The sequence below is a fragment of the Zea mays genome, chromosome 5 (assembly GCF_902167145.1).
Source record: "Zea mays cultivar B73 chromosome 5, Zm-B73-REFERENCE-NAM-5.0, whole genome shotgun sequence".
Lineage (NCBI taxonomy): Eukaryota > Viridiplantae > Streptophyta > Magnoliopsida > Poales > Poaceae > Zea > Zea mays.
Genome location: NC_050100.1, coordinates 140556755 through 140628843, shown reverse-complemented (window position 1 = coordinate 140628843; position 72089 = coordinate 140556755). Strand labels below are relative to the sequence as shown.

Below are 72089 nucleotides of genomic sequence, written 5' to 3'. Positions count from 1 at the left end.
CCTTCATCCCAAACCGCTTCAGCAGATCTTGCGTGTACTTCGTTTGAGAGATGAAGGTGCCGTCCTTGAGTTGCTTCACTTGGAACCCAAGGAAGTAGTTCAACTCGCCCATCATTGACATCTCGAATTTCTGCGTCATCACCCTGCTAAACTCTTCACAAGACTTTTTATTAGTAGAACCAAATATTATGTCATCGACATAAATTTGGCACACAAACAAATCACCATCACATGTCTTAGTGAAAAGAGTCGGATCGGCTTTCCCAACCTTGAAAGCATTAGTAATCAAGAAATCTCTAAGGCATTCATACCATGCTCTTGGGGCTTGCTTAAGTCCATAGAGCGCCTTAGAGAGCTTACACACGTGGTCGGGGTACCGTTCATCCTCGAAGCCAGGGGGTTGCTCCACGTACACCTCCTCCTTTATTGGCCCGTTGAGGAAAGCGCTCTTCACATCCATTTGGAACAACCTGAAAGAATGGTGAGCGGCATATGCTAGCAAGATACGAATTGATTCTAGCCTAGCCACAGGAGCAAAAGTCTCCTCAAAGTCCAAACCTACGACTTGGGCATAACCTTTTGCCACAAGTCGAGCTTTGTTTCTCGTCACCACCCCGTGCTCGTCCTGTTTGTTGCGAAATACCCACTTGGTTCCCACAACATTTTGCTTGGGACGAGGCACCAGCGTCCAAACTTCATTGCGCTTGAAGTTGTTAAGTTCCTCCTGCATGGCCAACACCCAATCCGGATCTAGCAAGGCCTCCTCTACCCTGAAAGGCTCAATAGAAGAGACAAAGGAGTAATGTTCACAAAAATTAACTAATCGAGACCGAGTAGTTACTCCCTTGCTAATGTCACCCAAAATTTGGTCGACGGGATGATCCCTTTGAATCATCGCTCGAACTTGGGTAGGAGGTGTCGGTTCCGCTTCTTCCTCCATAACATGATCATCTTGTGCTCCCCCTTGATCACATGCCTCCTGTTGATGAACCTGTTCATCGTCTTGAGTTGGGGGATGCACTGTTGTTGAGGAAGAAGGTTGATCTCGTTCAACTTGTTCCTGTGGCCGAACTTCTCCAATCGCCATGGTTCGTATAGCGGCCGTCGGAACATCTTCTTCATCTACATCATCACAATCAACAACTTGCTCTCTTGGAGAGCCATTAGTCTCATCAAATACAACGTCGCTAGAGACTTCAACCAAACCCGATGATTTGTTGAAGACTCTATACGCCTTTGTATTTGAGTCATAACCTAACAAAAACCCTTCTACAGCTTTGGGAGCAAACTTAGAATTTCTACCTTTCTTCACTAGAATGTAGCACTTGCTCCCAAATACACGAAAGTAAGATACATTGGGTTTGTTACCGGTTAGTAGCTCATACGACGTCTTCTTGAGGAGGCGATGAAGATAGACCCTGTTGATGGCGTGGCAAGCCGTGTTCACGGCTTCCGTCCAAAAGCACTCGGGGGTCTTGAACTCTCCTAGCATCGTCCTCGCCATATCGATGAGCGTCCTGTTCTTCCTCTCTACCACACCATTTTGCTGTGGTGTGTAGGGAGCGGAGAACTCATGCTTGATCCCTTCTTCTTCAAGGAATTCCTCCACTTGAAGATTCTTGAACTCGGACCCGTTGTCGCTCCTTATCTTCTTCACTTTGAGCTCAAACTCATTTTGAGCTCTCCTGAGGAAGCGCTTGAGGGTCCCTTGGGTTTCAGACTTATCCTGCAAAAAGAACACCCAAGTGAAGCGGGAAAAGTCATCAACAATAACCAGACCATACTTACTTCCTCCTATGCTCAGATAGGCGATGGGTCCGAAGAGATCCATATGCAACAGCTCCAGAGGTCTTGAAGTGGTCATCACATTCTTGCTGTGATGCGCTCCTCCCACCTGTTTACCTGCTTGACAAGCTGCACAAGGTCTATCTTTTTCGAATTGCACGTTAGTCAAACCTATCACGTGTTCTCCCTTTAGAAGCTTGTGAAGGTTCTTCATCCCCACATGTGCTAAGCGGCGATGCCACAGCCAGCCCATGCTAGTCTTAGCTATTAAGCATGCATCTAGACCAGCCTCTTCTTTTGCAAAATCAACTAAATAAAGTTTGCCGTCTAATACACCCTTAAAAGCTAGTGAACCATCACTTCTTCTAAAGACAGACACATCTACATTTGTAAATAGACAGTTGTACCCCATGTTGCATAATTGACTAACTGATAGCAAATTGTATCCCAAAGACTCAACTAAAAACACATTAGAAATTGAGTGCTCATTAGAAATTGCAATTTTACCTAACCCTTTTACCTTGCCTTGATTCCCATCACCGAATATAATTGAATCTTGGGAATCCTTATTCTTGACGTAGGAGGTGAACATCTTCTTCTCCCCCGTCATATGGTTTGTGCATCCGCTATCAATAATCCAGCTTGAACCCCCGGATGCATAAACCTGCAAGGCAAATTTAGGCTTGGGACTTAGGTACCCAACTCTTGTTGGGTCCTACAAGGTTAGTGCAAATATCCTTAGGGACCCAAATGCAAGTTTTGTCTCCCTTGCATTTTGCCCCTAACTTCCTAGCAACAATTTTCTTATCCTTTCTACAAATGGCAAAAGAAGCATTTAAAGCACAATAAATTGTAGAAGGTCCATTTACTACTTTCCTAGGAGCATTATGAACTACATTTCTCCTAGGCATTTGATGTATATTTTTCCTAGGCATATTTCTATTATGCACATAAGAAGAACTAGAAGCAACCATGACATGAGCATCAAAATCATCATAAGCATTATAACCCCTATAAGCACTTCTAGTTTGTCTTCTATCATGATACAAAAAAGCATGGTTCTTTTTAGTGCTACTAGCCATAGGAGCCTTCCCTTTCTCCTTGGCGAAGATAGGAGCCTTATGGCTTGTCAAGTTCTTGACTTCTCTTTTGAAGCCAAGCCCATCCTTAATTGAGGGGTGTCTACCAACCGTGTAGGCATCCCTAGCAAATTTTAGTTTATCAAAATTACTCTTGCTAGTCTTAAGTTGAGCATTAAGACTAGCTAATTCATCATTCAATTTTGAAATAGAAACTAAGTGTTCGCTACAAGCATTAATATCAATGTCCTTACACCTAGTGCAAATTTCAACATATTCAACACAAGAGTTGGATTTATTTGCTTCTACTAGTTTAGCATTTAAATCATCGTTTATGCTTTTTAAGTTAGAAATAGAATCATGGCATGTTGACACTTCACAAGCAAGCATTTCATTCCTCTTAATTTCTAATGCAAGGGATTTTTGAGCCTCTACAAACTTATCATGTTCTTCATACAACAAATCCTCTTGCTTTTCTAAAAGTATATTCTTTTCATTCAAGGCATCAATTAATTCATTAATTTTGTCTATCTTAGATCTATCTAAGCCCTTGAACAAACATGAATAATCTACTTCATCCTCATCACTAGATTCGTCCTCACTTGAAGAAGCATAGGTAGAGTTGCGAGTACATACCTTCTTCTCCCTTGCCATAAGGCATGTGTGACGCTCGTTGGGGAAGAGGGTTGATTTGTTGAAGGCGGTGGCGGCGAGTCCTTCATTGTCGGAGTCGGAAGAGGAGCAATCCGAGTCCCACTCCTTGCCTAGATGCGCCTCGCCCTTTGCCTTCTTGTAATGCTTCTTCTTTTCCCTCTTGTTTCCCTTTTCCTGGTCACTATCATTATCGGGGCAGTTAGCGATAAAATGACCAATCTTACCGCACTTGAAGCATGAGCGCTTCCCCTTCGTCTTGGTCTTGCTTGGCTGCCCCTTGTGACCCTTTAGCACCGTCTTGAAACGTTTTATGATGAGAGCCATCTCTTCATCATTAAGTCCGACCGCCTCAATTTGTGCCACCTTGCTAGGTAGCACCTCCTTGCTTCTTGTTGCTTTGAGAGCAAAAGGTTGTGGTTCGTTGATCGGTCCATTCAAGGCGTCGTCCACGTACCTTGCCTCCTTGATCATCATTCGCCCGCTGACGAATTTTCCTAAGACTTCTTCGGGCGACATTTTGGTGTACCTGGGATTCTCACGAATATTATTCACCAAATGAGGATCAAGAACGGTAAAGGACCTTAGCATTAGTCGGACGACATCGTGGTCCGTCCATCGCGTGCTTCCGTAGCTCCTTATTTTGTTGATAAGGGTCTTGAGCCGGTTGTATGTTTGAGTTGGCTCCTCGCCCCTTATCATCGCGAACCGTCCAAGCTCGCCCTCTACCAACTCCATTTTGGTGAGCAAGGTAGCGTCATTTCCCTCATGAGAGATCTTGAGGGTATCCCAGATTTGCTTGGCGTTATCCAAGCCACTCACTTTGTTATATTCATCCCTGCACAATGAAGCTAGAAGAACAGTAGTAGCTTGTGCATTCTTATGGATTTGCTCATTAATGAATATAGGACTATCCGAACTATTAAAGTGCATTCCACTATCTACAATCTCCCATATACTAGGATGGAGAGAGAATAGGTGACTACGCATTTTGTGGCTCCAAAATCCGTAGTCCTCCCCATCAAAGTGTGGGGGCTTGCCGAGTGGAATGGAAAGCAAATGTGAATTTGAACTTTGCGGAATACGAGAGTAGTCAAAGGAAAAGTTAGAATTAACCGGTTTCCTTTGCTCGTAGTCGTTGTGGTCGTCGTCCCTTTGGGAAGAAGAGGATTCGTCGCTGTCGTAGTAGACGATCTCCTTGATGCGCCTTGTCTTCTTCTTCTTCCCATCTTTACGTCTGTGGCCCGAGCCAGAGTCGTTGGATTTGTCATCTTTTGGCTCGTTGACGAAGGACTCCTTTTCCTTGTCGTTGATCACGATTCCCTTCCCCTTAGGATCCATCTCTTCGGGCGGTTAGTCCCTTTCTTGAAGAGAACGACTCCGATACCAATTGAGAGCACCTAGAGGGGGGGGGGGTGAATAGGTGATCCTGTAAAAGCTTAAACTTATAGCCACAAAACTTTGATTAAGCGTTAGCACAGTTTATGCCAAGTGGCTAGAGAGGAGTCAAAAACACAATAACCACAAGAATTCAATCACAGAGATGACACGGTGGTTATCCCGTGGTTCGGCCAAGTACAAAACTTGCCTACTCCACGTTGTGGCGTCCCAACGGACGAGAGTTGCACTCAACTCCTCTCAAGTGATCCAATGATCAACTTGAATACCACGGTGTTCTTGCTTTTCTTTTCTCAATCCCGTTTGCGAGGAATCTCCACAGCTTGGAGCCTCTCGCCCTTACAAAAGATGTTCACAGAGAATCACGGAGCAAGGGAGGGAATGAGCAACGCACACAAGACTTCAAAAGATCAGAGCAATACGCACACAAGCAGCAATAAGAGCTCGCAACACAACTCAAAGAGTACACAACTCCACAAGAGCTCTATATGCTATCACAATGAATCGAATGCGCTAGATCAATGTCTTGGTGCTTAGAAAGGTTGTAGGAATGCTTGGTATTCTCCTCCATGCGCCTAGGGGTCCCTTTTATAGCCCCAAGGCAGCTGGGAGCCGTTGAGAACAAATCTGGAAGGCCATCCTTGCCTTCTGTCGTCGGGCGCACCGGACAGTCCGGTGCACACCGGACACTGTCCGGTGCCCGATTCCTTTCCTTAACAGGTGCAGCCGACCGTTGCCGACCGTTGCAGATCTGGCGCACCGGACAGTCCGGTGCACACCGGACAGTCCGGTGCCTCCTTCCGACCGTTGGCCAGGCCACGTGTCCCGCGCAGATCGCGCGGCCGACCGTTGGCTCAGCCGACCGTTGGCTCACCGGACAGTCCGGTGCACACCGGACAGTCCGGTGAATTTTAGCCGTACGCCGTCAGCAAATTCCCGAGAGCGGCCTCTTCGGCCGAGGCAGCCTGGCGCACCGGACACTGTCCGGTGCACCACCGGACACTGTCCAGTGCACCACCGGACAGTCCGGTGCCCCAGACCGAACCAGCCTCTTGGCTATACACAGCCAAGTCTTCTCTTCTCTTCTTCTTTCTGTTTCTAACACTTAGACAAATATATTAGTACACAAAACCAATGTACTAAGGTTTAGAAACATACCTTTGCTCTAGATTTGCACTTTGTTCATCCATGGGTATTGATTCACATTTAAGCACTTGTGTTGATACTCAATCACCAAAATACTTAGAAATGGCCCAAGGGCACATTTCCCTTTCAGTATTTATGCAATTCCTTACACTGCGTAAAAATCTGGCATGTTGTTCACTGGTGGACGCATATCCGGTGGAGCGTAAAAACCTTAAGTTTTGAGCATAAAATCCCTCAATTATAAGCGTAAATACCGAGTCAATGAGAGATCGATAGCTTTAGTAGGTTGTTATTACGATCCTATTTTTATGACAGATTCGAAAAACATGGCAGCCGCATGCATGCAGTTTCTATTTTTATAGAGATCCAAAAATTATGGCAAAATCGTAAGAGTTTCCATTGCATGCGCGCAAATTACGAACAACATAAATTAAGAAATTGTCTTTCCAATGTGCATGCAGTAAACTGATATACGAACTCCGTGTTTAAGCATAAAATCGTACAGTTTTAGCGTAAATAGTACATGTGGTAGGCATAAAACACAATAATCGAAAAGAAACTGCGCCGGATCGGAGGATGTCACGCGTGATCATCGCTGCGCGCATCTCGCGCCTTCCGTGATGTCGCTCGCTCGAACATCAGCCTCATTCGTCGCCGTCGCTATTCGCACGCCGACGGGCGTCGCTTGCTCGCCGGCCTTGGAAGTGCCGCCTCCTCGGGGCTTCGGGGACGCCGCCGCTTGCCCGCACAAGGGCCCTGCTGCGGATCGAGGAACTTCCGCCACCGCGCGTCGAGGTAATGGAGTTGCGGCCACCGGCCTGGAAACCACCGCACAAGGGCGCTGCCGCCGCTCGCCCTCTCGATCGGGGCCGCCACCGCCGGCCTAGGAACCGTCGCCACCGCAGGTCGAGGTCGGGGAGCCACGGCCACCGCAGCCATTGGCCGGGGTCCACTGCCGCGCGCGTTATCGGGCAACCGCCGTCGCTAATGAATTGAGATGGGGCGTGAAAAACTGAACCTAGCACTCCGGGTCCTGTTTTATATACGTCCGGATGTGGTCCGGCTCGACCGGATTGCACTATCTGGCCTAGGCTTGCTTTAGTTATTGGAAGCCCAGTGCTACTAATATACAATATACAATATATATATATATATTTGCTACTGACCTTGCCCGAGGCTGAGGCCATGGCCCCGCTGGCCCTCTCTCTTTCCTCTGTACGTGGTGATTCAGAATGAGACGGTGCAGCAATCAGGCAGAATATGAATTTGAGATTGGTTCAGGTTTTGTTTTTTCATTAGGCCAGTCATTAGAGAAGATCGTCGATCCAAACGTTGGACCTAACCATTGATTGTCGTTGTACTCTGACTCAGCTCAAGGGACTCGTCTACCGAATTTTTTGTATTTTGACCATTTTTGGGAAAAAAATACACGTTTGAACCCTAAAAAATTTTAATTGCATTTTTGGACCCTTTGCTCGGCGCCATAGGCTATGGCGCCGAGGTAACACAGCTCGGCGCCATAGATTATGGCGCCGAGGTACGGCTGCGTTGGCACAAACCGGACGCCGTGGCGTTGACGTGGCACCGAGCTCGGCGCCACAGATCTTGGCGCCGAGCTCGGTTGTGTTATCTACTGTTTTGCTACAAAGAGATAGCATAAATCTATCTAGCTCAGTTGGTGGAGCACGTGGTTTTGAACCATGAGGTTGGGGGTTCAACCCCTCAACTCGCACAGATTTTTTTTATCTTTTAAATAACTCATTTTTTTTTCAAATAACTCATTAGGTATACTATTTGGAATGCAGGATTATTATATAAATCATACCGACACCATAAGAACGAAAATAATAAGACATGGCTGCACCCTGTTCAAACACAAAAAAATTCAAAAGGAGGTTGAATTAGCATAACCTGATATGGACTCGTCGTCTCGTCGACCGACTTTAAACTAAACGAACGGAACGTGCGTTAATTAATGGAGGTGACATCGATTCATGGAGATAACTGATAAGATACACCTCACTAAGTCACTAGACAAAGCCATACATGCATTTGGGCGGCACAATGAGCACTGTTGTCAGATCAAGCTACGGCTACAATGAGCACTGTTGGCTGTTGCAAGTGATCGAAGCGAGGGGCGCAAAGTTATCAAGTACACAAAGCGGCTGATTGGTTTCCTATGTGTGCTCGCCCAGCCACGAGCCTGATGGGTTATTACTTGTTGTGTAACTATAGATGCAGGTAAATAATTTTAAAATAATTTATTCTAGTGTTTCTCGTGTAGAGACAACCAAACAGATGCTCGATTTTTTTTTGTGTTTGAACAGGGTGCAGCCATGTCTTATTATTTTCGTTCTTATGGTGTCGGTATGATTTATATAATAATCCTGCATTCCAAATAGTATACCTAATGAGTTATTTGAAAAAAATGAGTTATTTAAAAGATAAAAAAAATCTATGCGAGTTGAGGGGTTGAACCCCCAACCTCATGGTTCAAAATCTCGTGCTCTACCAACTGAGCTAGATAGATTTATGCTATCTCTTTGTAGCAAAACAGTAGATAACACAACCGAGCTCGGCGCCAAGATCTGTGGCGCCGAGCTCGGTGCCACGTCAACGCCACGGCGTCCGGTTTGTGCCAACGCAGCCGTACCTCGGCGCCATAACCTATGGCGCCGAGCTGTGTTACCTCGGCGCCATAGCCTATGGCGCCGAGCAAAGGGTTCAAAAATGCAATTAAAATTTTTTAGGGTTCAAACGTGTATTTTTTTCCCAAAAATGGTCAAAATACAAAAAATTCGGACTCGTCTACAACTGATGGCAAGGCACAGCCTGAGAGCGGAGATTAAGATTAAGAAGTGGCTTCGAATTGATAATGTGGTGGTGAGATGAATACCAATGCACAAAGGGGCACATTATTTGACCATGAGGTGGCGTTCGAGAAATAAAAATTGACCATGAGGTGTGTTGCCAGGGCAAAGGCGCTGATTGCAGAGAGCTCGCTTGACCCAGTTATCTCGACAATCACACCGGCGGGTTTTGTATCTAATATGTGTGGACATAGTATAAAATTTACTCACGGATATACGAGGATTGGGTACCTATAAACATGGGGTTAGGGTATGAGTATCGAATTCTACATACCGACGGTATGAAAGCCCAATATTTATTTTTGATAATTAATAACTAGTGAACTAATCTTTTGCTAAGGGTGATTAAGCTAGGTTAGATCCACACCAAGATAGAGAGTAAGGCTTAGACAAAAGGGCGATCATTCAAATTAGAGCAAGCTTTCACTTCAAAAAAGAAGAAAGAGAAAAACAATCTAAGATGTGAAGGCAAAGGTATAAAATATGTTTTTTCTTTTACTTGTTAAGATGTAACCGAGTGTGCGGTAAAGTTTAGGACAAATATAAGTACTATTAAGAGGGGAAGTCCAAAGTTTAAATCAGTTATCTAAGTTCAAACCACCGTATATGAATTAGATCAAATTATTTGGTGAGATCACATAGAAGTCCTTCGAAAAATATTTGTGAAAATGCTAGCTCACTTGCAAACTTGTTAGAACATTTGTGAAGTTGGCACATTTGAAAACGTATGAGATTTGGAGTTGTTTGTGCCCTCTGCACATGCATCGGATTAGTCCGGTGTGGCCTGTATAGAATCATCCAAGCAACAGCACTATATGTTGGGTTGTTAATAGAGGCTAGGGGTAAGCCACAAGATTAGTCCTATGCTTAGCCCTAAGCACTATAGGATAAAGCGGACACACTGTTCCTGACACGAGATTTTCAAAGAGGACAATAGATAATTCATTGTTCGTCAGCTGAGTAATCTACTGGCAAAAAATCCTTTCTACATAGCTTATGGATCGCAATGTTCGCCGGAGTATGTGCTAGGGATGAATTTGACTATTAGGTGCTATCTCGTGAACCATCAGGTGGGGACTCACCATAGTGAAGATGTAGCTGTTGGCATGCAACTGAACCTCGGGGATATATCTTGTGTCATCACTTATCCTTGTTGGTTTGCTTCTTATACACTTGTTCATTACTTTGCAATTACTTGCTTGTGTGTAGTTGTTTTCCTTGAGATAGAGTAGCTCAGTTGTAGTAACTAGTTTTAGTTACTCTCTAGTGTATTTTTTGCTAGTGTAGCTTGTGTAGTGTGTGCTCTAGACTAGATACTAAGCTACTAGAATTTTGTAGCGGTTGCAATGGGTGAAATACAGGTAGTGTAAAGTAGTTGCTAATAGGGCTTTATTTTGTACTAATCAATCTTTGCTCTAGTGTTGTAAATTTGTAGAGAATTTTTTTATATTACTCAATGTGTATCAAAATAAATCGATTCTTATAATCCATGCAAGTCAAACTAACTTTGACTAACTTTATAAGAAAGAGTAACACTATATAAATATAAAATAAGTATGTTATAAAAATATATTCTATGACATATTTAATTATAATAATTTGATGGTATAACTTTTTGTGGGGTTTTCTATAAAGTCGATTAAAATTTTAAAAAATAACCTTAAATAACTCTAGAAATTTATTTATTTAGGAGCAAAGGGAGTAAGAAAAAGAATCTTATCCTTGAAAATTTATCTATGTTTATATATATATATACTCCTCTCGTCTCACAAAGAACGTTATTCTTATTTCTCGATAAGTTATATTCTTTTTAACTTTAATAAATGTATATATGTAATATTAGAATTTATGATGCATAATTAATTGTTGGGGACTTATTCTCAAATGCTATGAATTAAGAACAAGGCAACACAAAAGTTAACAGTTAAAGACCTTCGTCCTTCGAAGCATTGTTTCCCTTAGGATACAATGATCTTCGGACGAAGGTCATACCTTCATCATCTCCACATGAAATAACGGAATCGTAAACATATGAAACATGGAAAAGAAGATAAATAATCATACCAAATCATTGAATTATTTATATTCTCATTATGTAATTGAAAACAAACATTAAATGATGTTGAATTACATTTGTGCATTTGGCTTGACAGAAGGTAAAGATCCGAGAGTGACGTGCAAGTGATTACAAGTCAGCGTGAACAATACTGTATTACTATTCATCTATTTATAGGCACATGACGTAGCCTGAACAAAATTACATCCATAGCCTTAACATTTATTATTGACTAAGGGTAAACTATCGAGGACTAGACAACTTTTTCCTCTTTAGGCCGGTTTCATTTTCCACCGCTAAGCCGAAGCTTCTCAATCCGTAGCTTCGGAACTGATTCGACCTTCTCCCTGATCGCGTCCTTCATACCATGCGCATCTTCGTCTCAAGGCCGAAGATTCCTGTGACAGTATATTATACTTGAAAAGCATATTAGTCGTGTTTTTGAGGACCTTCGGAAGATGAAGGCCCCCAACAGTAGACCCTCGCAGTATTAATTTGTTCTTGTAACAACAAATTAAGACTGTGATAAGAACGAAGGCCTTAAACCAAAGGTCCGAAAAAACATCTTCCCTTCGCTAGAATAGCGAAAGTCAATGACAAATGGGGCCCGTCAAGTTGCAAAGCACTAGGCGTATAAATAGGAACCCACAACGACAGCATTTGATACGCTATTTCTGCTGCTTGCGCTATTCTCTCAAATTTTAATTCTCTTGTTGTCAACTCTTGTCTAATTTTCGAGCTTCGGCTTAAAGTCAAGTGTTTTGCTCCATGTCTGAGGAGAAGAAGATGGCTGAGGAGAAGAAGATGACTGAGGAAGAGAAGTTGTATGAAGAGAAGAAAGTTGCAGATCCTTTTATTGCTGGGTTTTACGAGTCCATGGCAAAGACGAACACAGAAAAAATTACAAAGGAAATACTGGCGGATCTGTTTAAAGACTCCGACGACAGTGATGATTATGATGCGGAAAGCGGAGACGAAGATTCTGAGGATCGGCCCTGGCGGCCAAGCCATACCATCTTCGGGAAGTCAATTATTAAGCAAAACCAAGTTGACGCCATGAGAGGAAGGTACTTTCGTGATATATCTATTGTGAGGATTGGAGGAGACAGCACCACTGCTATTCCTGAGGAAAATAAGGTTGTTGTTTACCGAAGCTTTATGAAGGCGGGCCTTCGGTTCCCATTGAGTAAATTTGTGGTTGAAGTATTGAAGATATTCTAGATCTTTCTTCATCAACTTACCCCCGAAGCTATAATAAGAATGGGTTTATTTGTTTGGGCTGTGAGAAGCCAGGGGTTGGCACCTAGCGTGAAGTGTTTCTGCAATATGCACGAACTGTTAAACGAGATGAAGGCCACCGACAAAGAGCAGTATCACAACAACTTCGGTTGTTATGGATTTGTTGCTCGATCTAATGCAAGCCATCCGATTCCTACATTCCGGAAAAGATGGCTAGGGGCCTGGATGGATGAGTGGTTTTATGTCAAAAACAATTTGATGGAAAGGGAGGATATTAAGGAAATTATCCAGCGCCCCATCTGGTCTCGCTTCGGCCTTCGAAGGCCGAAGGTGGCGATGGAACATAATGATGAAGCATGCCAGAAGGCTTTCAGCAATGTCTGTGCTTTCATTGGTACAAGGGATATAATTCAAGAGCACATAGCCTATAGAGTATGGCCACTTGTGAAAAGCTGGGATATGCCGAAGGATACTGCTGCCGGGTCAACCGATGGTGGGTTAATTCGATTGAAATATACCTTCAGATTCAGAGACCGATTTGACGAGCCAAATGATGATTGGCTAAAAAGCATTGAAGCTACTAGCGATGAGCTGCTTGGGGCATACAGCAAGGCCGAAGATGATGCTTTATCCTCAGCCTTCGGGGGTCGAGGCAAGAAAAGATTGAATAGAGTTTTTGATGCAATTGGCTTTATATACCCTGATTACTGCTACCCCTTGCGAAGGCAAGGGAAAAGAGAAAAAACTGTTACTTCGGCCACTACTACTGTGCCGAAGGGCAAGAAAATAAAGGTGCTGACCGACCAACCACGTTATATTGAAACGGCCATTTTGCCTGAACTTGGTGAAGGGACCTCCTCCACTGCCGAAGCAAAAACAAGTTGCTACCACTGAGGCCGAAGCCCAAAGACCGACTACATTGCCGAAGGTTCTCGTAACCGGGTCGGCCGAGGCCAAAGAAGGCATGGCCAAAGAACTAGAACTGGAAAAGACGGCATCGCTGCCAAAGATTCTGAGTCCACCGAAAGAGGCAGAATTTCCGAAGGTAACAAAGGCTCCTGCCACAACTCCCAAGAGGTCCTTCAGCTTATGCCATGATGTGATTGTTCCTGGCCGGAGAGAGGAGTACCAGGTTTGCGTGACATTCTTGACTGCCATGACGAAGTATTTTGCCATGATTACAATGTTGCCCCCATATGAAGATATGGTTGCTTTGTAGTTCATCAGAAACAATTTCGGGTCTGAATGCCCATCGTACATGGGAAGCTGGGGTGGCTTGTACGATGGGGGCCATGTTGTAGCGTGCAGTTCTGCCGACAGTGGAGAAGCATCATCAAAGCATCGTACCATTCGTCCTCGTCATAGGAATTGTCCTGACGAAGCTCTCTGCGTTGAGGTCTTCGGTCCTGGTCATCCTAGGTAAGATAACGCATTTCCTCAGCGGCCTCGTCGATCTTCTTTTGAAGATCAGCAAGATGAAGCATCTTCTCCTTCTTCCTTTGGACTTGGTGATGGATCGCTTCGAGGTCTCTGATTTCTTGGTCCAACTCCTCCTCCTAGGGGTTGGACTTGTAGCCTTTCTCTTTTGGCTTCTAGCTTCACGCAGTGTTTCTTGGTTGACGTCCAGTGGCTGCAATGCAGCCCCCAACGCTGAAGCTTTCTTCGGCGGCATGACGAAGGTCAAAGCTTGCCGAAGGTGGTCGAATGAGTTCACCGGAGGTGGGCGCCAATGTTAGGGACTTGTTCTCAAATGCTATGAATTAAGAACAAAGCAACACAAAAGTTAACAATTAAAGACCTTCGTCCTTCAAAGCATTGTTTCCCTTGGGATACAATGATCTTCAGACAAGGTCATGAAGGGCATACCTTCATCATCTCCACATGAAATAACGGAATCGTAAACATATGAAACATGGAAAAGAAGATAAATAATCATACCAAATCATTGAATTATTTATATTCTCATTATGTAATTGAAAACAAACATTAAATGATGTTGAATTACATTTGTACCTTTGGCTTGACAGAAGGTAAAGATCCGAGAGTGACGTGCAAGTGATTACAAGTCAGCGTGAATAGTACGGTGTTACTGTTCATCTATTTATAGGCATAGGACGCAGCCTAGACAAAATTACATCCATACCCTTGACATTTATTATTGACTAAGGGTAAACTATCGAGGACTAGACAACCTTTTCCTCTTTAGGTCGGTTTCATTTTCCACATCTAAGCCGAAGCTTCTTCATCCGTAGCTTCGGAACTGATTCGACCTTCTCCCTGATTGCGTCCTTCATACCGTGCGCATCTTCGTCTCAAGACCGAAGGTTCCTGTGACAGTATATTATACTTGAAAAGCATATTAGTCGTGTTTTTGAGGACCTTCGGAAGATGAAGGCCCCCAACATTAATATCATTAGATAAATTATTGAGTATATTTTTATACTAAACTATTTATAGATATAAATATTTTTAATATTTTTATAAATATGGTCAAACTTGAGAAACATTGGCTGACACGAATATGATGGTGACACTCTTAAGACTAAGATATTGTCGTCTCTAAGAGTATTAATAATACAACATGTTATTTTATATAGTAATTATATATTACTAATAATCTCTAATCCTATAAAACACCAGTTTCAATGATCGTCATGTGTCAAGATTTTTATACAAAATCCTGTGCATTTCTTCGAAATCAACCCGCATCATCATTTTTAGAGTCACACGCTAGATCTAGTTTTCTACCTCCCACGTCTCACCTAACAACTAGATAAAAATGGTCTTATCTCTTGCATGCGTAACCAAGCGCTCCTTCTCCTCCTCATTGTTGGCGTCGCAAATCAACCCATCTTTGTCCCCCTCATCTAGATTCTTCTGCACCGCTATAGAGACCTCGTGCATTACGTGTGAAGCGTGTAAATCTTTTTTTCTCCTCCACGTATTGCCTAACAACTAGATAAGATAAGTCATATATCTTACATGCGCAACCAACCATACAACAACTACGAGCGCTTCCTCCTCGTTGTTAGGGATGGATATCGAGCCAGCTCAGCTTGGCTCGTCTTGTTAAGGAATTGAGCCACAGAATCAGCTTGCCTCGGCTCGTTTACGGGATCAAACTAGCTCGTTTAGCTCGTGAGTCCAAAAAATAATATACACATATATACAACAATACAATCAATTACTAGTTAATTATAGATCAATTCAACACTAGAGAAGAGTAATAATACTCACAATTTCACATATCGCGTCAACTTAAAATCAAATTACACACAATTCATCACTTATTAGTTCATCCAACACAAGTGTAGACTTTATTTTGCTGACAATGGTTTCTCATGCGAGCTAACGAGCTTGCTCGAGCTAGCTCCTTAATAAACCAAGCTGAGATGCTAGCTTAACGCGACAAAATTGAAACGATTCGAGTCGAGCCGAGCGAGCTCACAAGACATGAGTATTTTGTCCATCCCTACTCGTTGTTGGCTTCATATATTAACCCGTCTCAGCCTCCCTCATCCAGATTCTTCTGCATCGTCATAAAGGACGGCGTGTGTCACGCACATGCGAAGGGTGTAAATATGTTTTTCTCCCCTCATGTGTCGCTTAACACCTAGATAAGTCTTATCTTTTGCATGTGCAACCAACCATGCACCACCATGAGTGCTTCCTCCTCCTCCTCGTTGTTGGCATTATATATTAACCCGTCTTTGCCTCCCTCATCCAGATTCTTCCGCACTCAACCTTCGTCCTCGAAGTGTCATCCCGAAGAGATAACACTTCAAGGACGAAGGCTTCTACCTTTTAACATTGTGTTGCCTTGTTTTTGATTCTATATAGCAATTGAAAATAAGTGACCAACACCCCTAAAATTAATTTATGGTGTTATTAACCAAAAATCATCCTTCACATGTCTCTTTTGCCGACTTCCCATCTCTTTCCTCATCTCCGTCTCTCTCATCTAGATTCTTCCGCACCGCCATAGAGGACATCGAGCAGGCCATCCTTTTAGCCTCCAACTCACGAACCACCGGTGTCGTGCCCCGGCCCACCCGTGGCACAACCTTTACTTTCCTTTGTTGGCAAGCGCCATGACTCTCCACCGTCATGCGTCTCTACAGGCAGCAAGGCAAGAACAACTGAGAGAGAGAGAGAGAGGATAAGGAGGGGCCGCCGTCGACGATGGGTGGCTCAATAGCTGACTCTCTATCGCCATGTACCTCTGTAGGCAGAAGGCAGTAGGGCAAGAACAACCGAGGAAGAGGAGACACCGTCGCCGACGATGTGTGACTGAATAACCAAGGGAGAGGAGCTCTAGATCCTGAGTCTAGTTTCATATTGATTGTTGGCCAATAATTTGTGAGATATCGAGGTCGGTGATAATATATGTATTTTTGTTCTCACATAATCGTTGTGCGCTAACATTTTATCGAATATTTATGTGTTGTTGCAACACATGTGTATTATATAGTATATAATCTACTTGTCTCTGGTAAAGTTTTTAAAATCAGATTGTTTTCTCTTTTTTATCCTCTCGGTCAGTCCGCACACTACTTAGGCTGGTTCTATAGCCCTAGTGGCCTATATCGCCCGCTACATCAGCTAACGACCATACTTTTGACAGCGCTATCGACTATCATCAGTCTTTATCTACCATAATGTTCAAGTGTTTAGCCTTTATCTTTAGTCTACAACCACCTCAACTTTTCTTTTATAGAGTCTTATTTAAACCGAAACATGATATTTTGCTTCAAAAAAATGTATGGAGCACATAATTAAATAAAAAATTCATAATTCAAATAAAGTACAGAAAATGCAAAAAACTTAGTTCATATGAAAAATAAAACTAGTCCTCGTCATCCTCATTTGCTTTATCATTTGGTTTTATATGTTTAATCAAAATTTTCACGACCAACCTATGGGCCCTCTTCGTGTCACCATCCATTGAAAGTACATTCATCCCTTTTGTGGGTTTTGGTGATTTGGATAACAACACATTTAAAAGTTTAACAAGTTTGCTAAGTGTTGAACAGGAAATTTAGTATGATGAACACACTTAAATAGTGTATAATGATTAGTGAACAAAGGTTAAACACAAGGTTAAATAACCAATGAGACAATGCAAATGGATATAATATGGTCTCTATATTGGTTTGAATATGTGGACAAGACCTGAGAAATCACTATGCATGAATACGATCAGAATAGAGGTTGAAGTGATTAAGAGGATTGGTCAAGCATAACTGAATAAGATATGAGGAATCGTGAATTGGCTTAACCATATTACTATTAGTCCATATATGCTTCTATGAGAATCAAACTAGAGCTTGATTGATCTTAGTGTTCATATCTAGATGACATTCAAGCAAGGTTCACAATATTGAAGAATGATTCTCTCAATGGATGCTCAATATGATGTGACTCAAGAATGGTTTGATAGGGTGAAGATAGCAAGGAAAGGGCTTCAAGGGACTAAGCGAAGATGAAGGCCAAATGACGGCTTATGGACCTTGGTACCATGTCTAAGGTGAAGAAGAGAGTACTTGCACTAAGTCGATGAACTAATTAGCTATGAAGAGTTATATTGTGTTGATGCATCAGTAAGGTGACTTGAAGCCATGAGATGAGCTCATATATGGTGAAATGGTTCAAGTCACATGCTCGATTTGTGTTTGCTTCAAAAGGTGAGACAAAGATGTTTGTGATCCTTATGAATCAACACCATGGAGAAATCACACATGAGACACCAATGACTCAAGGAGTTTACTTAATTATATTTTATTTAACTTGTTGATAGGAATTGTCATACTATCAAGGGGATCCAAAAAGAAGGTTGGTGTCTGTTGAGAACTTGTTCTCAAATGCTATGGGTTAAGAACAAGGCAACACAAAGTATTAAATGTTAAAGTCCTTCGTCCTTCGAAGCATTATTTCCTCTAGGATATAACGATCTTCGGACGAAGGTTACGAAGGACTTACCTTCGTAAGCATGATATATGAAAATAGAGAGGAAATCATACGAAGTATAGGAGACAACATGAACAATTGAATATGTCGTTATTATTGAATCATTTCTATTTTATTACTATGAAGAAATAGAAATGATATCATGTTGCAAGTGTACCTTCGGCTTGAGGGAAGGTAAAGAGTACAAGCGTGACGCAAAAGCAAAATGCTAAGTCGGCGTGAACAGTACTGGAGCACTGTTCATCTATTTATAGGCACGGGACGCAGCCCATGTAAAATTACACTCATGCCCTTTACATTTGCTAATAATTCTACAGTAATTCATCGGGGTCTAGATAGTCTTTTCCCCTTTAAGTCGGTTTCCTTTTCTGTTATCACGCCGAAGCTCCCTTGCGCACAGCTTCGGCTTCGTTCCATCCTTCGTATCCCTTGTGCTTCTTCACATTGTGATTTTGACTCAAGTCCGAAAGGTTCAAGTTTGAAGGTACCAGCTCATGTATTATACTCCAGAAACATTGTTAAATCGTGTTTTTGAGGACCTTCGGAAGCCGAAGGCCCCCAACAGTAGCCCCTCACAATATTAATTTGTTAGGATGATAAATTTAGATTGCGATATGGACGAAGGCCCTAAGCCGAAGGTCCGAAAAATATCTTCCCTTTGCTAGAATAGCAACAGTCAATGACAAGCGGGACCCTCCCACTTGCAACGCCCTAGGCGTATAAATATGAGCACAACGCGAGCTCACTTGGTACGCTCTTTGCCATCTGCTTTGCCTGCTCAAACAGCTCTTGCCTACAAACGCTTGCCTAGCTTTTTAGATTTTTAGCTTCGGCCTTAAGAGCACATTTTCAGCATTTTCGAAGGGATGTCTCAAGATAAGAAAGCTGTTGCTGAAATGAAACTAAGCCTTTCTGAGGAGAAGAATTTGGGCTTTCTTGAATCAATAGCGAAAACAAATACAGAGAAGATTACTAGAGAAATTTTAGAAGGCTTATCTGAAGATACCGGTGAAAGTGACAGTTATGATGTGGAAAGTGGCGGCGAAGACTCCGAAGATCGACCATGGCGACCAAGCCATACAGTTTTCGAAAAATCAAGTATTAAACAGAGTCATCTTGATAACATGAGAGGAAGATATTTTCGGGATATGTCTGTTGTGAGGGCAGATGATGGAGAGAGAGGACTGTGCCTACTCTCGAAGAGAATGAAGTTGTGATCTTCCGAAGCTTTTTTAAAGCTGGGCTTCGGTTCCCCTTAAACAGATTTGTGGTTGAAGTTCTGAAGATATATCAGGTCTACCTTCATCAACTTACTCCCGAAGCAATCATAAGAATGGGAATCTTCGTATGGGCCGTGAGGAGTCAGGGCTTGGAGCCAAATGCAAAAAGTTTCTGCAACATGCACGAGCTATTATATGAGACGAAACCCTGGGGCAAAGAGCAATATCATAACAATTTTGGCTGTTATAGCTTCGGTGCCCGCTCTGGGTCAAGTTGTCCCGTGCTGACATTTCAGAAGAGATGGCCCGGAGATTGGATGAAGGAATGGTTCTATGTAAAAAACGATTTGAAGGCACGAGAAGATAATAAAGATATTATCATGCGCCTTATCTGGCAGCGCTTCGGCCTCCGGAAACCGAAGGTGGATATTGACGAGGCAGCCGAAGAATGCCAGAGGGCCTTCGGCGTAGTTTGCTCTTTCATCGGGACAGGGGATTTAATCAGGGAGCACATAGCCTTCATAGTATGGCCACTTGTAGAAAAGTGGGAAATGCTAAAGGAGACTATCACCAAATCTGACAAAGGTGGGTTGATTAGGATGAAGTTCACCTTCAGGTACGAAGGTAAGTTTTTTGAGCCAGATGATGATTGGCTGAAATGTATTGAAGCTACAAGCGATGAACTGCTTGGGCCATACTCGAAGGCAGAAGATACTGCGTTATCTGCGGCCTTCGGAGGCCGGAAGAAGAAAAGGCTCAACCGAGTTTTTGATGCTATTGGGTTCATGTACCCTGACTACCGCTACCCGCTACGGGGGCGAAAAAGAAAAGATGCAACTTCCGGGAAAGATGATGCTTCAGCTGCTCCAAGCGAGCCTGCGCCGAAGAGGAAAAAGGTGAAGGTCCTTACTCACCGACCGCGGTTTATTGAACCGGCCATAGTGCCCGAGTTTTTCGGTGAGACCTCTTCGGCTACTGAAGCCAAAGAACCTACACCTGCACAGAAAACTGAAGAGCTGACTGCAACGCCGAAGGCTGAAAAAATTGAAGAGCCGAGAGCTGAAGGGACAAAAACATCAGAAATTTTAAGTCCTTCGGCAGAAGTTGAAGTGCCAAAAACCCAGAAAGATCCAGCAATGACCCCCAAAAGAAAAAGGATGGTTAATGTTCTGGATGTACTGGAGACAATAAAGTCTTCAAGCTCTACTCTGAGGAAAATTGCCAAAGCTCAAAAAGCACAAATTGAGACAACAGCCTCTGAAGCCGAAGCTACAAAGCACCAGGCTGAGATCGAAGCTGGGCCTTCAGAGCCCGCCAAGGAGAAATCCTTGGAAACCGGAGGAGAAATGACAAAGGAGGCTATAAAGCAAATTCTGCCTGAAAAACTCTCTCTTCAACTCCCGAAGCATCTTCCAGAGTACCTAATTATATTGTACGACATGCTTCGGGCAAAAGGCTATCTGAAGAGGAAAAACGAGAAGCTCATCATTATGCCCAGAAATTAAAATATCCAAAAGGGGCGTTGATATTCAACGGCAGCGGAGAAGAAGACTTCTTGTATTGTCTCCCAGACAGTAAGGAGATCTTTGTCTGCCGGGAGATGGCAAGAAGCTTCGGATTCCGGACGCTAGAAGACGGGCTCTCAGTGTTATCAAAAGATGAATTGGCCGACAGCTTAGCATACAACAGCTTAAAGGTGAGAGAATAAGATTTTTGTACTTAAAAACAAAATTTTTTTGTTTACTTATACTTAATACCACACTCCTTTTGCTGGGCCTTATTCTTAGCAACGCCCTCAGGGCGCAAAAAAGCGCTGAAGACGAGGGATGTACCATGGCCTTGAATAACCTTCGTTCCGAAGTAATTGAGCTAAGGAACGAAGGTCTTGAAAAAGACAAAATATTAAACTCATTGATAAACAAGATAAAAGAAGACGAAGCTACTTCAAAAGCCCAAGCCGAAGCCCAGAAATGCGAAATTGATGATCCTCAGAGACAGCTGGCAGAAGCAAAATTAAAATGTGCAATTGCCGAAGCTAACCGAGACGCCAGTGATTACTGGAAAAATCATTGGGAGAAAACAACTGCAGAACTTCGGTCTTCAAAAGAAAGATGTTATGAAAAATCCATAGAATGTGTGGGAAAAATTAAGACTAGTTTTACCAGCGTCGGCGCATATTCGAATGAAGACAACTTCGTACTGGGCGATCCCGAAGGTCCAATCGATTGGATCAACGGCGAAGCCGAAGCTTTTGAGGAAGTTTTAAGTGGTCGCGGAGATGTCTGTGCCTTCTCAGGTGCCAGGGGAATTGCAGCTATTTTGGAGAAGGCAGGATGCGAGCATGTGAAGATTCTGGCCCAAGCCGAAGCTGCGTTCTCTATTGAAGATATAAAAGACCCCTCAGCCGAGGCAAGCTCTGTTGGCGGAAAGTTTTTCACCGACATCTGGGAAAGTGGTGGCCGAGGGATGGCTCACAAAATTATAAAGAAAAGTGAAAAAGATACCCACGATGCTAGAGAAGCAGCAAAGGCAACTGAAAAAACTGCAGAACTTGAAAGGCGGATAGGTATTGTCTAATTGCTTTTGACTTTATGTTTTATTCTTGTGACTTCGAACTTATTCATGTTTTATATTGCAGCCAAATTATCTCCTCCCCCGGAGCCCTTCAAGTCACAAGCCGATCCTGAAGCAAAAAAGGAAGATGAAATTACTAAGATGGCCGAAGGTATTATGGACAAAGTTGTGACTCAACTACTAAACGAAGCTGCAGAAATAGTTTTAAAAGAAGAATAGCTATTGTTGTAAAAACATTCGGAATACTAATGTAATATTTGCTGAACAAAGTGTGTAATATTCTATAGTTTTGAAAGTAATATATATAAGTTGTATGTAATTTAGTTCTTTACGATGCATGAAACTTTACATACATATCGTTTTTGAGCCTTTGGCGAAAAAACACCTTTCCTTCTTTTCATGCTTCATGAAGAATATCCATATTCACGAAGATATTATGCTTCGTAAGCAATAGATCTTCTCTGATACTAAGGTTGACGAAACTGTACTTGTTCAAACTTTATTTTGTGCCTTGGCACAATTTCTTCGAAACAATTTCCGAGGATTGACATTGTATTCCCTTCTTGTGCCATTGATGCAATATGATGTATGATGTCATGTTATGAGAATGATGTGATGATGCTATGTTATGCAAAATGATATTTGTGCCGAAGATACACACACGTTCCCACAGTAGAACACAAACTCTTTGCCGCTTATTTTTCGGCTTCACCGCTTATTTTTCGGTGTATCAGCGTTGACTTTTCACTGTAAGCCTCCCTTAGGAGCTTCTTCGCCTTTTATTTCGGTGGTATCAGCGTTTATTTTTCACTGTAAACCTCCCTTAGGAGCTTCTTCGCCTTTTATTTCGGCGGTATCAGCGTTTATTTTTCGCTGTAAGCTCTGCATTCCCTTTGGAACGCCTTTTGAGAAGAAAACTTACGCTGCGTTCCCTTAGGAATGACTTTTGTTGTTCTGACAAAAATTTACACTGCGTTCCTTAAAACGACTTTTTGTAGCTTCGGAGATACTTTCTGTAACCATGAGCTCTTAAAAACGAGTTTTCATGCTTCAGCAATTTTTTGGATTCCGTATGTCTGTGTATAAGATATATTTTCACTATGACAAAAACGAAGCTGTTACAAGAAATTGAAAACGACAAGAAAACTTAGGCTTTCAATGATTGTTCCTTATTAAAAAGAAAAATGGTAACAAATGCAAGAACTATTTCAGCAGCAGGATATCTTCTAGTAGATGTGCTTCGACTCTGGTACAGTACTGTTGACTGTGCGAGCTTCGGACTCCTCTCTGAAGTCTCGTTGCTGATGAGTGTGCTGGCTCCCTTCTGGCTGCTGGCCTCGTTGTATTGGTGGTTGAGGTGGAAGTTGTTGCCAAGATGCCTGAGATTGGCTTGCCAAAGCAACAGAAGCTGCAGAATGGTTACCCACATACTCTGGAATGTACGGTGAGTGGGATGAAGCAGTATGCATAACTTGCTTCGGCTGGCTCTGTTGGGCTGCAGCTTCTGCTATCTCTTTCTATTTATGGATGGTGACATGGCACATCCTGGTAGTATGGCCCTTGTCCTCACCGCAGAATAGGCAATAACTTTTTCTGGGCTGATCCCCAAACCTTCCTCCGAAGCCCCTGGCGCCTCTGCCCCTTGGAGCTGGGGGCCGAGGATAGCTCTGCTGCTGCCCCGAAGCCTGGGAGGAATATTGTGGCCTCTGTTGCTGGCTTCCTCTGTCGTCATTCTGAGTGGAATGAATTGATCTGATGTGCCTAGGATGGACTCTTCCTCCGAAGCCCCTGGTCGTTTCGGAGAATCTGTAAGCTTCCTCCCTTCTCTGTCGAAAGTCATTATCAGCTCGGATGTATTCATCCATCTTCTGGAGCAATTTCTCTAGGGTCTGAGAAGGTTTCCTGACGAAGTATTGGGCTGTAGGTCCTGGCCGAAGCCCTTAATCATGGCCTCAATGACAATTTCGTTGGGCACCGTTGGCGCCTGTGCCCTTAGTCGTAAGAACCTTCGGACATACGCTTGAAGGTATTCTTCATGATCCTGGGTGCACTGGAACAAAGCTTGAGCAGTGACTGGCTTCGTTTGAAACCCTTGGAAACTGGTGATAAGCATGTCCTTCAGCTTTTGCCATGATGTGATTGTTCCTGGCCGAAGAGAGGAGTACCAGGTTTGTGCAATATTTTTGACTGCCATGACGAAGGATTTCGCCATGACTGCAGTATTGCCACCATATGAAGATATGGTTGCTTCGTAGCTCATCAGAAATTGCTTCGGATCTGAGTGTCCGTCATACATGGGGAGCTGAGGTGGTTTGTAAGACGGGGGCCAAGGTGTAGCCTGCAGTTCAGCTGACAGAGGAGAAGCATCGTCAAAGGCAAAATTTCCATGGTGGAAGTCCTCATACCAGTCATCCTCGTTGACGAAGCCCTCTTGGTGAAGCTCTCTGTGCTGGGGCCTTCGGTTTTGCTCATCCTGAGCAAGATGACGAACTTCTTCAGAGGCTTCGTCTATCTGCCTTTGCAGGTCAGCTAGCCGAGCCATCTTTTCCTTCTTCTGTTGCACTTGCTGATGAAGGATCTCCATATTCCTGATTTCTTGGTCCAAGTCATCCTCCTGAGGCGTTGGACTGGTGGCCTTCCTCTTCTGGCTTTGGGCCTCCCGAAGAGAAAGGGTTTCCTGGTTCGGGTCCAGCGGCTGCAGAGCAGCAGCCCCTGTTGATGAAGCTTTCTTTGGCGGCATGATGAAGGTCGATGCTTGCCGAAAGTGGTCGGAAAGGGTTCACCGGAGGTGGGCGCCAATGTTGAGGACTTGTTCTCAAATGCTATGGGTTAAGAACAAGGCAACACAAAAGTATTAAATGTTAAAGTCCTTTGTCCTTCGAAGCATTATTTCCTCTAGGATATAACGATCTTCGGACGAAGGTTACGAAGGACTTACCTTCGTAAGCATGATATATGAAAATAGAGAGGAAATCATACGAAGTATAGGAGACAACATGAACAATTGAATATGTTGTTATTATTGAATCATTTCTATTTTATTACTATGAAGAAATAGAAATGATATCATGTTGCAAGTGTACCTTCGGCTTGAGGGAAGGTAAAGAGTACAAGCGTGACGCAAAAGCAAAATGCCAAGTCAGCGTGAACAGTACTGGAGCACTGTTCATCTATTTATAGGCACGGGACGCAGCCCATGTAAAATTACACTCATGCCCTTTACATTTGCTAATAATTTTACAGTAATTCATCGGGGTCTAGATAGCCTTTTCCCCTTTAAGTCGGTTTCCTTTTCTGTTATCACGTCGAAGCTCCCTTGCGCACAACTTCGGCTTCGTTCCATCCTTCGTATCCCTTGTGCTTCTTCACACTGTCATTTTGACTCAAGTCCGAAAGGTTCAAGTTTGAAGGTACCTGCTCATGTATTATACTCCAGAAACATTGTTAAATCAAGTTTTTGAGGACCTTCGGAAGCCGAAGGCCCCCAACAGTGTCGGTACTAAAGCTCAAAATCCTTGATTCAAACTTCTATTTTACCTTTGTTAATCCTTAGGTGAAGTTTGTAGTTCAACCTTTTTGAGTTCAGCTTGGCCAAAATGCTCTCTAGAAAAAAGAGGTTCAACCGGGGTCTCAGGCAGGTTCAACCGAGGTAGACCAGTTGAGCTTCCTAGTTTGGCTCTGCTGAAAAGAGGTTCAACTGGGGTCTAAGACCAGTTCAACTGGGGTCTGTCTAGGTTGTCAGTCTGCTGCGTAGTCTATCTGTCAGTCCTTTCTGTTAGGTTCTCTGTGTGATAGAGGTTCAACTGGGGTCCAGGGCAGGTTCGAACGGGGTTTTACCCTGGACCTCTCTGGTCAAAACCGATTGAACCGGCCCTGAGGGAGGTTGAACCAGTGTTAGGGTCTGACTAGCTGTTCTGACCTCTATCTGCTAGTCTGACTAGTAGACTATAGGACAGTCGGTTGAACCGGCCCTAAGGGGCAGCTCAACCGCTTTTTGCACAGAAAGTCCCAAACGATTAGTTTTGGAGCCCCGCTTATATATACTCACTCCTACCTCTCTCCTCCACATAAGAGCACACCTTGAACTCCATTTCTAACCTGAGAAACACTCTCCACTCTCTCACACACATCTCTAGTGTCTCTCATTTCAAATCTTTGGAGATAAATCTTTGAGTTAGATTGAGATCTGTAGTTTTTGTGCTTCATCTCTAAATCCTTCTTGTTCTTCTTGATTCGAGCTTTGGTACTACATCGAGTTCTTTGTGAATTCATTACTCTTGGAGCTTCTAGCTCCTAGATGACTAGGTGTCGCTGGTGAGTCCAAATCTTGTGGAAGACCATAAGAAAGTTTATATTACTCGCTCGTGTGAGCAAAGATTAGTGTGGGAGCTTGACCTTTGTGGTCGGCGAATGGAGGATTAGGGTTGAAAGAGACATGGCTCTTTGTGGGCATGTGTCTCTTGTGTTCTTGCTCACTGTGTTTGTTTGTGTTCTTTGTTCTCTCAGCATTCCATGGAAGAATTGCTTTTATCTTTTTGGTGTGTGGATTTTGAGAAGTGCCCTTCTCAGATCTGCTACTGTGAACCCTGTGGATCATCTAGAACATCTCATTTCCCAAGTTAACTGGGTGATTTATGAGATCAATTGAGTTTTATATCTCATTCTTTAGTTGAACTCGTGTAGTGCGGTTGAACCGATTTTACCCAGTTCGTTTCTAGTTTTTGTTGGAAAACTTTTGCTTGCCTATTCACCCCCTCTAGGCAACTTTCATCCATGTTGGATGTGAAATGATCCATCAACTTAGTTAATTTTTTGTACTCCCACCATATTTGAATAGAAGTCATTTAGGACATGATTATGCATACCAAGGAGTGGTTAATTAGGGTGGCATTTGTCATGTTTGCCCATATTAAATAGCTTTGCGACTATATTATGGGCACAAAAACCATGTGTCTTGATTGGTTGTCATAAGTGGTTCAATGCACTATGGACAATAGGTCCCATGATTGACTCCCTCTCTGCTCAACATATGTATTTTTGTAGCACGCTGCACAGAAAACAAAGAGTTGGAGGGGGCAAAGCTGTCTAAATGAAGTACTAGCATCCAAAATGTCTTGCTTTGCCAATCTCTAGCTACCTCTCTAGAACGACTTCTATTTCAATACGAAGGGGGTACAAATTTGATTGATTTATCTTATCGCTAGCCTTGATAGATGCTTCACTGTGATCTTCTTCTGGATAGAGGACTTTATGCTACTCATTGCTAGTCCCTTACTATTGTGTTGCGCTCGTGCCTTATTGTGGCCAATAGAGCATGCAATTTGACACTCTTGGGCGATGCAAGGCTATAATCGCCCTCCACATTGACGCGAGATCGTTTGCTCGCATTGCGAGAGCTGGATTCACCATGTCGCGCACACCACTTGGGTTGATGACAAAGAGTACACCACATGAGCCCCAAATTAAGTTCAATTTTGTCGGGCATGTCGTGAAAGGTCTCCTTTGTTTCTTCGAGCAACATAACATCATCTGACCCACTCAACCGGATCATGGATAAGAGATTATAGATGTTGTTGAAGAGGGAAACCTTTTGATTGGTCGTGGACCATCGATCCTTGAACTGCTTACTGTTCAACGATGAGGAGTTTCGGTGGTGGAGTTGTACGTGGCCGATATTTGTCCCAAAAGGTCAATCCTTTTTTTCCATTGCCCTCAACAAGGTCAATGGAGTGCATTAACCATGTATGCACCTATAAATTTATGAACTCATAAATTGTTCTCGACTTAACAAGTGTTAAACTCATAAAGGTATGCATGCACTTATAAGTCTTTCATCCTCAATCTTAGTCTACTCTAGTCCCATCAGCATTGGAGCTGCGATGTCCTAGATTATGTGTATTGTTTGGGAGCCACATCGTTGTGGCTATTTGGTGGCACCAATGGCGGAGGACTCGTTATGGTTGAGTATGGCACCAGCCATACCTAAACTTTTAAAACATATATATCTTCCATTATAAACATTTAATATGTTGTCGTACGATGGTTAAGACCTAATGATTGTAACAATAGATTGTGTGTTCGATTCTTGTTGGTGCAACATTGTCACTTTTTTCCTACTAGCTAGCCATACCTTTCTTTTCTTTTGTCCTCCACCACTGGGTGGCACTACCGTGGCTAAGGAAGGACGAAAAAGATCACAAACACCATATGTGAGAGGAGCACCATAGAGAGGAGGGGACATAGAAAGAGCACCATACGGAGGAGTATATGAACAAGGAACACCATAAAATGCATAAGAAAGATGGCCGTATGGGTATCTGAGTGGGTACAAAAAAGGATACGAATAAGTGAAAGGTTGTGGTGGAGGAGCTTCAGTGGAAGAGGCTTCATCAGTGTTAATTAGGAGGAGCATCGGTCGTTTGAGGCTCGGTAGGAGGATGAGCATCAACACTTGGTCGATATGGATATGGAGGATAAGGATACATAAAAAGGAAAGAGAGGCTAAGGAATAAGAGAACATGGATGATCAAGAACGTCTTCTCGCTGATGATAGATGGGAGAAAGATCGTTGAAGAACACTTGCTCCACACCAGTAGGGGTCTCAGGACGTTGCGAAGATTGCTCGTTGAGGAAGTCCGTGAACAAATCAAAGTTGGGACTCCATCTGGGATCCATATCGAAACAAAGATTAGGAAGCTACTGAATCAAAATGGGGAGTGAAAAAGCTAAGAATGAAGAAGAGAGCTTGTGAACTGAAGATGAGTGTGTGAGAATGAATCCAAGTACTCCCTCTATGTATAGTGTGCATTCAAGATGTTTTTAGATTTTCATTAAGAGTTTTTTTTTCAAATTCAAATGGATGGAATATTGTTGACCAATCAGGTAGCACCACAACAATCGACAACCACTATCGATCCCACCTGATCAATAGTAGTGTCCACCCTAAATTGTTGGTCGGTACCGGCCGACCTGGCTCTACCATGACCTATATCGTTCGATATGACTAGATCGATAGCCTAGTTGATTGATCGCGCTTGTTACACATAGTTGCGAACAACTGAGTCAGACCGGCGTTGGAACCCCCTTATTTTGCTCAAGTGATGCTGAGCTCAGCAGAGCGTGCATATGGGTGTGCAAAATACTGGTTTACACTATAGACTGTATTGTTTATAGAGTGGAGTTTGAAATAGAGGTGTAATAAGGATATCATAGGAAGGATGCTGGAGATAGCTTGACATGCTCGCCGTAGCGATATCTGTTGTTGCAACCATAAAGTCATGGCTGTAGTATCGATGAGTGACTTGTGGCGGCTACTAGCCTGCTACCCATAGCTATCATCATCATTACCGAGCAGGCTTAGGTCCTAAATACACTAGAGATAATAGTTAACTGACCAAAAAATTACTAGTAAAATTAGATAACTAACTAGCTAACTATTAGCTAATTTTAGTTAGGTTGAAACAACTTATAACTAATAAATAGTTGAGGGTGTATAATAGTTAGTTGGACTATTAGTTAGATGTGTTTTGATATCTCTAATTAAAAGTAGCTAATAGCTAAACTATTAGTTAAGTTGTTTGAATATCTCTGGGTAATCTTAGCAGCTAACTATTAGCTCTAATATATTGCACTTTAATATCTCTGAATAATTTTAGTAGCTAACTATTAGTTATAATAGTGCATTGGACTTTAATATTCTCGGTGTCCGCGTCGTCAGACGCCATCAACGAGATGAGTCAGGCACCATCGAGACGAAGTATATAGAGAGAAGTATGAATCATCCAAAGCCAGCGAATAAATTTTGTTGGTTTGGACGAGTAGCGATAGTACGTGTTCGCGAAACAACACACCAAACCAAACCATGACATGCTGCCGCGGACAGGAAAGGCACCAGTGCCATGGCCACGTTTCTTATCTTGGTGCGCCCTGGCGCTGGCGCTGCCGACCCTCAGCAGATCCATTTATTATATATTCAACGAAACATTCAGCAATACCATGATCATACGGACAGCTACGAGGATGTATTATACACACAAAAAAAGTTTCATTCAATTCTCGGAGAAGAATTCTCATATCATTTCCCGTCAAATTTCAGAAGGTTCCTCTCATGTCAGAGAAAGGAAAACCACACACCGGCCAAACCACGACTGCAGGAGGCGGGTAGTAGCAAGAGAAAGGAAACGCTCTCCCAGCCCCAAAGAAAAAGGCAGCACACCAACTCACCAAGAAAGTGTGGAACTGCTCCTGCCTGCAGCCTCCTGCTCATCGACCCTTTCGCCCCACAAGCTCGATTCCTCGCTCGGCCATGGCTGCACCCGCGGAGGAGACGCTTGCCGCCGAGGATACGGCGTCACCACCGCCGCCGGCGAGGTCTGCGGGGTTCTGGTTCCTTGGCGAGGATAAGTCTGTCCACAAGGCTCTCGGCGGGGGTAAAAGTATGAGCCTTTTCCTCATCTTCTTGTCTTATATTGTGATTTTCCTCTCTTTTTTTTTTGCAAGTTGATTGCTTCGTCGGGCTGAAATTCTGCGTTCCTCAAGTAAGCACAGCACGATTCGTGTAAGCGGATTTTTTTCCTATCGATTTCTTGAGCGCGGTAATTAGTTGTTACGATTAGCTAGCTCCAGCTGTCGCTGCCTTGCTAGGAGCGGAATTCTTTCGTTCTTCCTCTAGGCCTCTAGGGCTATTCGCAGTTCGCGAGGGTTTCTTGATATGGGTACAGATAAGCTTTATTTTGTCAGTTTAGTTGAGTAGTTAGCCTGTGAGCGCCGACCAGTATGTAATCGTTGTCCTCCTGACTGATATCCCTCTGTTCTTGTTGGAAGGCGCAGGTTCATATACGAGTTTAATATACGTTGGTAGGAAATTTCGATTACATCACATTTAAATATTCATTGATGGATTGAGGTCTCATTATTTTGCTGCACCCCTACAAAGCAGTAAATACATAGGCAACTATCTGCGACTGAGTGCAGATAATCACGGAAAGTATCATTTCCATCTATCTAGTCTGCGGTTTGGGGGCTTCTACAATCTTGATATATTTAGTTGTCATCATAAAGCCAATAAGTATCTGGATTTTTTTTTGTTTGCTTAAAAGAAAGGTTGTGGATTCTGTTCATAAACATGGGAATGGGAATGCTGTAAAATTCTCAAGGTTTCCTAGCTTTTCAGGATTGAACTGAATGCTTAGCATGTCATGCTATTAAGACAAAGAAATTTCGGATTACAAAGACATTTTCCTCGTCAGCAGCAAGGATCTGACAAAAAATCATAAACACAGATACAAAAGCTCTCCGTTTTCTAAATTGATGTTATTTATCTGGTCCTGTTTAGGTTGGGGAGATGTATACTCCAATAATTTTAAACTAAATTCTATAAGTATCCTACATGATCATTATCTTCCACTGAATCCCCTGCGAGGCTGCGATGGCAACAGGTTCCCCTGTTGGCATCGACTTCCTGCAGCTCCGGTTGCTGATTCCAATATGCTCGGCATGAACACATGTTTTGGCCCGGCAGCTGCTAAGGTGATGCATCTCCATGTGTCCTCAAGACCTGAACCTTGGAATTGTTATTTGTAAAGAGAGAGGACGGTACTAGAGACATATCTAAAAAGAGAGAAACTTGGACACTACTCGCTGGAGACTAAATAGACGTGAATTTAGTCCAACTAGATGCTGCTGGTGGCCGATAAGAGATGCTGATGGCAGTGTACAGTATAGAAAAAAATAATAGTTCGGTTCAATGAAGAAAACATGGACCAAAAGCCCAAAATAGGTGGTATGACCTGTTTGAGAAATAGGATGGTGATAATTAGGGGAAGTGTTTCTGGGCGCATTTGGAAGCAAAGGAATGTGGTTATCTTCAGGGACTGTAGGAGGTGGTCAGCACATCACTGTTATCGGAAATAAAGGATACTGCCTACTACTGGTCCTTAGCAGGAGGGGCACCTCTTAAATCCCTAATGGTCGCTTGAGTCGGTAGTGAGTAATTAGTCCCACCCCCGACAACACATCTATGTCTTCTTGCAAGAGCTAAACCTCAATACGTGCAAGATGCGGGGAACGCTAACTGACAGTGTCAGGCAATGGATGCAAACACGGTAAACAATCCCCCCCCCCCCCCCCCACACACCTTGTTGTAACCTCTAATGTTCCGATCACTTATATAAGAAAATAAAAAATACTGAAGGGACCCCTCCCCCCCCCACCCACAGTAATCTTATCCCTCTCAAAAAAAAAGTCCTTGTAAACCCAAAAAACTGCAGCCCAGGCTGCGATAGGAGCGCTTCTCGTGCATGTAACCTTCTGCTGTCGTATGCTGCCTTCTTATTATTAATCAAAACTGGAAAACTAGATCTTTCCAAAGATAATTAGGGGAACTGTTGTGAGACAACACATTTTAGCAGGGAGTTCAGTTTAGGGTGCACCTAGGAAAATGAGATCAATTTAAGTGTTCTCTTGGAGATGCTCTAAGGTCCCTAGTAGACTTTTCCATTTTGTAACTTCAGTGTTACTTCAACTAAATGATTAAAAGAATTGGAAGCTGTAGCCCATGTCCTCAGTCATGGTTAAGGTATTGAACAGCACTACAGAAGTTCTGGATGAAGATAGAACAGTTCAAGGGCTAAATTTTATTTTCCTGTTAGTTTGCATTAGAAATGGAAGATATGATAGAGTTGTGGAGGGAAGGGACCGAGAGTCAGAGACCATTTTGAAGTCTCAGCGATACCATGTCCTGTGGTGAAAAAAAAGGGGAATAAACGAAGAAATAAAAAATCTGATACACCATGTTATAAATGATTTTCATGAGGAAACAACCACAACAGAATTATGTTAATGAAAATGTTACTCATATTTATGGTTGCATAATCTAGATTGTTATCCTGATGCCATTCCATCTTCTCATCTGTATGCCTCTGTGAAGCTGCTGATGTACTTTTGTGGAAAGACAAGAAGACCTCTGCTGCGGTAGTTGGTGGTGCAACTGTCCTATGGGTTCTGTTCGAAATTGTAGAATACCATCTCCTGACCCTGGTTTCTCATGTGCTGATCGCTGCACTGACCATCTTGTTCCTGTGGTCCAATGCGACTGTCTTTATCAAAAAGTAAGGAAGAGATACATAGATTCATATGCACTTCGCGCTGACCAAATTTCTTAAACATCAAGTATTTCACTTTCAGGAGTCCTCCTGATGTTCCTGAAGTGCAGATATCTGAAGACCTTGCTGTAAACATTGCGCTAGCATTGCGTGCTGACATCAACAAGGCACTTGCCCTGCTTCGGGAGATTGCTCTGGGCCATAACCTGATGAAGTTCCTAGGCGTATAAATCTCAGAGAAGAGAACCATTTGTTTATTTTCCTTTTCAGTGACAGCTTGCAAGGTTGCACTGACCAAATTCCAATGTTTCAGGTGGTCGTCGCCCTTTGGATTCTTTCAGAGATCGGGGAGCTATGTGATCTCCTGAGATTGATGTACATTGGTATGGGTTTTTACGCTCCAAAAACTGTGTTTTAGTGATTCTTTGAACAACCACTTTAGTTAGCTTAACCTTAGTTCTCCAAACAGTGGTCTTGATCCTCCACACAGTGCCGATACTGTACCACAAGTATCAGGACCAGGTGGACAATTTCGCTGCAAAGGCGCACAGGGAGCTCTGCAAGCAATACGCGGTCCTGGATGCCAAAGTTCTGAGCAAGATTCCAAGAGCTCCACCAAAAGATAAGAAACAGAACTAGAACGTGGAGGATGACAAGCGCCTTGTTTTCGGCTTGGGCGACGAGAGTTTGTAGCCAATGGTCTGATGTGGTTCGTGGGCTTTGTGTAGGTGCACAGTTTCACGTATATGTTCTGGTCGTGTAATCTATATGTTTATATAAACCTGTAGGGGTGTTGATGACCATCGAAAGTGTCGTAAATATTCAGTAGTATATGTAGCTTAGGGCTTAAGCGGTTGTGTTTATAAGGTCATTGTCGTTGTCGATGGGAAGTATTATCATGTTATTTTCAGGACTCAGGAGTATAAAATGAAATAAAATGTGAATTCATCTGAAGCTGAAACCCAAACTAAGAGAGTTTTATCATCATGAAACTTACATCTTTTTCTCTCTTACTAAAACGATTGTTATATCAACAAAATATTTGTATGATATTCTATTAGTTATAGATGATACTCCATAAAAATACCACTAAAACTGACTAAAGTTGTCATAGTAAAAAAGCAATGTTTAGTGAAAAGGTTATCAAAAAATTCAATTGTCAACGTTGAAAGAAAAGCAATGCACAATCAAAAAATGCATAGTCAAAAGAAATATTAGAAGAGTGTACCAGAGTAAGATTTTATTAGTGTTCCTACAAAATTATAATATACCTAATCAAATGGTCTTTAAAACCGCCGGCTTTGAATATTTCAAGAAGCGGTAGAATACCTCTATGGGGATGGAGTAATACTCCTTCCAATGGGAGACATACATATAAATTATATTCATAGATTAATTAATGAATACATATCTAATATAAAATGAATTATATTTTGGGACGGAGAGAGTAGGATATATCATATGAAATTATATATTTTATGCGATCACGTAATCAACCATATCATTGATTGCAAATCATAAGTTGATAATATTTTACAAATAATCTTTTGTTTGGTGTATTCGAAGTGAGCTGATGAATATGAACCATGAACTTTTTAAGGACCTCGATCACGAAATCGTGGCAAGGCAGGCGAAGACCAGTAGCAAACAAACTTTCGGAGACTAGGACTTCGTCATCTGGCATGAGAACAGTCTCCGATCCCAACGACTCCATCTCATTCACCCTCCGCCACAAAAGTCTTCAACTGGCCGCCCACCGGATTGGAGGCCCCTTCGCTCATGGACCCCTCGTCGACAGTCGCCCCTATAGAATCAAAGACCCCTTTGCAGTGACCCTAAGTATGGTTAGTATAAGACAAAAATTATGGCCTTCGCTGTGATGGAGGCTGTGTTCAGTCTCCGTCCAACAGTACCCCTCGAGGAATTGGTTCATCCTGATGGGCATTCCTGAAGTTACTTGGTTTTTAAGGTAACGAACGGTGCCCTCGATCATCTGGTGAACCGCCTGGGGGTGGCGCCGGATGTGACTGTTGGTGAATTCGATGTCGTTACTGTGGCGACCCGTGCCCGGCTATATATATGAAGGTTCGCATGGGGGCCGCTAGACTCCAGCTTGTCGCTTTCTGGTCTAGGTTAAATCATCGCTCGGTCGTTGCTACTTTCTTACCGGTGACGTTGTTACGCAGACGGTGAGCTCGTTGTCGAGCTGCGGAACGCTGGCCCGCCTGAAGACCGCTGATCAGCGTCGTCTTCGGTACACCGCCATGCTTCCTCCTCCGAGTGGTGGCGGTCCTGCCTCCGCTAATACGCCAACTGAAGGAATTCCCTGATTTGACCAAGCAGAGAAGGGAGCCACAATGTGAGGGCTCCTAAGCGCCAAAGCTACGAATCGACCCCATGCATCATCGGCCCACCAAAAGCCATCTCTAGGGGCCCACGTGTCAGTGTGGCATGTCGATGTTGTATGGTGTGCGTCGTCTGATGTATGACCGTACTTTGGAATATTCCTTGGATATAGTAGGTAGTCAAGGGTAGAAGCGTACTTTGGACCACCTACCTCCGAACGGGCCTATAAATACACGTCCTGTAGCGGGCATAACAAGAAGCTATAGTTTTTGGTCATCCATCTTGTCGTGCACCTGAGTTCTCTCTCACTGTTGGGGACTTGTTCTCAAATGCTATGAATTAAGAACAAGACAATATAAAATGTTAAATATTAATGCCCTTCGTCCACTGCAGCATTATCTCCCCAAGGATTTAATGAGCTTCGGACGAAGACCATGACACGAAGGTCACACCTTCGTGATCAAACTTGTAAAACAATATGAAATAAAATATAAAACATGAAATATTATAGAAGAATATACTAAAAATAAATAACATTATTCACATATTTTATTATACGAACTCAAATACTAAAACATAGTATTTAGATTCATTTATACCTTCGTCTTGACAGAAGGCAATGATTCCAGCGTAATGTGCTAGCAGTTACAAGATTGCGTGAGCAGTACAGGGGTACTGTTCACCTATTTATAGGCACAGGGCACAACGTGTGTAAAATTACATTTGTGTCCTTTACAATCGACTACAATAATGACATAAAACATCTTGGGTCTTTAGGTCACTTAATCTTTAAGTCGGTTCACCCCTTCGTCTCGATATTTACCATTGTGCCGAAGCTTCATAAGTGATAGCTTCGGCGCTGCTCCTGATAGGATCTGCCGAAGGTGTTCTTTTTCTTTAGGATCTTCGGCTACGAAGCATACCCCCAACAGTAGCCCATTCACGGTGCTAGATCGTTTTTCGTAACGAGCTTGATCCGTGAAAAAGTCTTCTAGGCTTCGGGATGCCGAAGATCCGAAAAACACCTTCTCTGAGCTCGTTGACGAGAAACGATTAAAATAATCCGCGCGCGCGGTGGCCCTATCTTGCAGCATTTACGCGCGCCCTGGTGATTCACCTTCTCGGACCCTGTGGCCCACCGTTCAGCGAGTGCGGGTGACTGTTTGTTCGGTGCGGGAGACCTTGACGATTCACCTTTCCACCTGCGGCACTATATAAACAGACGGGTAGGTGTGAAGTTACCACAACATTCATTGTTATTGCACTGTTTTGCTGCCGAAAATTTAACCATAGCCGAAGCTTGTTCATCGTACTCAAACGAAGCGCCGTTTTTTATTCTGCTTCGTCACAAGAGGAAGAGCTTCGGGAAAATCAAAAAAAGTCAACAACAAAAATTTCAAGAAATTCATAATCAAATGACAAGAGTTCGTTCCACTGCCAGGGTTGGTCGTGAGGGAGATGAAACCGAAGCTACTAAGACTGTTCCAATTTCCGAAGCGATGAAGCGGTCTGGGCTGGTAACATCGGAGGATGCACCTGTAGCTGAAGCAGAGCAGGTTGACGTTGAGGAGACTGAGTCTGAAGATGATTACAGCAGCGCGGTGCCAAGTAAACCCAGCCATCTGGATTTTGGAAAATCCACCATCTCCGAAGGTGACTTACGTAAGATGTTGAGTTTGGGCTATTTAAGTGAAGCAAAGAAAGAGCTGATTCGTTTTGGTGGGGAAGAAACTACTCCGAAGCCAGGAAAAGATGAAGTAGTGATCTTCAAAAGTTTCTTTAAAGCTGGTTTAAGATTCCCTTTGAACAAGATGATTGCTGATGTGCTGAAGAAGTTTGGGATCTACCTTCATCAGCTAACTCCTAACGCTATCGTTAGGCTTAGCGTTTATATTTGGGCTCTCCGAAGCCAAGGGGTGGAACCATTTGCCGAAGGTTTCTGCCGAGTGCACGAACTTCATTATCAAACCAAGGCTAGGGGAGATGGGCTACATGAAAACTTCGGCTGCTACAATTTTGCCTACCGCAAGACTACAAAATTTCCAGTGATCAGTTACCGAAGCAAGTGGCCAGCTGGCTGGAAATGTGAATGGTTCTATGTCAAAGTTGACGAAGAGAAGGAGAAGCTAGTGCAGAGTCCGCTAGAGTTGATCTTCGGAGAGACCAGACCCCCGTGCAACATGACACCAGAGGGTCCAACACAAATTGCTCTAGCTGAATTTAGAGATATTGCGGAGCATATTGGCACTAGGGACTTAGTGCAAGAATTATTAGCTTTTAAAGTGTTTCCAACTATGAAAGAGTGGGCCATGCCGAAGCTTGAAGGAAAAAAGAAGGAAGGGGAACTTATTCGGTTGCCTTACCATTACAAATTCAAGAAACATTTCAAAGTGTCCTGCCAAGAGTGGCTGGACACAATCGAAGTGATGTGCAATGAAATACTCGGAAATTATTCTAGAAAAGAAGACTAATTGATGACTGCAGCCTTCGGCACTCGTTCGAAGCGAAGGCTAAACCGAGTGATGGATGCTTTGGGTTTCGAATATCCTGACTACGAGCGGCTAGACAAGGGTGTCGAAGGCCAAAAAGGAAAAAGAGTAGCTAGTGTTCTGAATAAAGACGATGAAGAACAACCAAAGAAGAAAAAGCTGGAGTCTGAGCCAAAAACAGGTGTTTCAAAGAAGAGAAAAACTTCGACTCCGAAGCAAAAAGCAATTGATGAAGAAGAAGGAACTCCTGCAACACCCTCTGCTACCGAAGTAGAGGAAATCTTAAAGGTAATGACTGAATCTTTGCCTGTCAAACTAAGTCCACTGGGGCCACATTTGACGAAGCTTTTTCAGAAGGAAAATGAGCCCGCAAAAACGAAGGCAGCTAGTCCAAAAAAGCAAAGAATTATTACGGTGACAGAAGTCATCGAAGGAACACCACTAGGAGCTTCAGCTCCAAAGGCGCCGGCTATTGAAAGCACGACAGCTACTGAAGCTGCACCTTCGGGGGCTACCGCAGAAGAGGCGAGAGCCGAAGATATTAATTTAGAAAGCATGGTTGCTGATATAGACAAAATACTACTAAACATGGCCGCGGAAGAAGCCGCCGCAGAAGAGGCTACCGCAGCCACCGAAGAGACTACGGCCGCAAAGCCGGAGAAGGAGGAAATGGCCGAAGGCACTTCAAAAGATGAAGCTTTTAACTTTCAAAACTTAGTTGGTCAAGAGCTGACAGAAGCTAGAAAAGAAGAGCTAAAAGAATATGCTATATCTTGCGGGTATCGGCCGGGAGCGCTTCTCTTCGGTTGTATTGATGACGAAAGGTTGGGCTGCGTGTGAGATCAGACCGGCGCGAAGGTTATCGGTACTCTATCAAAGAGTATCGGTTTCCCGAAGCTCGAAACAGATATCAGCCGCTACCGACGACAGCACATCGTCAGCAGTTTATTTTATTCCAATTTCAAGGTAAACAACTTTTCTCTGACTTTTATTGTTTTTAATAACGAAGATGTTTTCTAACGAAGGTTGTTTGTGTGCAGAGTATGCTGCTGAGCAAAGCTCTAAAAATGCAGCAGGACTTAGAAGATAAAAAGCATGAAGTTATAATTGAGAATTTAGAGAGCAAGATAAAAGAGCAATCAGTTGCCATCGAAAAGAAAGACTTCGAGCTTCGAACAATCGAAGGCTTATTAGCGGAGGCTGAAGCTAAAATAACAGAATTAAATTCGAAGCTTCTCTTTCAATTAGAAAACTTCGAACAAGAAAAGCTGAAGCTTAATGCAAAAATTGAGGTCGAAGTCCAAAAAAGTTCAGAGTTGAAAAAATCATTGACAAGCCTTCAGAATAAATGTCTGGAGTTCAGCAATCGATGCGTTCAATGGCTGAAGCAGGTGTTCTATTTTGTTGGAGCCAGCAGCGAGAAATTTACTCCTTCGGCTGAAGACCTGCCAGGTGCCTTCGAGCATATTGAAGGTAAAATTGATGATCTTGACGAAGTTATAGCTGGACATGGTGACTTCTGTGCCCTAGTAGCTTCTCGGGGCACAGTTGTTGCCTTTTTGAAGTCTAGCTGCGAACACGGAAAGATTATCAATAGACCCAATTTCAACTTATCACAAGCAGATTTGGATAACATTCCCAACCTTGCCCGAAGCATAGCCAATAGATTTATAAAATTAGTATGGACAAAGGGTGGACGAAGCAAAGCTGGTGATGAAGCTCGGAGTCATCTTAAGCCGGTAACAAAAATCATACCTTGTGCTTACCTTTTCCTCCAAACTTGAATTTGGCGTATAATACTTTAATACGTACAGGACGACGAAGCTGAGGCCGAAGCTTGAAGAGTAAAAAGACGAAGCTCCATGTGAACCGACGAAGCTTGAATAGTCTGTAGAAAGAGCTTAAAAAACTCTTGAAATAACTTATGTGAAGAATGATGTAATTAAATTTTACTTCGTGAACTTTGTCCATACCTTGTAATATATTCTTACCTTTCCATCAATGTATAAAGTGCTTTGGTGTGAACGAAATTAACATTTTTGAGCCGAAGGCGAAAAACATCTTCCCTTCTTTTCGTGCACAGCGAAACATAAAACTGCTTCTTTTCCTTTTTTCCGAAGCCTTCTCCTTAGAACCGAAGTAACTATTTATGTTTTGATGATGATGATCCTATGTATGTCTAAATGAATGTTTATGAATGTAAACGTATGATGTAATGTACCGTGCAAATGAATGTCCAAACCCATACATACGAAGCCATAACCAAAGCCTTCGTTCCCTTAGGAACAACCAAAGTCTCTTTGCCGTTTATTTTTCGGCTTCACCGCTTATTTTTCGGTGTATCAGCGCTGACTTTTCGCTGTAAGCCTCCCTTAGGAGCTTCTTCGCCTTCTATTTCGGCGATATCGTGTTGACTTTTCGCGCTTCGCCTTATATTTCGGCGGAATCAGCGTTGACTTTTCGCTGTAAGCTCTGCATTCCCTTAGGAACGTATTTTGAGCAGGAAAACTTACGCTGCGCTCCCTTAGGAACGACTTTTTGTAGCTTCGTCGTGCTCTGCATCCCCTTAGGGACGTCTTTCGAGCTTCTCCATGTTTTTTCTTTTCTCTTTGCACTCGATGGTGCATGCTCAGTTTTTACATTTACATCTTTGGGGGATATTGCTCTTGCTGAGCTGAAATAAGAAAAAGAAAAATTACATGCTATGGCCCCATTAAAAACCTTTCTCCCCCTTTGGAAAGGAAAAGGGTGCCATAGGAAAAAATAGAAAAAATAAAAAAGATTACATCAAGCTACACATAATATCACCGAAGCTCATCCGCATTCCAAGATCTAGGAATGTCGTTGCCGTCCATATCCTTCAATCTGTAAGAACCGGGTCTTGACGAAGATACTACCAGGAAAGGTCCTTCCCATTTTAACTATAGCTTGCCTACTATATCTGGGTTGGCAACTCTCCGAAATACCAAGTGTCCTGGCTTGACATTTTTTAACCGAACTTTTCTGTCACATCATTTTATTGTTTCGGCTTGATATTTATTGATATTCTCCACAGTCTGAAGCCTGATCCCTTCTATAGCATCTTTTGCCACAGAATAATCAGCTTCGTCCTTCGCCGAAGCCACTGTTCTTATTGATCCCGCTTTAGCTTCTTCTGGGGTTATTGCTTCATCACCAAACAACAATTTGAATGGTGTAAAGCTTGTTGACCTTGACATTGTTGTGTTGTGGCTCCACACCACTTTGATTAATTCGTCTGGCCACTTTCCCCTAGGCTGATTGAAGATTAACTTCATTATTCCTGTCATTATAATGTCATTAGCTCTTTCGACAAGTCCATTTGACTCTGAATGCCTAACAGATGCAAAATGGATCTTCGTGCCAATTTGCGCACAAAACTCTTTAAAAGCTTCAGCATCAAACTGTGTTCCGTTGTCCACAGTAATAGCCTTCGGCACTCCGAAGCGACAAACAATATTTTGCCAGAAATTTTTTTTGAACTGTGACCAAAGTTATTGTAGCTAAAGGCTTCGCCTCAATCCACTTAGAAAAATACTCTACTGCCACCACGACATATTTTAAATTTCCTTGTGCTGGTGGAAGTGGGCCCAGCAAATCAAGGCCCCACCTTTGCAACGACCAAGTGGGCTGTATTAACTGAGTTAGAGGCGAAGGCTATTTTTGATCTCTTGCACATTTTTGACAGCCTTCGCATTTTTAGACTAATTCTACTGCATCCAAAGATGCCTTCGCCCAATAAAATCCTTGACGAAAAACTTTTGCTAGCAAAGGCCTAGATCCGATGTGAGAACCACACATGCCTGCATGCATTTCCTTCATCAATTCTATACCTTCAGCTCTGGATAAACATTTGAGAAATGGAGAACATACTTGTGGCGGAACCGCCCGAATTATTCCAACTTAAGTGCCTAAGTCCCGCCTTAGAGGCTAGACCACACTTAAATGGGAATAACCCGTCAATCCCTCGGATCTAGTCCGACACGGCCACTGACAGGATCAAGTACCACAATCTCACTCGAAAGTGAGTCACAGAGCAAATACAATAAAGCATAAAACCATACATGCCAGAGTATTAAATTATTACATCACCATCATCATCATCGGAGTTTTTGCGAAAGTAACCATCATTGTTCGAAATGCAGCAGAAATAAACTAACGGTAAATAAGTAGAGTAATGGGGAAGCCTGTCCCATCACTCCTCATGCTCCTCCTCAGCCGAGGCAGGGTCCCACTCGACAGTCCAACCCGGTGGCAAGGTGGATGGCCAAGTTAGTCCAGCAACCATTTCCTCCAGAGAACCTGTAAAAATTATGCCACAAGCAAGGCTGAGTATACTAATACTCAGCTAGACTTACCCGGTGTGAGGAGTCTACTCCTCTACCTCTAGACATGCAGCTGTTTGGCTGTGGGGTTTGGTTGCCAAAAGCACTAGCTGAGTTTCTAAATCAAGATTTTAACTTAGTCAAAGTTAAGTGTGACTCTCTTAAGGCTAAGAGTGGACTATCTACTCATACATGGTAGCAAGCATTATTAACAATCAACATCTTATCTCAACTCATCATACTTCCACTTATTACTCAATGCAGTACAATGGATCAAGCAGTCTCATTAGCTGCGAGAAGCAGACGATTCGAATCGAGTTTTTATCCTTGCAAGGTAAACCTAAACACACGACATGCAGGGGCACTCCGTCCCCACACACATCAACCGTCCCCATCGATTCCCCGTCAGCAGAGAGGGGCTCACCGCCTTGGCGTACAATGCCTCACTGACCCCGACTGGCCGTCGTGCAGTGACCGCACTTGTACCCACCATAACCGGAATGGGAGACCCCGTCTCAGGTCGCGTGAGGAGGGCAATCTGCTGCCAGGTTCAATCAGGTACTAGGCTTACCGATTTACCATATTTCTCGGCATGTGCTTAGTACGTTCAAACGCTTGACACAGGTATCCACACGTTAATCATTATTCCATTTTCCCATCTCGTAAACAACCAATCCCCATGGATTGTTGTCCACCAACTCGTATCATGATAGTGTGAAAGTGGGTACAATCAATTTCCTGATCTCGCGCGAGTGCTAGAAAAATCACTCGTCTTCTACCGAGATCCTAATTAGGTAAAGCAACTACTCGACCTGTCATACTAGTATTCATCTCAAAAGGATTCCTGAGATCATGCAACTAGGGTTTCAAACAATTCCTACACCTAAGTGCACAATCAATCCTACAATCATTAAGTGAAGTAAAATAGCATAAATAACAGGTTATGCATAAAACCGGGGCTTGCCTTCCAAAGCAGTGGCAGGCAGGTCCTCTGGTGCAGGCTCGGGTGCTGGGTCTGGGGCTACCTCCTGAGCAGCTCCTTGCTCCGGCACGAGGATGTACTCTCCATCAGCAAGATTACAGTCTATCAAAATGCAATGAACATGTACGTCATGATTATGCAGGATTTAACAATATTATGCTAAAGAGACTAAGTCAAGAATTAACTTAGGGTTCCCTGGTTAAGTGGGGCTTCTAGTGGTATGTATGTACATAGACTTATTACCTTTTAGGTTTAGGTTTTCTTTTAGGATAACATAGTGGATTTGCATTGTCTTTATAGATTTCAGTGGACCATGTTTACAAAGGTTTTTGGATGGCATTAATTTCCATTATTCATTTTCCTTTCTTTAATTTCTATTTAGGGTTTCTAGTGTAGGTTTGAACTACGACAGTGTTTTAATAATTTCCAAAAATTCTGTAAAAATTACAGTGGGTTGCCACTTGCTATTCTAGCTTGTTTTAAGAATTTGAGGCTTAAAGTACAAAAACTAGGCTTTAAACAAAAATAACAATAGTTAGGCAAAATGGGCCACTTTACACTACACTTCTTAGTTAGGGGTAGGTTCTGTCCTAAAGGTTATTTTTGCTGGCATCCCATAGTAATAATAGGCCTCTGTGCTAAAAATCACAGAAAACTAAGGGGTGGTTATTTAGTTATGATTTTCTCAAGTTTAAGGTCAAAAAGGCTGTTTCTACTACATTATTATTTGAAAAATGTCAAACAGCAGATTTCATATTTTTCCCAAATTCTCCTTAATAAAACATTTGTTATCCCAAGGGTGGGGGTGTTTTTACCTTGGGGTTATTTTTATAGAGTTTCTCTAAGTTTTACTTGTTTTATTAAAACAAAAGGGATCCCACTTATTTTATACTAAAACAGGGCATGATATATTTTCCAGTGAACTACATTAAATAAGTATCCTAATAAAAATAGAGGTACTCTCTGGTTCTTTGGTTAAAGTACATTTTCTATTTTTCTTACCCTTAAGCATATTAGGAAATAAGGGGTAGAAACAAACTTAATGGAGTGGACAGAGAGGTTTAATATTTTTATTTGGTTTAGTAGGCAGATACAAACTTCTCAAAATTTTTCTAATCCTGGTCAAACAATATTTCTATTTTTCCTTCTAATATTGAGTTTTGAGTAGTTTTCTTATTTAATTCAAAACTTCAGAAAGAAATACAGAAACCATGGGTTTTATTATTTTTATCTGATAGTTCATAATTTTCAGAATCTAGCAAAATTGGTTTGAACATTTTTGGATGATTATTCTTCAAGTTATGCATTTATTTAGCTATCTGTTATAACAAAGGAAAAATAAATTCGAAAATGGAAAAGAAAACAGGTTTACGCTGAGGCCCCTGGGGTTTTCCTCTTTCTTTTCTCACAAAACAGCCCTCGGTCCACTATTGGCTTGGGTCACTGACATTGCGCAAAGCCCCCTGGACTTAACTGAAATCTAACCCGCGCTCCCTGACCGGCCTAAACAGTACCCGCGGCGTAGATTACGGTGGTGGGGCTTACCGGCGGCAGTAGAGCTCCGGCGGGGTGGTCAGCGACGTCCGGGAGGTCGAGACGGTCACGTCGGTGTGCGGGTCGGCGTCGGAGGTGGTCGGAGTTACCCTGGCCACGAGCACAGGCGGTGGGGGTCGTCGGCGGCTCCTGCTCCGGCCCAAACCACGGCGGTATAGTTCAATTAAGGGGCATGAGGAGCTTCACGGGGTGCCGTAGAGGCCATGCGCGCAACGAATTGGAAAACGGTGCAGGGGCTTACCCGGTCCACGTGCGCCAGCGGGTTCTTGAACTCCGGTGAGCACGATTGAGCTATTCCGTTGACGCGGGTCCACAGGTCAAGCTTGAGCAAGTCTCACGGCCTCACCAGGAAGCTATCTGAGGGCTTGGATCAAACGAAGGAGGACGGGAAAGGGACTGGCCATGGTGGTTGCTCTCGGGCGGCACTGGCGGGTCGCGGGGAGGTCGCCGGAGCTAATGGCTGGCTCTGGTAAGTTAGGCGAGGTACGGAGGAGACAACGGGGAAGGCAGCCGAGCAATGGGGCGGGCTTTATAGCCGTGGCGCGGGCGTGGTCACGGGCGGCCGCGGGCGCGCGGGGGTTCGCGCACGGGCGTGCTCTGAGCGCGCCCCCGGATGTCAGCTCGCGTCGAACACGTGGAAGCTTGCTTCTGTCATGGTTCAACGGCGGATTAGAGCACCATAGCGTGCGTATCTTGGCAAAGTCACTGTGTACGGTCGCTTCTCTGCTCCAAATCCTACCTTTTTGCTGTGAGTTCCAAGTCGAGATATGGTCGGGGTAGGGAGATAGAGAGGGGAGAAGTTTGCTGTGTCAGCTAGGTCCGAACCGAGACAAAAGTGGTGTCAAGTCGTGTCTAGCGTTCTAGGGTAGGTGTCATCTCTTTCCAGGGTGTTCTAGGGTTAATTTGGCGCCATTTTGTCAATTGGGTCGAAGGGTTTTGAAAATTGGATTAAGGTGAACATGTGGAGTCTTTGTGCAAGGGTTAGTTTTTGTACTTAGGCAAAAACTGAATTCTCCCTTGTGCTGAACCTTAGGTGAACTTTTTAGGGCTTTTCTGAAAACTTTTTGGGGGTACTTCCTTACCACTAATTGTAGGTTATTAAGTATATTACAACTTTTATATTTGGCCCAAATCATGATCATAAGGTTTACATGATCTTTTGATCATGGCTTCATTTAGGGTTCCTATTGCCCATGGGGGGGGTTTGCTTTAGGGTTTTGGAAAATCCCCACTTAGATGTGCATGACAAGCTAGGGCATGATATCCAAGATAGTTTGCACTTGATTAAGACCTTGAATTCAAGTTTGAGGTACTTTGCCCATACAATTCTTCATGTAATAATGGGTTAAAAAGGGGTAACCCTGGGGTGGACACCCTGAGTAACACCTGGGGTGTTACAGCCCTCCCCCCTTAAAGGAATCTCGTCCCGAGATTTCAGGTAGAGTCCCTTGGAGGGGCGCTTGAAGGTGTGTGGGTGTGCTACCCTTTTCTTTATACTCAAGTTTCTCTCATTAACTGCTCTTCGAATGTCATCCTCTTTGCAACTTCAGAAGGAAGCCCTTCTTAAGTTAAATCCAAAACTTAGACTATCCTTGTTATCTAAGTTTTTCTTATAATTGAATTCAAAGGGCAGGTGGGGGTGGGGTTTTGGGGTTACATACCGACTCCTTTGGGTAGAAAGTCGGGGAAGCGAGAGCGCAGAAAATCCTCAGTCTCCCATGTAGCTTCTTCTGCTGAATGGTGACTCCACTGAACCTTGTACATTCTGACCGACCTTGCCCGAGTTGATCTCTCCTTTTGATCTAATACCTTGACGGGGTACTCCTGGTAAGACAAGTCTGGTTCTAACTCAAGGTCTGGTTCCGGTATCACTTCAGTGGGTAGGCGAATGCATTTCCGCAGCTGAGATACATGAAACACATTATGAACTGCTGACATGTGAGGTGGTAATTCCAATTGGTAGGCTACGGGTCCACAGCTTGTCTTGATCTTATAGGGTCCAATGTAGCGAGGAGCTAACTTGCCCTTGATCCCGAATCTCTGGACACCCTTGGTGGGTGATACCTTAAGATAGACATGATCTCCCGCCTCAAACTGTAGAGGCTTCCGCCTCTTATTATGATAGCTCCTTTGCCTGGCCTGAGCAGCTTCCAAGTTCTTGGTAATAACCCTGACTTTTGCCTCAGCCTCGAGTACCAAGTCTGGCCCAAAAATTTCCCTTTCTCCAGCTTGAGACCAATTTAGTGGGGTCCTACACCTCCTCCCATATAATGCCTCAAAAGGTGCCATCTTTTGACTGGACTGATAGCTGTTATTGTAAGAAAACTCTGCCAAAGACAGACACTTATCCCAATCCTTTCCATAATGTAGTGCACATGCTCGCAACATGTCTTCCAAAATCTGATTCACTCTTTCTGTCTGGCCATCTGTTTGTGGGTGATATGCTGAGCTTAGGATGATTTGGGTCCCAAGTGATTCTTGCAGCTTCTCCCAAAAGCGTGCCACGAATAGTGCTCCTCTGTCAGATATAATGGTCTTTGGAATACCATGCAATCTTACTATCTGATCAACATAAATTTCAGCGTACTTCTCTGTCTTGTGGGTGGTGTGCACTGGCAAGAAATGAGCAGTCTTGGTCAACCTGTCCACAATAACCCAAATAGAATCATGGTGCCTGGAGGTATTGGGTAATCCCACTATGAAGTCCATGCAAATGTCCTCCCATTTCCAAGATGGTATGGGAAGGGGTTGCAAAGGGCCTGCTGCCTTCAAGTGACTAGCTTTAATTCTCTGGCAGCTGTCACACTCGGATATGTACTTGGCAATTTCTCTTTTCATTCTAGTCCACCAATATAGAGATCTGAGATCATGGTACATCTTGTTGCTACCAGGGTGCATGGAGAATTTGGAGAGGTGAGCTTCATCCAGTATCTTCTTTCTGAGCTCAGGGTCCTTGGGAACAACCAATCGATCTCCAAACCATAGAATTCCCTTGCTGTCCTGTCGGAAACACTTGTATTTTTCTGCCTTTTGCTTAATCATATCCTTGATAACCTGAACACCCTTATCCTCAACCTGTGCCCTGACTATCTGTTCTTGCAACGTGGGCTCCACCGAGATATAGCTTAGGTTACCCGAAGAAACAACTTCCAGGTTCAGCTTGCACAACTCATCACACAGGGTGGTGACTCTTGCATCCATACTCATACAATTGCACTGGGCCTTTCTGCTCAAGGCATCTGCCACAACATTGGCCTTACCAAGGTGGTAATGCACTTCCAAATCATAGTCCTTGATCAACTCTAACCATCTCCTTTGCCTCATGTTCAGATCTGCCTGAGTGAAGATGTATTTGAGACTCTTGTGATCCGTATAGATGTTACAGCGAGCTCCCATCAAGTAGTGTCTCCATATTTTAAGAGCATGCACTACAGCTGCCAATTCTAGATCATGTGTAGGGTAATTCTGCTCATGGGGCCTGAGTGCTCGGGAAGCATAAGCAATCACTCTATTCTCTTGCATCAAGACACATCCCAATCCGGTACCGGAAGCACCACAATAAACTTCAAATGGCTTGGTGTTGTCAGGTTGGGCCAGCACTGGGGCTGTCGTCAAATGCTGCCTCAAGGTATGAAAGGCATCTTCACACTTTTGGCTCCACTCAAATTTGACTCCCTTCTTCAACAGTTCAGTCATTGGTTTGGCAATTCTGGAGAAATCCGGAATAAATCGTCGATAATACCCTGCCAATCCCAGAAAACTCCGAATCTGCCTCACTGTAGTTGGGGGTTTCCAATCCATTACCTCTTGTACCTTCTCAGGATCAACTGATATCCCATCCTGAGAAATTGTGTGACCCAAGAATTTAATCTCCTTCAGCCAGAACTCACATTTAGACAACTTAGCATAAAGATGATGATCGCGCAGGCGTTGAAGCACGATGTGCAGGTGCTTAGTATGTTCATCTTCATTCTTGGAATAGACCAGAATATCATCAATGAAAACGACCACGAACTTATCCAATTCTGGCATAAACACTGAGTTCATTAGGTACATAAAATAAGCCGGGGCATTGGTCAGCCCGAAAGACATCACCAAAAACTCATACAGCCCATATCTGGTAGAGAAAGCTGTCTTGGGAATGTCACTGGCACGGATCTTGATCTGATGGTAACCTGAGCGAAGGTCTATCTTGGAGAATACCTTGGCTCCTACCAACTGATCGAACAGAACATCAATGCGGGGCAGCGGGTATTTGTTCTTGATAGTCACCGCATTGAGAGGGCGGTAGTCAACACACATCCTCAAACTCTCGTCCTTTTTCTTCACAAATAATGCTGGACATCCCCATGGTGAGGTGCTTGGACGAATAAACCCCTTGTCCAACAATTCTTGCAATTGCTTCTTCAATTCTGCCAATTCCGCGGGAGGCATCCTATAGGGTCTCTTGGAGATAGGAGCAGTCCCGGGTTGCAATTCGATGGCGAACTCAATATCTCGGTCAGGTGGCATCCCTGGCAACTCATCTGGGAAAACATCTGGGTAGTCACAGACCACTGGGATCTTTTCCACCGGGGATTCTATCATAACAAAGGCACAAGATCGGGTACAACCCTGGTCGGGTAAATACAAAACAGTCTCGCCATAAGCAGGGGAATGGATTTCAATGGCTCTGGCTGCAATGTCCAAGACTGCCTGATGCCTGGTCAACCAGTCAGTTCCCAAAATAATATCCACGCTATCCAATCCTAAAATGAGAAGGGTGGTTCTAATCACCAGACTACCAAATTTTATAGGCACTTGCCTGTTGATTTGATAAGTGGCAACTCTGCCTCCGGGTGTTGAAATTGTAATGCCCCCATCGGTATGGTGAAAGGGCAACTGGCATTTGGCACTAAACTTGGCACTGATAAAACTATGTGAAGCACCGGAATCAAACAGAACAATAGCGGGAAAATTTAAAACTGTAAAGATACCAGTCATGACGGGTGCTCCCTCTGGAATATCAGCCATGGTGGTGAAGTTCAGCCTGCCCTGCCTCACTTGCACCTTCTGCCTCTTGCCTTGGTTCTGATTGACATTCTGCCCCTGCCTCTGCTGGTTCCTGGGGCAATTCTTGGCATAATGCCCAGTGTTGCCACACGTGAAGCATCTGTTGTCATTTGTCTGGCGGGACTGCTGCTGCTGCTGATTGCCCCTCTGAGCTGGAAATTGGGTGCGGTTGGGTGCCTGCTGCTGCTGCTGAGGTCGAATCACCCATCGCCCTTGCTGCTGCTGGGGTCCCCTGCCCTGGGTGTCGGACACAATCCTGAAGCGCTGTGGCTGAGCTGAGGGTCCTGCCACAGGGGTCTTCCTCTTCTTCTCTGCCTGTCTAGCTGTAATGCAGTCCTCCTGGGAGATAGCCATGTTGACCAACTCATTGTAACTGTTGGCCCTGACGGTGTTGAGACGATCACGGAGCTTAGTGCTGAGCCCCCTCCTGAACCTATCCCTCTTCTTCTCATCTGTATCTGCATGATATCCCGCATACTGGCACAAATCATTAAAAGCCTGGGCATACTGCAACACTGTCCTGTTGCCCTGAGTGAGTGCCAAAAACTCATTGAGCTTCCTGTCCATGATCCCGGCTGGTATATGGTGTCCTCTAAAAGCTGCCTTGAACTCCCTCCACTCCACCTCTCGGTCCTCTGGCTGCATAGCAAGAAAATGATCCCACCAAGTCCTTGCAGGTCCGCGAAGCTGCTGGGTGGCGAACCTGACTTTGGCGACCTCTGAGCAAACTCCATGTAGCAGTGGGAATTTGGATTCCACCACTCGCAGCCACACATCTGCGTCGAGTGGGTCCTCCGCCCTCGTGAACAATGGAGGCTGGGTGCTAAGGAATTCCTGGTATGTAGCCGCCGCGGGGTGACGCTGATGGTCTCCACCACCATAATGCTGAGGTGGTGGCTGACGCTGAGCCAGCTGCCTCAGGATCTCATTCTGCTGAGCCATGAGCTCCTGCAGAGTGGGAGGTGGTGGCGGCGGTGGAGGAACGCGCTCGTTCTGGCCACGACGCTGCCTCCCGGCCATCTGAAAAACCACATACATACTTAACACCACAGTTCCAAGTTCAAGACTTTATCACGAAGAGAAGTTAAAACAACATGATAGACTCTGACTTCAACAAGAGGATTTTAAAGAGGCATAAATTCTTCCTTCCAAATTTAAACTGATAATAGCATCCATCAGACAAGCTCCCAAGAGAGTTTAGCACGATTACATCAAATTGTTCCAAAATGACTCAACTCTATCTAGCCTAGTACCCCAAGGGTGCAAAAGCTAAGCTAGCTGCGAGGAGTCTGACTATCCAACTTCTAAGCCTATCCGGAACACCTAGTGAGCGAAAGAAGCAACACTCGACTCGGGGGAAGGTGGTCTTCCCGAGCCAGCAGTGTCCACACTGGAGGCAGGCTCATCTCCTCCCTCGATGTCGACGTCCTCGTTGGCCTCTTGGTCCTGGATCTCCTGGTGATGCATGTCCAGGTGCTCGTTAGCCTCAGCGAGCTGCTGCTGAGTGTTAAGGAGCTGATCCTCCAGAACCTCGATGGTGTTCTCCCGGGTGCCTACTAGCTCCTCCAACTCCTGAATGTCAGTGGATAGCTGCTCCACCTGCAAGTCCTTCTCCACCATTTCTTGAGACAAGTCAACCACAAGTTCCTCTCTGTTGTCCAATGTAATCTTTGTTGCCTCCAGCAGCGCCATCAGATGGGACATTGCCTCACCGCGCATCACCTGCAGACGGTACAGGGCATTCATGCACCGTACAGTCAAGTGCGCGGTCTGTCCTGGGTAGATGGCCCAGATATCCTTGGCATGCTCCACCCGATCCTTCCACATTGGGTCGTCCTCCCTCTCAGCGGGGAACAAGCCAATGGGGTGGGTGGCCAGCTCCAAAGGATAGAATCCGCAGAAGGTAGTCAATCCATGCAGAGCGATCGCCTCGATCGTGTCCTCTGCTCGGTATCCGAAAGACTCGGAGTCCAAAGAGCGCCATCCTGGCTGCAGGGGATGAGGCTCCAAGGTCATCCTCACCCTACAGCGAGGCACTCGGTGCTTCTCGAACTGCTGCACCGCGTACTGAGGGGGTGTCGTGTACCCGGCCCCCTGAAGTACCTCCCACAAAATGCGGGGAAAGCCCTCTCGTGCAAGTCCGTCAGTGTGGGTCAGTGCATTTCCTTCATCGGAGGATCCGTGGGAAGTCATCTGTGCATGGTTAAGCGTAAGTAAAAGAAAAAGAATTATAAAAAGAACAAGGGAAAACTAAAACTCAGCCCTTCTCTAGTTAAATGGAAAAGGCACTGGGGACATAGTTAGTTGTTATCTTGTTTTTAAGTCATTTACTCAATTATCCATTTGCTTAATTATGAATGCATGCATGCTCGTCCTGAACGGCCTCACAACAAGATAAAAGGAATAGGGAAGAACTCCCATCCTGTAAAAGTGGCCTGTAGGGCCTAGTTACTTAGCCACCTAGCTACCCTTCTATTACCCTAAGGCTTCACGTCCTAGGGCTATCCTGCTCGCCCTACTATCTATCCAACATTGTTTCTATCAAGTTTTTACTTTGGAAAAAGGATGGTATTCATGTTTTTATTGATTCCTCTGTGGTGGTACAAGCTCCGATACCAGCTGTGGCGGAACCGCCCGAATTATTCCAACTTAAGTGCCTAAGTCCCGTCTTAGAGGCTAGACCACACTTAAATGGGAATAACCCGTCAATCCCTCGGATCTAGTCCGACACGGCCACTGACAGGATCAAGTACCACAATCTCACTCGAAGGTGAGTCACAGAGCAAATACAATAAAGCATAAAACCATACATGCCAGAGTATTAAATTATTACATCACCATCATCATCATCGGAGTTTTTGCGAAAGTAACCATCATTGTTCGAAATGCAGCGGAAATAAACTAACGGTAAATAAGTAGAGTAATGGGGAAGCCTGTCCCATCACTCCTCATGCTCCTCCTCAGCCGAGGCAGGGTCCCACTCGACAGTCCAACCCAGTGGCAAGGTGGACGGCCAAGTTAGTCCAGCAACCATTTCCTCCAGAGAACCTGTAAAAATTATGCCACAAGCAAGGCTGAGTATACTAATACTCAGCTAGACTTACCCGGTGTGAGGAGTCTACTCCTCTACCTCTAGACATGCAACTGTTTGGCTGTGGGGTTTGGTTGCCAAAAGCACTAGCTGAGTTTCTAAATCAAGATTTTAACTTAGTCAAAGTTAAGTGTGACTCTCTTAAGGCTAAGAGTGGACTATCTACTCATACATGGTAGCAAGCATTATTAACAATCAACATCTTATCTCAACTCATCATACTTCCACTTATTACTCAATGCAGTACAATGGATCAAGTAGTCTCATTAGCTGCGAGAAGCAGACGATTCGAATCGAGTTTTTATCCTTGCAAGGTAAACCTAAACACACGACATGCAGGGGCACTCCGTCCCCACACACATCAACCGTCCCCATCGATTCCCCGTCAGCAGAGAGGGGCTCACCGCCTTGGCGTACAATGCCTCACTGACCCCGACTGGCCGTCGTGCAGTGACCGCACTTGTACCCACCATAACCGGAATGGGAGACCCCGTCTCAGGTCGCGTGAGGAGGGCAATCTGCTGCCAGGTTCAATCAGGTACTAGGCTTACCGATTTACCATATTTCTCGGCATGTGCTTAGTACGTTCAAACGCTTGACACAGGTATCCGCACGTTAATCATTATTCCATTTTCCCATCTCGTAAACAACCAATCCCCATGGATTGTTGTCCACCAACTCGTATCATGATAGTGTGAAAGTGGGTACAATCAATTTCCTGATCTCGCGCGAGTGCTAGAAAAATCACTCGTCTTCTACCGAGATCCTAATTAGGTAAAGCAACTACTCGACCTGTCATACTAGTATTCATCTCAAAAGGATTCCTGAGATCATGCAACTAGGGTTTCAAACAATTCCTACACCTAAGTGCACAATCAATCCTACAATCATTAAGTGAAGTAAAATAGCATAAATAACAGGTTATGCATAAAACCGGGGCTTGCCTTCCAAAGCAGTGGCAGGCAGGTCCTCTGGTGCAGGCTCGGGTGCTGGGTCTGGGGCTACCTCCTGAGCAGCTCCTTGCTCCGGCACGAGGATGTACTCTCCGTCAGCAAGATTACAGTCTATCGAAATGCAATGAACATGTACGTCATGATTATGCAGGATTTAACAATATTATGCTAAAGAGACTAAGTCAAGAATTAACTTAGGGTTCCCTGGTTAAGTGGGGCTTCTAGTGGTATGTATGTACATAGACTTATTACCTTTTAGGTTTAGGTTTTCTTTTAGGATAACATAGTGGATTTGCATTGTCTTTATAGATTTCAGTGGACCATGTTTACAAAGGTTTTTGGATGGCATTAATTTCCATTATTCATTTTCCTTTCTTTAATTTCTATTTAGGGTTTCTAGTGTAGCTTTGAACTACGACAGTGTTTTAATAATTTCCAAAAATTCTGTAAAAATTACAGTGGGTTGCCACTTGCTATTCTAGCTTGTTTTAAGAATTTGAGGCTTAAAGTACAAAAACTAGGCTTTAAACAAAAATAACAATAGTTAGGCAAAATGGGCCACTTTACACTACACTTCTTAGTTAGGGGTATGTTCTGTCCTAAAGGTTATTTTTGCTGGCATCCCATAGTAATAATAGGCCTCTGTGCTAAAAATCACAGAAAACTAAGGGGTGGTTATTTAGTTATGATTTTCTCAAGTTTAAGGTCAAAAGGCTGTTTCTACTACATTATTATTTGAAAAATGTCAAACATCAGATTTCATATTTTTCCCAAATTCTCCTTAATAAAACATTTGTTATCCCAAGGGTGGGGGTGTTTTTACCTTGGGGTTATTTTTATAGAGTTTCTCTAAGTTTTACTTGTTTTATTAAAACAAAAGGGATCCCACTTATTTTATACTAAAACAGGGCATGATATATTTTTCCAGTGAACTACATTAAATAAGTATCCTAATAAAAATAGAGGTACTCTCTGGTTCTTTGGTTAAAGTACATTTTCTATTTTTCTTACCGTTAAGCATATTAGGAAATAAGGGGTAGAAACAAACTTAATGGAGTGGACAGAGAGGTTTAATATTTTTATTTGGTTTAGTAGGCAGATACAAACTTCTCAAAATTTTTCTAATCCTGGTCAAACAATATTTCTATTTTTCCTTCTAATATTGAGTTTTGAGTAGTTTTCTTATTTAATTCAAAACTTCAGAAAGAAATACAGAAACCATGGGTTTTATTATTTTTATCTGATAGTTCATAATTTCCAGAATCTAGCAAAATTGGTTTGAACATTTTTGGATGATTATTCTTCAAGTTATGCATTTATTTAGCTATCTGTTATAACAAAGGAAAAATAAATTCGAAAATGGAAAAGAAAACAGGTTTACGCTGAGGCCCCTGGGGTTTTCCTCTTTCTTTTCTCACAAAACAGCCCTCGGTCCACTATTGGCTTGGGTCACTGACATTGCGCAAAGCCCCCTGGACTTAACTGAAATCTAACCCGCGCTCCCTGACCGGCCTAAACAGTACCCGCGGCATAGATTACGGCGGTGGGGCTTACCGGCGGCAGTAGAGCTCCGGCGGGGTGGTCAGCGACGTCCGGGAGGTCGAGACGGTCACGTCGGTGTGCGGGTCGAAGTCGGAGGTGGTCGGAGCTACCCTGGCCACGAGCACAGGCGGTGGGGGTCGTCGGCGGCTCCTGCTCCGGCCAAACCACGGCGGTATAGTTCAATTAAGGGGCACGAGGAGCTTCACGGGGTGCCGTAGAGGCCATGCGCGCAACGAATTGGAAAACGGTGCAGGGGCTTACCCGGTCCACGTGCGCCAGCGGGTTCTTGAACTCCGGTGAGCACGATTGAGCTATTCCGTTGACGCGGGTCCATAGGTCAAGCTTGAGCAAGTCTCACGGCCTCACCAGGAAGCTATCTGAGGGCTTGGATCAAACGGATGAGGACGGGAAAGGGACTGTTCATGGTGGTTGCTCTCGGGCGGCACTGGCGGGTCGCGGGGAGGTCGCCGGAGCTAATGGCTGGCTCTGGTAAGTTAGGCGAGGTACGGAGGAGACAACGGGGAAGGCAGCCGAGCAATGGGGCGGGCTTTATAGCCGTGGCGCGGGCGTGGTCACGGGCGGTCGCGGGCGCGCGGGGGTTCGCGCACGGGCGTGCTCTGAGCGCGCCCCCGGATGTTAGCTCGCGTCGAACACGTGGAAGCTTGCTTCTGTCATGGTTCAACGGCGGATTAGAGCACCATAGCGTGCGTATCTTGGCAAAGTCACTGTGTATGGTCGCTTCTCTGCTCCAAATCCTACCTTTTTGCTGTGAGTTCCAAGTCGAGATATGGTCGGGGTAGGGAGATAGAGAGGGGAGAAGTTTGCTGTGTCAGCTAGGTCCGAACCGAGACAAAAGTGTTGTCAAGTCGTGTCTAGCGTTCTAGGGTAGGTGTCATCTCTTTCCAGGGTGTTCTAGGGTTAATTTGGCGCCATTTTGTCAATTGGGTCGAAGGGTTTTGAAAATTGGATTAAGGTGAACATGTGGAGTCTTTGTGCAAGGGTTAGTTTTTGTACTTAGGCAAAAACTGAATTCTCCCTTGTGCTGAACCTTAGGTGAACTTTTTAGGGCTTTTCTGAAAACTTTTTGGGGGTACTTCCTTACCACTAATTGTAGGTTATTAAGTATATTACAACTTTTATATTTGGCCCAAACCATGATCATAAGGTTTACATGATCTTTTGATCATGGCTTCATTTAGGGTTCCTATTGCCCATGGGGGGGTTTGCTTTAGGGTTTTGGAAAATCCCCACTTAGATGTGCATGACAAGCTAGGGCATGATATCCAAGATAGTTTGCACTTGATTAAGACCTTGAATTCAAGTTTGAGGTACTTTGCCCATACAATTCTTCATGTAATAATGGGTTAAAAAGGGGTAACCCTGGGGTGGACACCCTGAGTAACACCTGGGGTGTTACAATACTCCACGTTTGTATAACTCCCCTTCTATTATCACATATGGTCGGTCTCTTGCCTCTATTCTCTTATTATAAGCTTCGTCATCTGAAAGGAAATTGCCCTGAAGAAAAGACATGATCTCAGTTCTCCAATCTTCACTATAAACAGGAGATATATTGAGCACTGCTCTTTCAAGAAGTTTCACCGAAGGTGCTTTTATTGTTTCAAAGAATACTTCCGAAGGTAAAGGCAGCCCCTGTGCCGCTGACTTGGCTAGTAGATCAGCGTGCTCATTTTCTCCTCGTGGGATATTTTTGACAGAAAATCCTTCGAAGGAAGCTTCAAGCCTTCGAACTGTATCCAAATATTTCTCAAGCTTCGGGTCTCTTGCTTTACAACTCTTGTCAACATGACCAGAAATAACTTGGGAATCGGTTTTGAGAACCGCCCTTCTTATCCCCATTGCCTTTAACTTCCGAAGCCCCAAAAGTAAAGCTTCGTATTCAGCAATATTATTTGTGCAGCTGAAATCAAGTTTCACTGCATAACATGTTCTAGCTTTGGAAGGTGCAACTAAAACAGCAGCTGCACTTGCCTCGAAGGTTCCCCAGGAACCGTCGCAGAACACTGTCCAGGCTTCGACATCTTTACTTGCTTCTTCTTCCTGAGCCCCTGGCGTCCAGTCAGCGATGAAGTCTGCTAACGCCTGGGACTGAATCGAAGATCTGTGCACATAATCAATGCTGAATTCGTTGAGTTCTGCAGCCCAATTTCCAATTCTTCCAGTAGCTTCTCTATTCCTCATAATATCCTTCAAAGGCTGTGATGAAGGAACAATTATATGGTATGCTTGAAAGTAGTGACAAAGCTTCCTGGAGGCCATTAAGACAGCATATAACACCTTCTCCAATTCTGTATAGTTTTTCTTTGATAAACTGAGAACTTCGGAGACAAAGTACACTGGGGCTTGCTTTTTAGTTTGTCCTTCAAACTTCTCCTGGATAAGCGCCGCACTCACTGCAGAGTGCGAAGCTGCCACATACAGCAGCAGAGGAGCCCCTGGCGCTGGTGGAGTTAGCGTCGTTAGATCGATCAGGTACTGCTTCAGTTCTTCGAAGGCTTTCTACTGAACTGATCCCCATTGAAAGACTTCGGCCGATTTCAGCACTTCAAAGAATGGTAGATTTCTCTCTGCTGATGTGGATATAAATCGATTCAAATATGCCAACCTTCCTGTCAGCCGCTGAGCCCCCTTCTTTGTGTTTGGCGGCTCCATCCGAAGAATGGCTTCAATTTTGTTTGGATTAGCTTCGATTCCTTTTGTTGAAACTAGACAACCAAGGAATTTGCCCTTCTTTACTCCGAAGACACATTTTTCTGGATTGAACTTGAGGCCAGCTTGCCTAAAGTTAGCAAATGTTTCCTGTAGATCAGCAATGTGATTTTCTTGCTTCGTGCTTTTTACTATGATATCGTCAACATATGTTAGCACGTTTTTGCCTATCTGAGAATGAAGGACTTTGGTTGTCATCCTGCTGAAGCTTCCTCCAGCGTTCTTGAGCCCCTCAGGCATCCGAAGGTAACAATATGTACCACTAGGGGTGATGAAACTTGTTTTTGGCTCGTCTTCCTTTTTCATCCAAATTTGATGATAGCCTGAATAACAATCTAGTAGACTCATGAGCTCTGACGAAGCTGCTGCATCTACTAGAGAATCTATCCTTGGTAATGGAAACTCATCCTTCGGACAAGCCTTGTTGAGATCAGTAAAATCGATGCACATTCTCCATTTACCATTGGCCTTCTTCACCACGACAGTGTTAGCTAGCCATTCTGGGTATTTTACTTCTCTGATGACTCCAGCACTAAGAAGTCTTTTCACTTCATTCTGAGCACCTTCGGCTTTGTCATCAGACATCTTCCGAAGCCTCTGCTTTCTGGGTTTGAAGGACGGATCGACATTGAGCTAGTGTTCAATGACATCCCTGTTGACACCACAAAGATCGTTGGCTGACCATGCGAAGACATCTTTGTTGTTGAACAGAAACCTTGTTAGGGTTTTCTCCTGCTCCTCAGTCAATTGAGATCCCAGCAGCACCTTCTGCTCTGCTATATCTTCACATAAAAGCATGGGCTTCGGCTGATCAGCCGAAGCAGCCTTCTCCCTTCTGTACTTGTATTGCTCACAAGCTTCGGCTCCATCTATATTATGGATTTCTTTTGAATCTGTCCAGTTTCCTTCGGCCTTTCTAGAAGCTTCCTGACTTCCATGAATAGCAATAGGCCCTTGATCCGAAGGTATCTTCATGCAAAGATATGCTGGATGAAGAATTGCTTCAAAAGCATTGAGTGTCCCACGACCAATGATTGCATTGTATGGGTATTCCATGTCGACAATATCAAACACAACTTGCTCAGTCCTTGTATTGTTGACAAATCTGAAGGTCACCGGCATCGTGATCTTGCCGAGCGCTACAATCTGCCTTCCTCCGAAGCCACAAAGAGGGTGTGTAGCATCATGAATCTTATCCTCTAGCTCTTGCATCTGTCTGAAGGCTTTAGCAAATATAATATCCGCTGCACTGCCTGTATCAACCAGAACATTGTGGACCAGAAATCCTTTGATAACACAAGAAATAACCATAGCATCATTGTGAGGGTAATCCTTGAGCTGAAGGTCCTCTTGGGAGAAGGTAATTGGGATGTGGGACCATCTTGACTTGATGAAGGGTCCTTGCACCCCAACATGTTGTACCCTTCTCTGTGCCTCCTTCTTCTGCTTTTTGTTGGCTGGCTCTGAGCATGAACCGCCTGTTATCGGGAGTACCAGCTTTGGAGCCGAAGCAGCTCCAGCTTGATTGTTGAACGAAGCCATCAGCTCAAAAAAGTGGAAGTGAGTTCACCGGAGGTGGGCACCAATGTTGGGGACTTGTTCTCAAATGCTATGAATTAAGAACAAGGCAACATAAAATGTTAAATATTAATGCCCTTCGTCCATTGCAGCATTATCTCCCCAAGGATTTAATGAGCTTCGGACGAAGACCATGAGCAGAATATCACGAAGGTCACACCTTCATGATCAAACTTGTAAAACAATATGAAATAAAATATAAAACATGAAATATTATAGAAGAATATACTAAAAATAAATAACATTATTCACATATTTTATTATATGAACTCAAATACTAAAACATAGTATTTAGATTCATTTATACCTTCGTCTTGACATAAGGCAATGATTCCAGCGTAATGTGCTAGCAGTTACAAGATTGCGTGAACAGTACAGGGGTACTGTTCACCTATTTATACGCACAGGGCACAACCTGTGTAAAATTACATTTGTGTCCTTTACAATCGACTACAATAATGACATAAAACATCTTGGGTCTTTAGGTCACTTCATCTTTAAGTCGGTTCACCCCTTCGTCTCGATATCTACCATTGTGCCGAAGCTTCATAAGTGATAGCTTCGGCGTTGCTCCTGATAGGATCTGCCGAAGGTGTTCTCTTTCTTTAGGATCTTCGGCTATGAAGCATACCCCCAACACTCACCAACCCTGAGTGTTTGGGTCTACCTAACAGCGTGCTAGCACATGTCAGTGCCCAATAGTATATTCCTAAGAATGATCCAGAAGTGAAGGATTCACTGGTCCACTTTGACATCATGAACAAAGCTATAGACGAAGTTGTATTGAAAATTTGTAATGGTGACGCTGATGAAGTCCTAAAAAAATGACCGATGAAAACTTATGTAAGAATCTTTGTAAATGCATTCGTGTGATTAAGGAAGCTTCGTGTATTTGTTGTACTTTACTTTGTGATGCGTGAAACCAAAATGAGCTTTTTTGAGATGAAGGAAAAAACACATTCCCTTCTTTTCACGCATGGCAAAGGCACGCAGTTACCATGTTCTTAGTAGTAAAACAAAGATCAAACATTTCAACATAATAAACGAGCTACTTTGACATTTATTTACAACATTTATTTTACATGGTCGATATAGAGACTTGCTACAAGGACTTTATATACCTTTGGTGGTACTTGATATCTGCTTGATTATGTCCTTCTATTAGAGAGCTTCGATGATTTTTGCCACCTGTACTAGGTGATGGACCCTGTTTATCATGCAATTCGAAGGTAGAGGGAATAACCTCCCGGTTTTGGAAGGCAAACCGAATGCGAACCATGTACGTGCTAGGATCAGAAAATCACGTACACAGTGATTACATAGTTGGACATCATCACACATTGCTCAAAATAAGAGCGGAAATATTACTTTATTACATAAAGATGTCCAAAACATCCACAGAGTCATTAACTTGACATAGTCATTAACATAATCAAAGTGCAGATACGAAATGTAGAAGATAAGGTCTTCAAAGGCAGCTGACTGGGGATTTGCCACTAAGCACAACTAGAACTCATCGTAGTCCTGAAACTCCTCAAAGTTCTCCATGTTGCCTTCATCTCCTCCTGAGCACTGATTGCAATGAGGACAACCTAGGGTTGGGAGGTTTAAAGCAAGGGTGAGTACACATCAACGTACTCAGCAAATGTCCCATTTGGCTAAAGTGGACTAGCTCTATGTGGAATTAAGGTTAAGCAATTGCTTTTAGTTGGTCAGGTATTTATTACTAGTAGTAAGCCCAGTTTTAGTAATAAACCCAGTTATTATCCAAAAGTAGTCCCTCCAAGAGGAAATACAAGAAACCATAGTTATAGTCATCACCATTAACCATCATCATAAAAGTATCCAAAGTTACTCTAATCAAAGAGGATCCCAAGGCTGCTCTTAATAGTGAGCATGGCTGATATACCAGTTTCTAACAATCTGCAGAGGTTGCACACTTTACTCACGAGTCATGATCCCTTTTTGCCTCGAGTCGATCAAACCCTGAAACACTACCAAGGTGAGTAGCCAAGGTTTCACTACGTAGCCTTTACAAAGATTTCCCAGAGGTCATAGCCACCTGTTAGGTTTCTCCAGTTTGATAAACACAATACTTCTCCCCATAGGAAGGGTGACTAACAAAACCAAATCGAAAGAACCTCGGCAACCAGCCTCGACAGAGCAAGTATTGTGCCCAGACCTCATTGACGGCACAATGGTGAAGCCGACTACACCTCAAGTTCCTCTAATTATCCAGCCAAGTGCATCCCATTCAACCCTCGTGGTTGTACAGTTATCTCGGGTGGTCTCTTAATGAACAGGTCCTTACGGAGAGGTACTCAGGAAATAGCTTCAGTCCCCTAAAGTATCACAGTTCATCATCATAATCAAGATAACATCATCGTATCATAAATATTCTCATCATGTTCGTTGATTTGAAGTAAAGCAATAACATGAAGCTAACCATAATAACCCAATAAGGTAATCAAGGACAAGGTAAACATAAAGCTAGCCAATCCTTAGGTTTTAATTAAGTAATGCGGGACAATGAATTATAAAGTAAATAGGACATAATGGGTCAGAGGACACTTGCCTTCACCAGGTTGCTGCTCAGGGAAGACTCCGGCAACACACTCAGGAACCACGGATTGCTCGTTGTCTATGCAAAGCAATCATGCATTCAACACATTTGGAAATGATAAAGGAACAGTACACCAAACATGTGCAATCAAGTGAACACAAGTTCAATAGAAAAATACAAACACCAGATTGAAATCTAGATTCTAGGGTAGACAATTACACTTAGGGGTTGGTGGTTCTCTAAGTACTACTTATCTCAGGGGATCACATAACTTAACTTCATTTATCTTAATGAATTATTAAAATTATACCAAAGATAGATTCATACACTACATGATATTAACCTCACAAAGTTAATCACTTAATTGTCATTAGTGTTTTCCTTTTTATTTCCTTTTAAATAATAAACCATCACTTTAAATGCACCTATAGCCTAGACATAAATACAGACATTGAAAGATAATAATTTAAACAGGTAGAGAATAATCTTATAAACATTTTGCAATTTGAACCACCCAATTTGGAGTTCATATGCAAAAGATATGAAATAAACAAGTTTTGGAATTCAAATTACAAAATTAGACCTATTTCTATGATAAAAATAAAGTCCGGGGTTCTTTCTTCAAGATCCCAGGGGCTTGGCTGCAAACTCTAGAAACGATGGGTTCTATTTCTCGAAAGCCAAGGGTCCTTTTTATAAAGTTGCAAACCGAAGGGGTACGAGGCGTCTTCAGCCATCCGATCATAGATCGACAGCCGAGATCAGTCCCGAGCGTAAGCGCGCGGGGGGGGGGGGGGGGGCTGACTGGTGGGCCAGGGGCGTCAGCGGTGCTGGGCCGAGGCTGGCTCATCGGTCGGGCTTGGGCGAGGCGCAAACGAGGTCGGCGGCTCGGGCGAGGGCTCGGCGCGGACGCCTGACAGGCGGGGCCCATTGGCCAGCGGCTCGAGCGAGGCAGAGGGTGAGCGACTGAGTGCTAGAGCGCTGGCCCCTGACTGGTGGGTCCCCCTTGTTAGGGCTGCCATCTTCCTCGGCTACGCGCTCGGCGCGAGCGCCATGGCCGAAGCCGATGACTCCGCGCGGGCGAAAGAGCACAGGGCGCTTGCAGTTGACCGTGGGGTCTCGGTACGATGGCGAGGTGCCATCACCGGCGATCACCGTCGGCCAATTGGTGGAACAGAGAAATCAGGGGAGAGAGATGGAGAAGTTCGGCGGAGAAATTCACCTCAGGTGAGGCGCAATCGACGACAGAACTTCACCTGGCGGTGGCTGAACTCGGTCAGAGACGACGGACAGGCCTTGCTGGGGGCGGAATCGGGCGCAGGAAGCCTGACGACGGGGGAGCTCCGGTGAGATGGAAGAACGGTCATGCACAACGTGTATGAGTGCGCAGAGGAGAAGTGAGTGGGACAGGGGGAAGTGGATGCGCGCAGGGACTTGAAGAGGTGGTCGGGACGACGGTTTCGCACTGAGAGGCGATGTGGGCGCGACTGTCTCGGCGTGCGTGCCCACAGTCCACGCGGGCGGACGGTTGAAGGAGGGGATAGGGACTGGCAAGTGGGGCACGCGGGACAGCGACACAGCGCGTGAGCGCGCAATGGGCCAGAACGCCGACGAGGCGGCCCCACTAGGTAGAGAGAGAGGAGGCGAGCGAGACACAGCGCCGACAGGTGGGGTCCACCTGTCAACGGATGAGGGTGCGCGCGTGGGCGGCTAGCTGGACCAGTTTGGGCCAAAAGGCCGAGGAGGGAGGGCGGCTGGGCTTCTTTGGTTTTCCTTTTTTGTTTTCGAATTTCTAATCCCTTTTTCTCTTTTGAATTCAAATTCAAAAATACTCCAAATTCAAATTCAAATAATTCAAATATGTGCATCAAACAAAAGAATAATTTAGGCTCAGCATGATGGAACATTTCATGACTCCCATATGTTTTGATATAGTAAAGAAATAAATAATCTCCCACCTAATAGACATAATCCTAATGAAAAGGAAGAGAGAGGAAAACTAGAGAGAGAAACAAGAGATAACACCTGGATTTGGTAAGCATTAGAGAAGAAGATTTATACCCCTAAATTCAGGGTGTTACAAACCTATCCCCCTTAAAAGAATCAGTTGGCAATTGCTCTTCTGGCATTCGCAAACACTTTTTCAGCTGAGACACATGGAACACATCATGCACGGCTGACAGACTTTCTAGTAGGCTGAGCTGATATGCCACTTCTCCATGTCTTACCTAAATCTGGTACGATCCAATGTATCGAGGTGCTAGCTTGTCCTTGACTCCAAACCTTTTGATTCCTCTGATGGGTGACACCTTTAGGTAGACATGATCTCCCACTTCGAAGCTCAACTCTCTTCTTCTAGTGTCAGCATAGCTTCGTTGTCTGGACTGTGCTGTCTTCAGATTTTCTCGAACCATTCTAATATTCTCTTCTGCTTCAAGCAAAATGTCTGGACCAAACACCTGCCTTTCATCGGGTTAGTCCCAGTGTAACGGAGTTCGACAATTCCTCCCATAGAGTGCTTGGAATGGTGACATCTTCAAATTGGCCTGGTAACTGTTGTTGTAAGAGAATTCTGCATAAGCTAGCCTCTTGTCCCAACCTAACTTGTCTTGCAAAGCACAAGTCCTCAACATGTCTTCAAGGATCTGGTTGGTTCTCTCAGTGTGACCTTCTGTCTGTGGGTGATAAGCTGAACTGAACTTCAAATGCGTGCCTAAGGCTTCATGCAACTACTACCAAAAATGGGAAGTGAACTGGGTTCCCCGATCCGATACTATCTTCTTTGGTACTCCATGCAAGCATACAATCTAGGACATGTATAGCTCTGCCAACACTGCACTGTTATAGGTGGTCTTGACTGGTATGAAATGAGCCGTCTTTGTCAAGCGGTCCACTACTACCCAGATGGAGTCATAACCGGCTCGAGTGCGAGGCAAGACGACTATAAAGTCCATTCCAATCTCATCCCATTTGCATTGAGGAATCTGCAACGGCTGCAACAAACCTGTGGGCCTTTGATGCTTTGCCTTAATTCTTCGACAACTGTCACATATGGCCACATACTCTGCGATCTCACTATTTATACCGTACCACCAGAATATTTTATTCAAGTCTTGGTACATCTTCTCGCTGCCAGGGTGTATGGAATAAGCTGTCTCATGAGCTTCCTTAAGAATCAGCTCCCGAATCGATCTGATGTTAGGAACACAAAGCCTATCTTTGAACCATACCACGTCTTCCACGTCTTCCCGGAAATCTTTGCCTTTTCCATCTAAGATCAGCTGCCAAATTTTATTGATCTTCTCATCATTTTTTGCCCATCCTTGATATCTCGTTCTAGAGTGGGTTCCAGCTCAACTGTCACTCCCTGGGTGCTGTTTAAAAATCCGAGAGTCAGCATGTCAAATTCTTTTGCTAGTTCATATGGCATCGAATGAGCGACCATCATGTTGACTTGACTTTTCCTGCTCAAAGCATGTGCAACCACATTGGCTTTGCATAGGTGATAGTGTATCTCCAGCTCATAGTCTTTGATTAATTCCAGCCATCTTCGTTGCCTCATGTTTAACTCTAATTGTGTGAATATGTACATAAGACTCTCGTGGTCTGTATAAATATCACACTTATGTCCATATAGATAGTGCCTCTAGGTCTTCAGTGCATGAACCACTACTGCTAATTCTAGGCTATGAGTGGGGTAATTTCTCTCATGAATCTTCAGCTGTCGAGACGAGTATGCCACTACTCTCCCTTCTTGCATTAACACACATCCCAAACCAGTGTACGAAGCATCACAATACACTGAGAATGGCTTATGAACATCTGACAGAATCAAACAGGTGTTGTAGTCAACTTATTCTTCAATGTTTCAAAGGACTCTTAGCACTCTAGGGTCCACTTGAACTCAACTTTCTTCACTAGCAGGGCTGTCATTGGTTTGGCAATGGAGAAACCTTCAATGAAACACAGATAGTATCCGACCATTCCAATGATTCCCTAGACATTTCTTGGTGCTTTCCAGTCCAGGATATCTGCTACCTTCTTTGGATCCATGACTAATCCGTCTCGGTTTATGATATGACCCAAGAACAAGACTTCATTGATCTAGAATTCACATTTGCTCAGCTTGGCATACAACTGATGCTCCTATAACCGTTGCAATACCATCTTCAAATGCTCCTCATGTTCTTTCTCATTCTGAGAGTATATAAGAATATCATCGATGAACACCACTACGAACTTGTTGAGGTAGTCCATGAACACACTATTCATCAAGTACATAAAGAAAGCTGGTGCATTTGTCAATCCGAATGACATGACTGTGTAGTCATATAGCCCATGCTTGGTGATAAATGTCGTCTTTGGGATATCCGAAGGTCGAATCCTGAGTTGATGGTGACTTGACCTCAGATCTATCTTTGAGAACACTCCGTCTCCTCTCAACTGATCAAACAAATCTTATATTCTTGGCAGAGCATACTTGTTCTTGATTGTGACTTCATTCAAAGCTCTGTAGTCAATGCACATCCTCTTGGTCCCATCTTTCTTCTCCACAAACAGAACTGGAGCGGCCTAAGGCAAAGTACTGGGTCTGAAGTAGCCTTTCTCTAATAGCTCGTCGATCTACTTCTTGAGTTCCACCAACTCTGGTCCAGACACTCTGTAGGCTCTCTTAGAAATAGGGGCGGTGCCAGGTTCAAGCTCTATGGCAAACTCAACTTTACGCTCGGGTGGCATGCCTCGTAAGTCCTCAGGAAACACGTCAGGGAACTCTGACACAACTCTGATGGCCTCAAGCAGGTTGGCCTCCTTATTATCTACAGACATATGGTGATAGGCTCCTTCTTCTATATAAGGCATGACTAGTTCAGTTACTACTTCTTTCCCGAGTGGGGACACTAACTTTACTGTCCTCTTGTCACAGCTGATAGTTGCTTGGTTTCTGTGCAGCCAATTCATCCCTAGGATGATATCTAACCCTTGAGTACCCATTACTACTAGGTTAGCGGGGAAATCTATCCCCCTTATTTCAATCCTTAGATTCGAGCACATCTTATCGGACTAAAATTTTCCCCAACTGAATTAACTCATAGAGGTGGAATCATTGGTTCTACGGGGATGTTATGTGCTTCTACCCATGATGTAGAAACGAAAGAATGTGTGGCACCAGTATCAAATAGTACTTTTGTTGTATGGGATTCGACTGGAAACATACCTACTGCCACATCTGGTGCATCTTGGTTTGCTTAAGCCTCCAAGTGGTTCACCTTTCCACGGTTGTAGGCCTAGCCACGACCTCCTGATGCTTGTTGTGGTGCTCCTTATCTTATTAGGGTGTTGGAAACTAGCTGCTGATGAGTTGCTTTCTTCGGGCAATGAGTCGCTCAGTGACCTTGTTCCCCATAGTGGAAACATCCACGACCTCCTCCTTGCGCTGGGGCTGTCTGATTGTTCCGGTTGGCTGTTGAGGCAGGAAGGTGAGGTGTCTGGCTACTCTGTCGCTGATATTGGTTTCCTCCCTGTTGGTTGTGCTGGCAGTACTGTTGTTGTTGCTAAGGGAACTGCCTCTGGAACTGTTGTTGATGCTGGTGCTAGTGCCCTTGAGGGATGAAAAGAGGTAGAGCCGGCCCAGGCGCCATGTTTTTCTTTTTCTTTTCTTTTCTGTTTTCTTTCCTTTTTATTTTTGAATCTCAAATTAGAATCCAAATTTGTTGTGAATTTTGTACTTGATTAAATGTACAATTTTAAAAATACCAGTATGGAAAGGATATATTTATTTATATATTTATTTTATTTATATTGTATATTATTTTCCTTCTCCTTCTTCTTTCTTTGCTATTTCATCTTTAAATTCTAGATTTCAAATTAGGTTTTAATCCAAATTTCAATGTTATTGTTGGGGGCCTTCATCTTCCGAAGGTCCTCAAAAACACAACTAACATGTTTTCCAAGTATAATACATTCACAGGGACCTTCGGCCTTGGAATGAAGCTGTACACGATATGAAAAGCGTGGTCTGGGAGAAGGATGAACCAGTTCTGAAGCTACGCGTGGAGAAGCTTCGGCTTAGCGGTGGAAAATGAAACCGACTTAAAGAGGAAAAGGCTATCTAGTCCTCGATAGATTGTCCTTAAGTCAATAGTAAATATCAAGGGCATGGATTTAATTTTACACTGGCTACGTCCTGTGCCTATAAATAGATGAACAGTAACACCGTACTGTTCACGCTGACTCTCAAACACTCGCACGTCACACTTGGATTTTTACCTTCTATCAAGCCGAAGGTATAAATGTTACTCAATATTGTTGATGATCTTTATATAAGGAGAATATAAATAATCTAATGATATTGTATGATTACTTATGTTTTCTTTATATATGTCATATGATTCTGTTCTTCATTACATATTGAGATGATGAATGTATGTCCTTCGTGACCTTCGTCTGAAGATCATTATATCCTAAGGGAGATAATGCTTCGGAGGACGAATGTTTTTAACCATTAACATTTGTGTTCCCCAACATTGGCACCCACCTCCGATGAACTCATTCAACCACCTTCGGCAAGTTGTGACCTTCGTCATGCCGCCGAAGAAAGGTTCAGCGTTGGGGGCTGCACTGCAGCCACTGAACATCAACCAAGAAACACTGCGTGAAGCTAGAAGCCAAAAAAGGAAGGCTACAAGTCCAACGCCTCAGGAGGAGGAGCTGGACCAAGAAATAAGGGACCTCGAAGCCATCCATCAACAGGTCTAGTGGAAGAAGGAGAAGATGCTTCGTCTCTTCGATTTACAGAAGAAGATCGATGAGGCTGCTGAGGAAATGCGTCATCTCACTCAAGATGACCAGGATCAAAGGCCTCAACGCAGAGAGCTTCGTTAGGACAATTCCTATGATGATGATGAGTGGTATGATGATTTCCATCATGGAAATTTTGCTTTTGATGATGCTTCTCCTCTATCAGCAGAACTGCAGGATACCCCATGGCCTCCATCATACAAGCCACCCCAGCTCCCCATGTATGATGGGCACTCAGATCCAAAGCAGTTTCTGATGAGCTACGAAGCAACCATATCTTCACATGGGGGCAATACTGCAGTCATGGCAAAATCCTTCGTCATGGCAGTCAAGAATGTTGCGCAAACCTGGTACTCCTCTCTTTGGCCAGGAACAATCACATCATGGAAGAAGCTGAAGGACATGCTGATCACCAGTTTCCAAGGGTTTCAGACGAAGCCGGTTACTGCTCAAGCTTTGTTCTAGTGCACGCAAGACTGCGAAGAATACCTCCAGGCGTATGTTCGAAGGTTCTTGCGTTTGAGAGCACAAGCGCGCACAGTGCCCAATGAAATCGTCATTGAGGCCATGATCAAAGGGCTTTGGCCAGGACCTACGGCTCAATACTTCGCTAGGAAACCCCCTCAAACTCTAGAGAAGCTGCTTCAGAAAATGAATGAGTACATCTGGGCCGATAATGATTTCTGCCAGAGAAGGGAAGAAGCTTATAGGTTTTCTGAGATGACTAGGGGCTTCGGAGGAAGAATCCACCCTAGGCATGTTAGATCAATCCACAACTCCAGTCAGAGTGATGACAGAGGAAGCCAGTTTCAGAGGCCACAACATAGCTCATAGTCTTCAGGGCAACAACAAAGCTCTTTCAGGCCACCAGCTCCAAGGGGCAGAGGCGGCAGGGGCTTCGGAGAAAGATATGGGGATCAACCTAGGAAACTCTATTGCTTATTCTATGGCGAAGACAAGGGCCACACTATAAGAACATGCCAGGTCACCGTTCAGAAGCAAAAAGAGATTGCCAAAGCAGAAGCGCGGCAGAATCAGCCGAAGCAGGTTTTACATACTGCTTCATGCTACTCTCCCTATATACCAGAATGCGTGGGTAATCAACCTGCAGCTTTTGTTGCTTCGACAAGTCATTCACAAGCTTCCTGGCCCCAGCTCCCACTACCACCACCATTGCCACCTACTCATACCCGAAGCCAGCACCCAGAAGGGCACCGACACGCCCAACAGCAGTGCGACTTCAGGGAGGAGTCCGAAGCTCATACAGTCAATAGCACTGTACAAGAATCGAAGCATATATACTGAGAAATATCCTACTTTTGATGTACTTTTATCTTTTATGGAATATCCTACTTTTGATGTAGTTTTATCTTTTATGCCATTTTATTTTTGTGTGAGAAATAAGTAATGAAGCACTTAATTTTAGTTTTTTGTAGTAATTGTGCCTGCACCAGAGTGAAATATATCTTCCTCATGGATTTATGAAGCTTGAAAGACGTCTCTAAGAAAGCGGAGTAAAATTTCGAAGCTCAAAAGTCGTTCCTAAAGGAATGCAGAGCCAAAAATTATGATCCGAAGCTGCAAAAAAGTCGTTCCTAAGGGAGCGCAGCGTAAGTTTTCTGCTCAAAAGTCGTTCCTAAGGGAATGCAGAGCCAAAAAATTATAATCCAAAGCTGCAAAAAAGTCGATCCCAAGGGAGCGCAGCGTAAGTTTTCTGCTCAAAAGTCGTTCCTAAGGGAATGCAGAGCCAAATACCACCAAAATATAAGGTGAAGAAGCTCAAAAGTCGTTCCTAAGGGGATGTAGAGCTTAAATGCCACCGAAATAGAAGGTGAAGAAGCTCAAAAGTCGTTCCTAAAGGAATGCAGAGCTTAAAGACTCAAAAGTCGTTCCCAAGGGGATGCATAGTCTTATGTGTTACAGTGTGGGTGCGTGCGTGTGTATGGTCGACATCACCATCATTTTGCATCATATCATCATATCATTCTGCATAACATTACATCATACATCATATCGCATTAACGGCACAAAAATTGAATACGAAGCAAAACTTTGGCAAGTGCTTTGTCAAAATGAAAATGTGCTTCGGGAAATACTGTTTTATCAGACTTGCCATATAAGGGCTCTTTCTTTACGAAGTATGAAAATAAGGGAAGTTGTTTTTTCGCCGAAGGCTCAAAAACGGTATGTGTGCAAATTTCACGCATCATAAAGAAATATATTACAGTAATTTACATGTCCCATCAATTGTTCCATACATCAAATATTACAAAGTATTCTTACAATAAAGTTACAAGGTATTATCACAGCAGTCTACTCTTCTCTAAGGATCTTTTCTGCAGCTTCGTTTAATAACTTGTCGACAACTTCGTCGATAATAGAGTTTGCAATGCTTATAACATCCAGTGCTTCTTTCATCTCCGGATCAGCCAGGGGATTGTACGGCTCTGGCAGCGGTGATAGCTCAGCTGTAGTAGGTAAACCATTAGTTCGAAGCTACAAAGTAAGTACCAAAGTTAAAATTCAAAAATAATACCTATGCGCCTTTCACGTTCATCAACCTCTTCAGTTCGCCTAGCTTCTTCTCGGGCGTCATGGGTGTCTTTTTCATTCTTTTTATAATTTCGTTGGCCAATTCTCGGCCACCGTTTACCCCAACATCAGAATAAAACTTTCCGCCCACTAAAGTTGCTTCGGCTGAAGGGTCCTTCGTGTCGTCTATGGAGAAGGCGGCTTCGGCCTGAGCTGCAGCTTTCACGTGATCGCATCCAGCCTTCTCCAGAATAGCTGCAATTCCCCGGGCGCCGGAGAAAGCGCAAATATCTTCGCGATCATTCAGAATTTCTTCAAAAGCTTCGGCTTCCCCGCTTATCCATTCAATGATGCCTTCGGGGTCGCCTCGAACGAAGATCTCCTCAGAGGAGTAAGCACCTATCTTTGCAAAGCTGTTTTTCAAATTTTTCACGCAATCCAAGGATTTT

At 43.8% G+C, this 72089-nt stretch overlaps 1 protein-coding gene across 1 annotated transcript; it reads left to right on the top strand.

The window, feature by feature from the left end:
* The first annotated feature begins 30101 nt into the window (after positions 1 to 30101).
* On the top strand, positions 30102 to 34041 carry LOC100191702 (uncharacterized). Its single transcript, NM_001137131.1, has 5 exons — positions 30102 to 30420; positions 32913 to 33093; positions 33170 to 33311; positions 33401 to 33470; positions 33557 to 34041. Exons 1-5 carry the CDS (start codon positions 30291 to 30293, stop codon positions 33724 to 33726), a joined length of 693 nt encoding a protein of 230 aa, NP_001130603.1. The 5' UTR covers positions 30102 to 30290; the 3' UTR covers positions 33727 to 34041.
* Positions 34042 to 72089: the final 38048 nt, after the last annotated feature.

Bases quoted from the DNA above. Each gene is read 5' to 3' on its own strand.
- LOC100191702 (NM_001137131.1), top strand. From the start codon at position 30,291: ATGGCTGCACCCGCGGAGGAGACGCTTGCCGCCGAGGATACGGCGTCA. The intron at 33,094-33,169 runs GTAAGGAAGAGA...TTTCACTTTCAG, and splicing joins GCGACTGTCTTTATCAAAAA to GAGTCCTCCTGATGTTCCTG. The intron at 33,312-33,400 runs GTATAAATCTCA...CCAATGTTTCAG, and splicing joins ACCTGATGAAGTTCCTAGGC to GTGGTCGTCGCCCTTTGGAT.